General features: G+C 32.4%; 5 protein-coding genes across 7 annotated transcripts; 1 reads left to right on the top strand and 4 right to left on the bottom strand.

The window, feature by feature from the left end:
• Nucleotides 1-16,149: 16,149 nt before the first annotated feature.
• On the bottom strand, nt 16,150-24,401 carry LOC126659838 (zinc finger CCCH domain-containing protein 19-like). Its single transcript, XM_050353164.2, has 10 exons — nt 23,009-24,401; nt 22,716-22,795; nt 21,719-21,906; nt 20,518-21,460; nt 20,261-20,388; nt 18,327-18,386; nt 18,185-18,235; nt 17,933-18,003; nt 17,117-17,271; nt 16,150-17,026 (listed from the first exon to the last, which is right to left on the bottom strand). The coding sequence occupies exons 1-10, from the start codon at nt 24,280-24,282 to the stop codon at nt 16,464-16,466; spliced, it is 3,513 nt and encodes a 1,170-aa protein (XP_050209121.1). The 5' UTR covers nt 24,283-24,401; the 3' UTR covers nt 16,150-16,463.
• Nucleotides 24,402-31,142: 6,741 nt separating this feature from the next.
• On the bottom strand, nt 31,143-31,713 carry LOC130014980 (uncharacterized protein P19A11.02c-like). Its single transcript, XM_056104189.1, has 2 exons — nt 31,581-31,713; nt 31,143-31,465 (listed from the first exon to the last, which is right to left on the bottom strand). Exons 1-2 carry the CDS (start codon nt 31,711-31,713, stop codon nt 31,143-31,145), a joined length of 456 nt encoding a protein of 151 aa, XP_055960164.1.
• Nucleotides 31,714-33,306: 1,593 nt separating this feature from the next.
• Nucleotides 33,307-38,778, bottom strand: LOC126660629 (zinc finger CCCH domain-containing protein 19-like). The gene is made up of 6 exons (XM_050354204.2): nt 38,434-38,778; nt 36,734-37,969; nt 36,512-36,591; nt 35,684-35,871; nt 34,452-34,643; nt 33,307-33,945 (listed from the first exon to the last, which is right to left on the bottom strand). The coding sequence occupies exons 2-6, from the start codon at nt 37,756-37,758 to the stop codon at nt 33,541-33,543; spliced, it is 1,890 nt and encodes a 629-aa protein (XP_050210161.1). The 5' UTR covers nt 37,759-37,969; nt 38,434-38,778; the 3' UTR covers nt 33,307-33,540.
• A 2,410-nt stretch (nt 38,779-41,188) lies between these two features.
• LOC126660382 (zinc finger CCCH domain-containing protein 44-like) lies at nt 41,189-51,006 on the bottom strand. 2 transcript variants are annotated; one of them, XM_050353852.2, is made up of 10 exons: nt 49,732-51,006; nt 49,459-49,538; nt 48,569-48,756; nt 47,027-47,891; nt 46,774-46,901; nt 44,655-44,714; nt 44,500-44,550; nt 43,353-43,414; nt 42,283-42,437; nt 41,189-42,186 (listed from the first exon to the last, which is right to left on the bottom strand). In XM_050353852.2, the coding sequence occupies exons 1-10, from the start codon at nt 50,646-50,648 to the stop codon at nt 41,579-41,581; spliced, it is 3,114 nt and encodes a 1,037-aa protein (XP_050209809.1). In that variant the 5' UTR covers nt 50,649-51,006; the 3' UTR covers nt 41,189-41,578. The 2 variants fall into 2 exon arrangements, with proteins under 2 accessions (XP_050209809.1, XP_050209808.1); XM_050353851.2 differs by having other exon boundaries at nt 43,353-43,423; nt 49,732-51,005.
• An 18,872-nt stretch (nt 51,007-69,878) lies between these two features.
• LOC126659489 (uncharacterized) lies at nt 69,879-71,210 on the top strand. Of its 2 annotated transcripts, XM_050352778.2 has the most exons (3): nt 69,879-70,055; nt 70,197-70,260; nt 70,448-71,210. In XM_050352778.2, the coding sequence occupies exons 2-3, from the start codon at nt 70,200-70,202 to the stop codon at nt 71,026-71,028; spliced, it is 642 nt and encodes a 213-aa protein (XP_050208735.1). In that variant the 5' UTR covers nt 69,879-70,055; nt 70,197-70,199; the 3' UTR covers nt 71,029-71,210. The 2 variants fall into 2 exon arrangements, with proteins under 2 accessions (XP_050208735.1, XP_050208734.1); XM_050352777.2 differs by having other exon boundaries at nt 69,879-70,260.
• The last annotated feature ends 879 nt before the right edge of the window (nt 71,211-72,089 follow it).

Raw genomic sequence — 72,089 nt, 5'->3', positions numbered from 1 at the left:
CTCTTTCTCTATATAATTCGAAAATGAAAAATAAAAAACAAAGATTTAATTGATCTTTTTTATCAATTTTATTAATGAATCAAGACCCATCACCTACTCCACTAATAAAAAAAAATTAATATTTTTTTTTTCTGTCCCTATAGCTATATATCAAGCAAAGTTGCAAAAGGAGCAGCAGCTCCCTTAGACCATGCCATGTTCAAAGGCCAGAATTACTTACTATTAAAATTTCAGTTAAATCGAATTAACTGATTTAAATTGGCTAAATAATTTTAGTTAACTTGGTTAGATTGGTAGATTTTAGTTATATATTTTTGGCTTAATATCTTAAACATACTAATGTTTTACGGATGAGATCAATTCTAACCAATATTTTCAGAATCGTCTCTTTAGTCCCATGTCGTATATGTTGTATGTCAACTATGACTATTTGAGTTATATATTTTTGGCTTAATATCTTAAACATACTAATGTTTTACGGATGAGATCAATTCTAACCAATATTTTCAGAATCGTCTCTTTAGTCCCATGTCGTATATGTTGTATATCAACTATGACTATTTGAGTTATATATTTTTGGCTTAATATCTTAAACATACTAATGTTTTACGGATGAGATCAATTCTAACCAATATTTTCAGAATCGTCTCTTTAGTCCCATGTCGTATATGTTGTATGTCAACTATGACTATTTGAATATAATTTTTATTTCTGCCACATGTCAGCCATTATCAGAACTGCCGCTCATAGTCAGAACCGAATCAACATATTTTAAAAACAAATCCTCACATATCATCTAAAAATCAGTTAATCAAACTTAATCATTACTCATTTAAAAATTAATTGGTCAGTTTTATTTTTAGATTAAGAATCACAAATCGATTCGGATTTTAGATGACATGTTAGTGTTTATAATTAAAATATGTTAGGTAACATTGATATGGCCGACATGTAAACAAAAGTTTAACAAATTTTTAAAATGCAATACAATACAATACATACGAAATCGAGTTAACTGGGACGATTTAAAAAAATATATGTTAAAATTGACCCGATCCATAAAATATTGACATTTTTGAAGATTCAAATTTGAAACTTTTCACAATTTTCAAAAGGCTAATTAAAAAATTGCACCATCTTTGTATTCAGTTGGCTAGCTTTTCTGTGGCATCTTTGGTTCTTAATTGTGATTAATTAATAACCTAATTGCCTAGTCAAAATGCTCTCAATGCTACTAATTTGCAATAGCATATATTATATAGATCACATGAGTATCATCAACTACTTAAAAATATTCTGATTAATTAAGAAATTAGAAGACAGCATCTAGGATCATGGGAGTTGTAGTAACTTAAAATCCTTTCTCTAATTACAGATTAATTAGTTCTACTTCTTTAAGTTAAATTGCAAAATTTTGTCGTGTACTCAGCTGCGCCGCATCCTTTCTTCTTAATTAATGTTGCATTTACTTTTAGCATAATAATCTAATCTAAATTATCTAACTTTGAAACTTTTATCTAATTTTAACCAATATTTTTAATTATAGTCTAATTTAATCTAATAACAAAAATTTAATGAGGAGAGAACATGACCGATGTGGGACTTATTTGTACAAATATAAAGAGCAAATTAATAATATATCATTTTTTTTGTTTAATTTTTCATATCATTTTTTTTTTTGGTACAAAAGAGGAGACAAAAGCCTAGAAAAACTTAGCAAAGGATATTACGATCATACGTAATTCCTTGAACATCATGCATAAGCCAAGGAACCAGGCTGTCCGGGGGTTCGTTATGCCAATCAACACCAATCTCGACATTGGGCTTCAACGAAGCTAAATGATCCGCTGCAAAATTAGCCTCTCTGTAGACGTGAGTAACAATCACTTCCCAGTCTTGAGCTAAAAGCCCACGAATAGCAGCTACAAGGTTAGAATACATAACTAGTTTAATTTTTCATATCATTTAAGTATACATAACTAGTTTATTCTTATAAAATATACATTTCATTTAAAATTTCTATAATTGGACTATATATAATTATATGAAGTCCTTCAAAGCATACTAAAATTACAAAAAAAAAATGGTTACAATTAATAAAATGATTGAAAGTTGAATTTTAAAATAATCAGGCCTTCATTATTTTAGTGATATATAATATAATTTTATTAATCTTGATATTTAAGCTTAGTTTAATTGTTGTGATATTATAATGTGTAACATAAAGTGTAGCCTATATATGCTTATAGAGTTGCTAGATTCTCTTTTTGGCTTAATACATTATTTGACCCCTAAACTATACACTTTTATTGTATGAGACTCTTAAACTAATTTGATATTCTATTGGACCTCTTAACTTTATTTTTTGTTCTATTTAACCCGTCAACTGCAATTTTTTTGCCCATCTGACCTTTTTCCTCCAACGTGGCAAAAGCGCATGTTTTCAAACGCTTTAAAGCGCGTGAAAGATAATTAAAATGCATAAATTGTTCTATTGAACCCCCGAACTACACTATTTTACTCTATTTGACTCCTGAACTTATTTTATTTTCCTATTGCACCTTCAAACTTTTAAGTTTTACCCATTTAACCTTCTCAAAAATATACAATTATTTAATTTTTATCCATTTAATCTTTTTAAAAAATAATAAAATATTGAAATTTAGTCAAATAATTACATAATATTACGTCTTATATATGTAAATATTTGTTTACATTTCAATAATGATAAATGAAGTTTGTCTGTTTTTAACGATATTATAAAATATATAAATTTACTATACTGTGATAATATTAAAAAAGACTAAATTTTTTTAAAAAATATAATTTTTAGTGTATTTCACAAATTTGCAATTTTAAAATTTTTAATACACCATCTTTTATTTTTTTTATAATTTCAAACTTTTCAAATTAATTCTGAATTTTTAAAATATGTGTTAAAATTGAAAAACACGCTAAATTTCATGATTTTTAAAGCCTTAAATGATGTTTTTCAAATAATATGTAAAGTACATCACTTTTAATTTTAAATTAAAAAAACTATTTAGACTTAATATATTTTTGACCCCTAATTCTTACCATTTTATTCCCTATGACCTCTAAACTATTTTAGTGTTCCATTGGACCTCTTAACTATTTTTTTTATTCAATTTAACCCCATGTCAGCAAAGCCATGTCAGCAATTTTATCCACGTCATCGCGCGTGGTGTGCACAGTCCGAATGAGGGGTTAAATAGAACAAAAAAAAAGAGTTAAGAGGTCTAAAAGAATACGAAATTAGTTTAGAGGTCGCAGAGAATAAAATGGTATAGTTTAGGGGTCAAATGATATATTAAGCCTTCTCTTTTTAATTGTAATTTGTCATGGAAAGACACTACAAGGAAAAGAAAAAACCTAACTTCACACCATTTTTAATCTCTAGATAATTGAAAATCTATATACAATTAAGTCTCCAAACATAATTTTATTTAATCTAATCTTTATTAAGTATGTGGAATGGTATTCTCAATCAGAAAATTCTTATCTAAACTGGATAGATATATGTTATTCATGAACTTAATTAATAAAATCTTAAAAAATCTTAATTTTTTTTATAACACATGCTTGCATGTGAACTATATATGTGCAGAATTCTAAATTTTCAAATCAGAATCTATGTTCTACTGACCAGTCAAAATTATGGTTCAGCAAACAAAAAATATTTATTTTCTGTATTCTGTATTTATTAATTTATTTAAATTTCTTTGAAGAAATTATGTGGTGCATATATGACACATACAATAAGAAAAGTAAAAATACTATAGATATTGATGATTCAATATAATCGGGACTGCTTAATTAGATATTATGCATTTAGTTTTTTTTTTTTCCAATTTTACCACACCTAATATCTTTTTAATTAAAAGATACTAATTAAAATTAAGATATAACCAATGAAATTAAAAGAATTTATTAGAATTATAAAGAGCCACTTTTTCTATGAATAGGCGTTTGAATTAAAATGTACTTATCAAAAGTAGTCTAAAATTGGTTTTTGGGCGATTAAGCCATTGAACAAACACAAGTACAAATTTATGTTTAAAAACTCATTGCATAGACAAATCAAGTTTGAGTCTAGTGATATTAGACTGATTGTGCTTGTAAATTTGATGGTTTTATAATTTAATGAATTTATTAGTTGGTTCATTTAAAATTTACATTGTTAATGAGAAAAAAACAAGAAGATAATAGCTCTTCTTATATAAAAAGAACACTCTCTTCTATCATTTTAAACTTATTTTTAGATGTTTGAACTTCATTAGTGTTGTACTCAATATTAGTAATTAATTATAATTATTTTTAACTATACTAAGTTTTTGTTAGTAAACTATGAGTTTATGTACTTGAGAGATTAGCCTAATGGCTAATTCACTCTTTGTGCATGAGGGCGTGGGTTCGACCTCAACGCTCCACATGCTGTAATTTTTTCCGGTTTAAAAATGAATTAGAAACTAATAATAACGCTTATGATAATATTTAAATATAGTTAACAACTTATCTAAATTAGATCTATTTTCGATATAAAAAAACTATGAGTTTATTTCAAGATGGATTTAAGTTTAACTTTTCTAATATGTTTTATATTTTTTCTAATTCAATTCGAATATATTAAACCTTCTATATTATTGAGGAGGAAGAATGCTTGTAGGAAGAAAATAAACTCACGATCGTTGCAGAATGTTGTTCACCATTTGTACCATTTAAGCGAGCTCATTGGTAATCATTGAACTTCAATTTAGTAGCGAGTAAAGTACGAGTTAAGTTCAGTTTAGACTTGAAATTATATCAAATACGTTATAAAATAAAACAAGAAATTATATTAACATATTACTTAAATATTGCAAAACAAATAAAGGGGGACATACATAATTTTAAGTTTGACATTGTAATCAATATTTCGCTCATAATCAAGTTATTATTTGCATTTAGACAAGTAATTAATCTCAAGAAAACAATACATTTTTGTTGGCATTGAGAACTCAAAGGGTTCTTGTTTCTTGCTTAGTTAATTAGTAATTACAATTAAAGAATTAATTGAGAGAAGCAAATGTTATCTTGTGTTGCAAGTATCAAACAACATTCTAATTAACAACTTTCTGGCTCGATTCTATTAATCATTGAACTTCTTTATCTTGCGTTCAACTCCAATGTATCATCTTCTACCTTACAACAAATCATTCAAAGATTTTTTTTGTTTATCATTGTGAGTTTATTTACTCCTTAATCGACCATAATTGAAATTCGAGTCCTAAATAGACTCTATATAAATAAATGATTGAAAAATTGCTATATGTGTTACTTAATTTCTCAAGTTCTTGCAATTTGTGTTACTTAATTTATTTACTTATTATGTTATTGCAGGATATTCAACATTAAGCAGAATTGCAGCAGCTTGAACAAATAAGCTTTGATACCATGTAGAAAAGTATAAAAGAAATGTATTGAATACAGAATATTTCAGATTACATTTCTCAGTAGCTCAAGCTACTTATTTATACTACAGCAGTTGAAAATAACTGCCTTTTACAGCTCATCATAACTAACTAACAGCTCATCATATTGATTACTTCAATCACACGCTAAGTACCACGTGATCCAACACACACCATCTTCATGTTTGATCATACAGAGAATCACTCTAATGACCAGGTGATTAGATTCTTAAAGGGGCTGAATGATCAATATGCTACTGTGAGGCAGCAGATTTTGATGACAGAACCTCTTCCACCAATCAACAAGGCATTCTCAATGGTAATTCAAAATGAGAGACAAATTGCAGGAAGCATTAACATGAGAAATATGGTTGATGCAAATGTAATGTTTACAAAAGGAGAGAATGATGATTCTGGAGACTCTTTTGATCCAAACTATGAAGCAAATGTTTGCTATGCCAGAGGGAGAGGTTACTTCAGAGGAAACAACAATAACTTCAAGAAGTTTGTTCCTGTGCCAAGTTACAAACAGAAGCTATGCTCTCATTGTGGAATGACTGGGCACACTGTTGACATTTGTTACAAAAAACATGGGTATCCTCCAGGGTATCAGTCAAGTTTTCAATCAAGAATGAAGGCTGATGGTTCATATGCCAATCAAGTGGATTTTGAAGGTTTTGCACCTAATCCAGCAGATAATAATACTGACAGAACTGCTTCTTATACTTCTCCAGGTACTGTTTTTCCTTTCACAGCAGAACAGTGTCAAAAATTAATGGCTTTAATTCAACAAGAAGCTTCTAGTTCTACTCCTCAGAATTCATTTGCTCATGCAAATGCATTATCTGCAAATTTCCAGCCTAATTCAGAAACCACAGAAGGTATCTCTCACTGTCTTTTCTCTTCTACATCTTACAAAAATAAGTGGATACTGGATACAGGAGCAACAGATCACATAGTCTGTGACTCCATTCTTCTAAAAACATTTCATGCTGTCAAAAATGTTCATGTGAAATTACCAAATGGTCAACTGGTTCCTGTTGCAAATGTTGGTACTATTCACTTATCTGATAAATTGATTCTGGAAAATGTTCTTCATGTTCCAGATTTTAGTTTCAACTTGATATCAGCAAGCAAGTTAACTGATAATCCACAAATATCATTGATTCTTCATCATGACTCTTGTTTTATCCAGGAGTTGACTTCATGGACAATGATTGGCTTAGCTAAAAAGCAAGGTGGGCTTTACATTTTGCTGGAAAAACAAATTGAGCAGGCAAAATGTAATAGTGTAGCCAAAATAAAGGAACCAAAGTCAATTTCTGATTTGTGGCATTTTAGACTTGGTCACTTGTCTCATAGTAGATTACAAATGATCAGGCAATCTGATTCTAGTGTCAATGTATCTGAACTAAAAGCCTGCGAGATATGCCATTTTGCTAAGCAAAAAAGATTGTCTTTTCCTCTCAGTCTTTCTAAGACTAAATCTGTTTTTGATTTAATTCACATAGATATTTGGGGTCCTGTTTCTGTTTCTTCTATGCAAGGATACAGATATTTTGTTACTATTGTGGATGACTGTTCCAGATATACTTGGCTTTTCCTTATGAAGCACAAGTCAGAAACAAGGGGAATACTGCAGAATTTTGTAGTACACATCCAGACACAGTTTGACAAAACTATTAAGATCATAAGGACTGATAATGGGATGGAGTTTGCATATCCAGAATTCTACAGTAGATATGGGATAGTACATCAGACAAGTTGTGTTCATACACCTCAGCAAAATGGTGTAGTAGAGAGGAAGCATCAACACATTTTAAATGTAGCCAGGGCTCTAAGGTTCCAGTCCAACTTGCCAATGTCTTTTTGGTCTCATTGTGTACTTCATGCCATTTACCTGATCAACAGGATTCCATCACCTGTGATTGATAATAAAACTCCATATGAAAGACTAAATGGTCAACTGCCAACTTATGATCATTTGAGGGTATTTGGATGTCTGGCTTTTGCAGCAGTCACTGATTCTCACAGATTGAAGTTTGAAGCAAGAGCAATGAAATGCTTATTTCTTGGTTATCCTTCACATACAAAAGGATATATCATGTACAATCTATCCACCAAGAAATTATTTTACTCCAGAGATGTTGCTTTCTATGAGAGTATATTTCCACTTTCTAAATCACCTACTGAAAAACCAGTTACCACACCTCATTCTAATCTAGATTATACTCTTTTTCCTGATCCAAACTCTTTTCCAAATCTAGATAACTCAAATTTGCCTACCCAAACACCATCATTATCACCTATTCCTTCTTCCTCATGGAATGCAGTTGCATTTGCAGATCCTACACCTACTATTCCTGTTTTTCAGGATAGTGATTTTCCTGAGTTGAGAAGATCTCACAGGGTCACTCAATTACCCTCTCATCTCAAGGATTATCAAGTCACTTTACCCCACACTACCACACCTCATTCTCTTGCTTCTGTGCTTAGTTATGGCAGAATATCTCAAGCACATAAAAGGTTTTGTCTCTCAGTTTCTTCTATTACTGAACCAAAGACTTACAATCAGGCTTTACAGTTTCCTTGCTGGAAAGAAGCCATGAACAATGAGATCAATGCTTTACAGGCAAATGATACTTGGATCCTTACTGATTTACCATCTGGAAAAAAGGCTATTGGCTGCAAGTGGGTATACAAAGTGAAATATAAGTCTAATGGTGAGATTGAAAGATGCAAAGCAAGACTTGTTGCAAAGGGATATACTCAGCAGGAAGGATTGGATTATCTTGAAACTTTTTCTCCAGTAGCAAAGATGACAACTATCAGGTTATTGTTTTCTCTATCAGCAATTAACAAATGGCATTTGCATCAGTTAGATATAAACAATGCATTTCTGCATGGAGATCTAGAAGAAGAGGTCTACATGCAATTACCACCTGGTTTTCAAACTCAGTCATCTCCACACACAGTTTGTAAACTACAAAAATCTTTGTATGGTCTTAAACAAGCCAGCAGGCAATGGCATGCCAAATTAACCTGTGCTTTACACAGTCATGGATTCAAAACTGCAACTGCAGATCCTTCATTGTTTATCAAACAAACTGCTGATGTCTTTATTGCCCTCCTGATATATGTGGATGATGTGATTGTTGCTAGTTCCTCTCTATCAGCAATACAAGAGATTAAGAATACTTTACATGCTGAGTTTAGTATTAAAGACCTTGGATCTTTAAAATTTTTCTTGGGTTTGGAGGTTGCAAGGTCTGACACTGGGATTAATTTGTGCCAAAGAAAGTATGTTCTAGATCTCTTATCAGAAACCAATCTTCTTGACTGCAAACCAGCTCCCACACCAATGCTTGCATCCAAGAAACTGGTTAAGGATTCTGCAGACTTATTATCTGATAACACTATGTACAGGAAGCTTGTTGGAAAATTATTGTATCTGTGTCATACAAGACCAGATATCTCATTTGCAATCGAACAGCTTAGTCAATTCCTAGATTGTCCTACATCTGCTCATTTACATGCTGTTCATAGAGTCCTGAAGTATCTCAAAGGGTCCCCTGGTCAAGGATTGTTTTTCCCAGCCAAATCTTCTTTAGTCTTACAAGCTTTCTCTGATTCTGACTGGGCAACTTGTCCAGAAACTAGAAGATCCATTTCTGGTCACTGTGTTTTCTTAGGTGATTCCTTGATTTCTTGGAAATCAAAAAAGCAAACCACTGTTTCTCGTTCTAGTGCAGAAGCAGAATACAGGGCATTAGCTGGTCTCACCTGTGAACTTCAATGGATTTCTTATTTGCTGTGTGATTTAAAGCAAGAAGTTGCTTCTCCTATTTCTGTTTACTGTGACAACAGTTCAGCAATTCAACTGGCTCATAATCCGGTTTATCACGAGAGATCTAAACATATTGAAATTGATTGCCACATCATTCGAGACAAAATTACTTCAGGATTATTACATCTCCTACCTGTCAGCAGCATTAATCAAGTTGCTGATAGTTTCACCAAGCCTTTAGCTCCTATTACATTTCATTCCGCAATTTCCAAGCTGAATCTCCAGGATCTGTACAATCCAGCTTGTGGGGGGGTATTGCAGGATATTCAACATTAAGCAGAATTGCAGCAGCTTGAACAAATAAGCTTTGCTGAGAATTGCAGAATTGCAAGTTATCTGCTACTGCCATGTCATCAATCTCTGTATGATCAAACATGAAGATGGTGTGTGTTGGATCACGTGGTACTTAGCGTGTGATTGAAGTAATCAATATGATGAGCTGTTAGTTAGTTATGATGAGCTGTAAAAGGCAGTTATTTTCAACTGCTGTAGTATAAATAAGTAGCTTGAGCTACTGAGAAATGTAATCTGAAATATTCTGTATTCAATACATTTCTTTTATACTTTTCTACATATGTGGATATCGGAACAGTGACATAGCAATATATATACATGCATGCGTTTATATCGACATGTTTTTGACTGAAAAATTGCAATATCGTAGCTGGTCACGGCTATTTTGGCCGATTGATCTTCCATCTAAATAAGTTTTTAATATTTTAAAAAGTACTTAAAAATGAGAGAATGTGTCAAATATAAAGGATATTTGAATTATTTTTAAGTGGAAAAACTTCAAATTCAAAAAATTGATATAATTGAAACTAAAAATTGAAATAAAATTGACAATTTAAAAAAATTTAAATATAAAAAAGTAAAAAAAGTAGAATATTTTTGAGTAATTAAACCTTAAAATAATCTATATACTAAATTTATTTTTAGGCAATGCATGCATATTACTATCTTTTTTTGTTAGAGTGTATATTATCTTGACCACACACATTGATGATAAAGTAGAACTAAATTATAAGAAATTGAAGAGATGGAATCTAAGATCATGAGATAGTTAGTAAGTTAATTTCTTAATCAAAGTTAGTTTGATTAATTAATTTTATAATTGATTAAGGATTTTGTCCTTACTCAATCGGTTATGTCCTATTCTTTTGACTCAATTTATGATTTTGTCCACTAATAGTGCCTCTCTACGTCTAATTGTATTTATTATTATAATGAGTCATAAAATTCCATGTTGTCTAGCTAGTTAGGTCGTATATAGACAGTATCCTTTACGTATAAATTATTAATATAGCCAATTGGAATACAAAATGCATTATGTTCTAATCAACTCCATAAAGAATTGACATAGAGCAACATATTGTTTTCTGTTATATTGTAAAAAATGCCAAATCAAAAACTTACAAATCAAATTAATAAATATATTTAATGTCCAATAGTAAAATAAATTTAAAATTTTACGAATTATTTTGTTGCAATTTTAGCCAAAAAGTTTCATATCAATTTAACTGTTTCAATTTTTAGTTGAATTTATAAATTAAATTTGTAAGTAGCAAAATTTATTTCCAAAATATTAAAATTTAATTTTTAATAATTTTTTAAAATATATTTCTAAATTCTCTAATTTTTTAGTATTTGAATTTTAAAAAAAAACATTGTATCTAAAATGATTAAAAAAAATCAAATAAAACTAATAGGTATTATATTGAGGTGAAAGATTTAGAAGAACTAAATTGATTGAAAATAATGCTAAAATTACAACGAAATGTTAGAATTATAACATTAATAAAAACATTAAAAGATTTGAATAAAATTGCAACAATCCGTAAAAATTTAAATTTATTTTGCTATTAGATCTTTATTATTAGATTATATCTTTAGAAATATTTTATATTTTTTAATTAGTAATATTTAACTGTAAAATTATTATATTTATTTCAATTATTTGATAAACCTTTTTCAATTTAGTACTTGACGGTAAAATTAAGGCTTAAATGCATGAAAAATCATGAACTATCGCGTGTTTTTGGTATTTAACACGAACTTTTAATTTTGGCTTAAAAATACATGAACTTTCAACTTTTTCCAATTAAGGCCGAGTGTGAATTTTTTTAAAAAAACGGCGCCGTTTTAGGTCCAAAGCGGCACCGTTTTATGGCCAAAACGGCGTCGTTTTATGTCCGAAATGGTGTCCATGTTATTATTGCAAAAATTTAAAAGTTTGTGTATTTCTATGTCAAAATTAAAAGTTCGTGTTAAATACCAAAAACACGCGATAGTTCGTGATTTTTAGAGCATTTAAGCCTAAAATTAAAGTCTGAAGGTGTGGAGTTGAATGCAATCGACGAAATTGTAACACCAAGATAAAATTAAAAAGGAACTAAAAAGTTAGTGGTTTTTTTTTATCATAGGCCAACTAAATTATAGTAGCATTTTGAAAGAGAGTTTTCCAACTATCTTTTCTAAGTTGTAAGAGTATATAATCCATAATTCTACAACGTACCTAGAACAAAATTTTAAAACATCCCATGAAAATTAAAAATTTCGCAAATAAAATAAATAAAGTATTTTCACCTACTGAAATTACTTAATAAGAAAATATAGTTCACACTTTTGCAGTCAGCACTGGATAGGAAAATTACATATAACTACAAATTAGTTTCTTTTTGTACAAAAATTCAATTTGGCAAACGACATTGCAAGTGGCACAACAATACCACATGCCTCCATGTGAGCTACATGTTCTAAACTTTTAGATTAAATATTTACCCCCAAAAAATAAAATTAAAATTACTTAAATATAAATAAGATCCTTATACATAAAAATAAATTAAAGTGACGTTATGGGAACATATTGCATCATTCTCCATATCTTTGTCTACTAGTATGAGATTTACTATAATTTTTTTTCTGAGATATTGTTGTCTGAATTAATGTGTTAGAAACATAAAATGGAGGAAGCAATTAAGCATCTCTAATGATTAGTTTAACTAAAATCATCATATTAGAGATTCTTTAATATGTTTACAACTAACTTGCTGATTTATTTTCGATACGTTTGAAATTTAATAGATTGGAAATCTATATAATGGGTTAAACTTGAAGTGCTGCTATTTATTCTAGGGCTTTTTATATAAAATATTAATTTTGGCAGCCCATTTACTTTTATACAGGACAAGTTAAATTTTTACTTTATCTACCTCATTTTCTTACTTTGATAACTTGTACTTCAAATTCCTTTCTTTTATACGATTTTTCTTATTTCTCTCAATCATTCTTCTTCTCCACGATTTTTTTTGAGCTGTGAAAGAAAATTTTCACGATTTCTGCTCCTTCGCTTCCGCCGTTCCGCCTCATCCGTTCCGCCGTTCCGCCTCCTCCGTTCCGCCGTTCTGCCTGCGCCGTTCTACCTTCGCCGTTCCGCGTTCCGCGTTCGCCGTTCCGCCTCCGCCGTTTCGCCTCCATCGTTCCGTCTTTGTCTCGCCGCGTCATCTTTCTTTTATCTTTTTAATTTTAGATCTGAAATTTTTTGTTCTTTTTTTTATTTTCAGATCTGTAATTTGTTTATCTTTTACTGTTGATTCACCATTAAACATGCATAAAGAGTATCTTTAAAGAATATAATACTTATTTCATGTTATATAGAATAATTTTGTGATTTTATATAATAAAATTCTGTTATTTCTGCATTTTTTTGTGTTTTGCTGTATTTCTGCGTTTTTTTTATTCTGCTGAATGATTTGTTGATGATGATTGATTGCTGAATTATTGTAATGTTACAGTGTTGTTGATTTTATGTTGACTTTATGTTGATATTATGTTGATATCTACTGATTCTTTTTATTTTAACATTGACAAATAAGATAATATTGTTTGTGAAATAAACATTCGTTAGATGAAATGAAACTGTATCATAATCGTCTTTGTCGAAATTTAGTTAGGTATGAGAGGTGGAACGCAAAATAGTTATACAAGTGATTTTGAAGAAACTGTACAGCTGCAAAGAGAATTGAGGAAAAAAATATTTTGAAATAAATTTCTTTAATTTGTGAACTGTTGTGTTGGTGTATATTTAATATATTTTTATTTTTATATGTAAGAATAATTTTATTTTTTCATTTGAATTATTGTTGTTGTTTTTTCATATTGTTTTGATTACTTACTATGATAATATCTTTATCTGATTCATTTATTTTAAACATTTTTTACCTTTATTGTTCATTAGTAGAATTACTACTATCATATTAACAAATTATCAACATAATGTCAACATGATATCAACAATTAATGCAAATTTAATTGTAAAATGAGAACATCGATTGATTTAAGTAAAAAAACAATCAACATATTATCAAAAACATGTCAACAGGTTATCAATACAGCAATTTAACACTAACTTTATTTTTCTTTTAATGATTGAAAAAATCAACATGTTATCAACGGTATATCAACAACATGTCAACATAAAATTGAAAATCAAAAAAAATAGAAATACTTATCAACATAATGTCAACAATTAATCAACAACGAATCAACAATTAATGCTAATTTAGTCAAGATGTTTATAAAATGAGAATATTGATTGATTTAAGTCAAAAACAATCAACATATTATTAAAAACATATCAATAGTTCATCAATATATCAATTTAAGACCAACTTTATTTTTCTTTCAATGATTGAAAAATCAACATGTTATCAACAGTATATCAACAACATGTCAACATAAAATTGAAAATCAAAAAAAGTTGAAATACATATCAACATAATGTCAACAATAAATCAACAACGAATCAACATAAGGAATAAAATAAAACATAATTTTTTGAAAAATTGTGACAATCTATAAAATATCAACAAGAAATCAACAACATGTCAACATGATAATGCTAACATATCCTTATCTAATATCATTTAAATTTTGTTTTTTTAATTTATTTCACGCACAAAATTATCTAATTTGCTAATGTTTTTTTTAGAATAAATTTTTTCAATGTTAAAATTAAGGAAATACCAACTGATTATCAACACAAAATCAACATAAAATCAACAACACTATAATATTATAATATTTCAGCAATCAACTATCATCAATAAATCGAACTGCAGAATAAAAAAACACAGAAATACAACCAAACACAAAAAATGCAGAAATAACAAAAATTTGTTCCATATAACCATAAATTTATATTACATAACATGAAATTAGCATTATATTCTTAAAATATAATCTCTATACATGTTTAATGGTGAAATAACAGTAAAAAAATTGTAGATCTGAAAATAAAAAAGAAGAAGAAGAAGAACAATGAATAAATTATAGATCTGAAATCAAATAGATGACGACGATGAGCAGAGGAGATGATGGCGTTAACAAAGATTACAACAGAGGCGATGATGAGAACGATGATGGAGGAGCGGAGGAACAGAAGACGGCGAACGGTAAAAAAAAGAGGAAGATGAACTGAGAGGAAGAGAGAATTGAATGATGAGGAGAGAGAAAATAAAGGAAATTATGATTTGTATGCTGTTAGGGTTTAATATATAGAGTCCGTATAAAAGTAATAAAATAGGCCGCACATGGTAGTTTAGAAAAGACAAATTTGGACCCGTATAAAAGATAAGAAATTGGCAAAGTAGGTTGTTTGTGTAAAAAGCCCTTTATTCTACTGAAAGAAAACATAACTTAGAGAGAGAAAAACTTAAATTTCCTAGATTCCGATGCATAAGACGGTGATCTTCGGCTCCGGACAGAAATTACAGTCTCTTAGTGCTTTTATTTTTTATTTTTCAAATAAATTGCTCTATTTTTTAAAAGATTTACGAGTGGTTTTCATGTATTTTCAATTTTATAAACTCATTATTGTGTTTTAATTCTTTGTACCATCAAGATTTTTTTAGTATTTGTTCAAACTTCATATTCAATTTTCTGATGAATCAAAATAATGCTCAAATCATAGAAAATATATTTGCAACGCAACAAATTGAAAATGAAAATTCTAAAGATATAAATAGTATCAGGAAATTTTCTCCATTTAATTATTTCTGATTATAGTCGCCTTTAAAATTTTCATTGTTGTCAAATCAATTGTTAATTTTAATTGTATTTTTATTTTTTGTATCTATCCGATCTACAATATACTTCGACGTTTTAATACCTTAATAATATCTACATGTTTACAAAAACTATATAATAAAGAAACTCATTTTCTCACATATTTGGTAATTCATCGAGGTTGTTATCGTTCTTGCCTGATTTCACCATAGTACAATTAATTATAAATATTAAATACATGTCTTTTTAGTCCTTTGATCGATAAAATCTTCAAGAAATATAATATTCTTAATTCTAATTTAGGCAATGTGTTGGAAAGAAAAAATAAATCCATTGATTGAGCTCTATTACTTGTAAGAAACAACAAAATTAAATTATTTTGATCCCAGAACTTTAAGCAAATCAATATGGGACATTAGATTAGATATTAATAATTGGATTTGTTGACAGTTGAAACAAAGACAAAATCAGAAGGACCTCAATAAATAATTTAAAACCAACAAAGGTTCATTTCACCCCTCCAACTTAGCACAAAAAATTCAAAACGTCCAAATTGATGGTTTTGAACAAATAAAGCCACAGCCTTAGTAAAATTGAATCATCTTAAAATGATCTAACTTGATCAAACTATGGGTTTAATTGTTCAAAATCACAAACTTGAATATGTTTGATCTTTTGTACCAAGTTAGAGGGGTGAAATGAATATTTGTTGAATTTAAAACATGGATAACCAACTCAAAGTAAAAAAATTATTTGGACCAAAAAGAGCAGAAAGATACCTGTATTTATTGATCTGTGCAGCAGGCATACCTAAACTTACAAACAAACAAAGCCTGTATACAGTCTAAACACATTAAACCCTAAACATAATACCTAACCTAAAAACTTTTAACCAGAAGTAAGTTAATATAACAACAAAATGTGATGTGAAGAAAATATAAGATGCTAAACTAAGCTGTATTAGAAATATTTAGCAGCTATCAACAACTACTTGTATTTCACTATCACCATTTTTTACCTTTTCATCTGCATCATTTGAGGCATTCTACTGCTGCTGCTCCTTGGGCAGTGAAAAAAAGTTACAGCCTTCTCGGGAATCGGCCATCCAATATATCAGATAAAAGTATCGCTTCTTCTTGGTTCGCGTTTGTCTTCCACACTCGGAATTGAGCAGGAAAATGGCCTTTTGCATTCCATTTACGCAGTTGAATGATGGTAAACGGCCCTTGGTTATTTCCGGATGGATCTCGATAATGCCATATTTTTTCTGTCTCGAAATCAGAATTTAATACCTCTCTTGCTGACGAATGAGGCGACGGTATAGCAATTGGTGCCGCAACAGGATGGGATTCAGTTCTTACAGCTGGTCTGGTACTCCAATCACTAGTTGATACACCAGTAGGGCTTAACTGGCTCTTTGCTCCGTTATGATTATTCAGTCCAGAGGGTCCCCATCCTTGACTCCACTTAGACTCCCTATTTACCGAAGGTGGTGTGGTTATGTGTCGACTTTGCTCCGAGGCAGTAGCCATATTCTTTTGTGACCTGTTTCCTGGACTGTTTTGATCACCTTCTCGGAATGAAGAATTGCGATCTAAAGGCCTTCTGCCAAAACCAGTACCTCTCGGTCTTACATGATCAACTGCAAAAAGAAAAACGAAAAAATTAATACCGGCTATACTTTCATAACAGAAACTGGCAAAATTGCAAAGACAATTTTTTTGCAAATTACCTTGTTTCGTATCATCTGAATCTCCAGCATCTTCTTCAGACTCGTGACTTGGATCCATATTTGGATCCATGTGTACATCAGGAATCTCGTGTAGCCTGCGTTGGCGTTCCTTTGGAGACTTCAAAAGATCTAATTTCTCTACGCATTCTCTAAGCGTGCAACATGAATTAAGGAACAGCAGAAACAAAGTTTTTTGACACATTTTCAACTGTTAGTAGAATATTTTATCCTGTTCTAGGGTTCACAATCAAAATGCAGGAGAAGAGAACAAAATGAAAGGTATTGCACTGTGTGCATTAACAGTACTTACAATCTAGAACCTCAGCGTGTAACTATAATTGTAGCTTATTCTTGTTCAAAATATCATTTAGAGTTTTAGCATTTCCGTCTCCGTTCTACATAGGGGTTTAATATAACATGCATGGCAAATGCGATGAAACATTCAATGAATGGTATGGCATACCAACCAATCCACAAATAACACAGTGCACAAACAAGGTGGAGTCAGCATTACAAAGTCCAGATTTATAAGACGACATCATAAAATATGACAAAATACAGAGAGGAGCCAAGGTCTTCCAGAAAAATTGCCTTAGTTACGTCAACACCTGGTCATTCAAAATGTGACCAGCGATCTAGCTTACCCTTAACCAATTGCAATTTGCAAATGTTTACAGCATATGGCGCATAAATTGATTACTGTAATGTAGTTTGTGAGTACTATAATGGACCTAATTATGGATAGTTTTGAGCAAACATGCAACGGGAAAAAAGACATATTAACAGATCAAAATAACCTCGTACAAAAAAGGATATTCCTTCCTTCGTCCCGTTTCACTAGCTCGATCACGAAGATGATTGAGCCTTGCTATTTCTGCTTGCAGCCACTGGATCAGAAGAGTAAGACCATGTGCAACAGGAGCAGATTCAGAAATGATACAAAATTAATATGAAACAAAGTACCCCCACCTTAAAAGGGAATTTATTTTTTCAAGAAAAAAAAGGTGAAATTTAGTATTATAATTTCAAGTCATATTTAGTAATGAAATTGTTCAGATGAGAACTCACATCATTGACTTTGACGGATTGAAGTGCCATTGCTTTCTCCTGAACCTCACCCTATTTTAAAAATAAGAAGCAAATCTAAATTGGACAAGAGGCCACATGTAATAAACCTTAAGTGTTGAAATGGACATTTAGAAACACTTACAACTTTCATCCGTTTGATAAGTCCACATTTTATACTTTGGCGTAAACGTCTACATTCATCCTGGAAAAATAAGTTGCAGCTTAGTTTATCAGAATTGGATAAATACTACCTGATCAGGTAGTCCCATGGTTGCCAATATAAATTGAATAATTAACATAATAGAGCAGTTACTATGCATCACATAAAACTAGATCAAAAAGAAATACTGCTAGGCCTATTACGATCAGCTCCACATTTTAAAATAAGGGAAAAAAAGAAAACTATTCTTCTTGATAAATCTCATAGTGGTCTGCGGAAGCAAGATCTACATAAGAATTGATTCTCAAAAATATATAATAACCATCAAGATTTAATCTTACTCATTATCTAGATAATGGTGAACATCATAATAATATCTAGTCAAAATACTGTGGGCATCTATCAAATTGAGGAGAGAAAATGGAATAACAATTAGTCAAATACCTCCAAAGTACAACATGACCTTTCCTGAAAATTCTCAATTGCGTAAAGTATAAATTGTATCATTAAAGTTGGTGGTTTTCAAATAGCATTTAGCCATAAACAAACAGGAAAAAGAGGTTGCACTCAACAAGCCCACTCCATTGTAGAATTTCAAGGATGACAACTAAAACAGACAGAGAATAAAGAAGAATGTGTGCAGTTGCAAGTTCAAGATGAGTGTTAGGCAAAGAAGGATTCTAAAATAGACATATGGACCTATGAGAGTAGACAGACTCTATAAGGTGTGCATTAGAAAAAAGGTGAGAATGATTCCTGTTGAATTGAAGACAAGTTGAAAATGGAGATTTGAAATGGTTGAGTCATGCAAGCCATAGACCAAAATACCCAATCAGAGGTCAATTACATACAGTGGACAGCATATGTAAAGGAACATGTAAGCCTCTCACAAGGAAAAAGGTGACGCTAGAAGATCTAAAGGCTTTACATTTTCTCCAAACATGCAGCCCAAAATAGTTTGCAACTCAAAAACTACCTACTTCCTAGCTTGGAAGAAGGCTTAGACAAGTTAAATTAATTGAGTTGCTCAAGCTCAAGAGCCTCTTGTGTAATGTAGCAAGTAAATGAAGGAAAAAAAGGAAAAGACACGCTGTAATTATGCAAATCCATTTTAGATCACAGCTATGCCACATAGTTAAAATCATGTGAAAGCAAGAATACTGTGACATTTGATGACATAAAGTTATGGTTAAGAATGATAAGGCCACCGGTTACGAGGCATAAAGAGTGTTTCAGGTATATCAATATTTAACTATGAAACTAAAAGAATGCATGAGCTCCATGTTCTGGGCTATACTGTCTCAATAATTTTAGTAACCACCATTGCATAGAGGTTTCGCCTGCCGTTCCAAAAACTGTTAAGAGACAGATGAAAGAGATCACTGGTAAAAGGATCAGTGGCAGCTAAAAGAACCTGTTTAAGGCTGTTAACATTTATCCTACACTAGCTGTAGCCTACAACTGTAAATCATGTTATCTTAGAGGCTGTAATTTTTAAAAGGAATATCACAGCAGCAATGGCATGAACATAGTACTTTAGCTACAACACAGCAAAATAGCCAGTCACCAAGGTTTAGTTACTATTAACAGCAATAACATTTTAAAATAATGCACTACAGGCTGTGATATGCTCAACTGTTTGATGTGCATTCGTGTGCGTTTTAGCAAATGGATTTTGCAGAAGGGACCCTTAGAGAGAATAGGCAAAAGCAAAGAATCTAACTATGCACAGATTGCAAGGAACTTCTACAAGCTTAAACTGAAATCTAGAAACATTTCATGTTACATCAGAGAAATGCTCAAATTGGTGAACAAAGTAAGAACCTAAAATTATTTCTCTAAACTAGAGTTCGAAAATAAGGAGTCGTAGCTTTTGAAAACTTAAAAATAACAACATATATTCTAATATTTCTTACCTCTGAAAATTCCTGATTTGAAATCCCATCAATTGATACAGTCTCTTTCTTGTTCAGATTTAATATTTCAACCATGATATCAGTTTTTCTAGAGCCAACTTTATAAGATTCATCCACCTTGCTAGTACCTATATTAAGAATCATCAAAGTTTAACAGTAAACTTATGCTTCAAAAATATAATGTTCAACAATTTATTATAAGAAAATTCTTCTCTTTCATGAAAAATAAACAGGAGTAATGATCATATAAATAATACCTATAACCGGAACGAGCCTATACATGTTTTGCTTTTGATCACCACCCGAAATTCTAATTCGCACAAATGACCCAACAACCTTTTCATGAAACTTCTCAGTATCATCCAACAGGTTTTCTAATAGGCTACGCTTTAGGTATACCAGGCTAATGTTGTGAACATCTATTGCTGCATATTCTTCTGAATTGCGGTTCATGTGAGATTTTGACTTTTTACGTGATTTACGTCTTCTATCATTACGACTATCGCTACTTCCAGCAGCCTCTCCATCGCTATCAATGGCATCAGAAACTCCCTCTCGAGTACCGTCATCAGCAGGAGACTTTTCTTTGATAAGAAAGTGGTTTTCAAGAAGCTTCAGCATTTCAAAATGCCCCACGCGTGGCTGTCCAAACAGGTTTCTGAGTCTTGAATCACAAATAATTTGACTTTTCTGGCGAGGATCGCGAAGATTATTTCTTTTAATGTATTCTACTAAAAGGGCCTGGACATCAAATTGCGATACCACAGATGTATCCCCATTTTTCATGTGAGCAACAAATTCTAAAAGCTCCTTTGTTGCCCATGGACCTTCAGTCAAAGGAGTGACTTCATCCACATCAGAACCTTCCCTAACTAGAGACTTCTGCTTCTTAAGAACCTTAACCTGATCCCTAGTTTTTCTTCTCTTAGAACGATTTGCCTCCATATTTCCACCATTGTCTACAGAAGCATCTTTCTCATCATCAACCTGATAAAGCTCACCTGAAGATACCTCTTTGGGAGCAACAGAGCTGCCGATCCCTTTCGCAGAATTCTTAGATTTAGCAGGCTCATCTCCTTTCCTCGGATTTTTAGCTCTAGTTAGCTCATCCACTGTTATGGACAATTTAGCTTTTAAGTCAATCCAATAGTCTCTGAAGAGATACTCCCAGCTAGTTTTGTCGTCAAAATCAACTTGGGCCTGCAAATGCAAGAGAAAAAAATTCCAAAAATGACACAATCATAAAGAAAAGAAACAGCAATTTATCAATCCACTCCTAGAAATGAAAGAATTTTCGGAAGATTCAAACAGTAGATGAAGGAAAAAATTGAAACCATGCATAATCAAAATGAGAAGATTATGCAGTTTTCTGTCCCATAACTGGATTCGTATTGCAGACACAATGAAGAAAGAAGATCAACTAACCAGCCAAAGAGATAGGGAGAGAATACAACATACCTTCTCTGTATTTTCTGGTGTAATATTTTCAATCAACATTATGGTTTTCATGCAAGCTCCACAAATTCCTTTAGTTCCTCTTACGCACACAAAATCAGCATCTTTGGTGCATGCTTTGCATAAAGAGTATGCACAAGTATAACACATATAATGTGAAGCTTTCTGACAACTGCTACATATATGCCAATCTGAAAATATATGATAGTTAGATGGCGCCTAACTGAAAAGTTAACAAATGAAATCTCAAAATTTCATTGACATTCATCATGACAACCACAAATCTTTAGAAATATGAACACAACTGTGGCATAGAATATGTTATAAAGTGCCAAGATGGGTAATACAACTTATCGCTACAGGAAAAGCAATGCAACAATAATTAGATAGCAAGAAGCTAATGTACATCACAAAATTAAAAGCAAAAAAGAATGTTCTTAAAAAATGGTTGGGAAGGGGCAAGAATGGGGCCTTGGCTGGTCTAAAAATATGAAAAGGTCATTTCAAGTTCTAGAAACTAATTTGCTCTGGTCTATCAGAGATGCATTTATTTGCTCAGATATATTTCTTAAACTGGCTCCTTCAATATTACCTAAATTGCATTAGAATAATAACTGCTCTTTTAATATAAGTAAACAAGATTTAACAGATGATCAGACATCTTATAAAATTTTACATAAAATTGGCCCCGCCAATCTCACAATTTCGGATTATCCCTGAATGTTCTTGCATATATTAGCAGCACAAAGTTTTAAAATATCAAAAGAATGTCTGTGTACATAAAAAAATAAAAGTAAAGTTTTTTAAAAAAAAACAAAGTAATGATTTTGTACATGAGAAATAAAGGTTTTGAAATAATAGCCCATCCTTGCTACAAAACCAACCAGCATTGCAATGTAGTTGTGCAATATACTATTCAATGCAGGGAGTATGCAGCCGAAATATATCCAAAAACAATGAACAGAATTCATGAAGAATCAAATCCTTCACTGAGACATACCGCAATTCCATTTAGATTTTGACTGAAAGAATGACTCATCCCTTTTAATACAAGCTGGGTGATATGCCTTTGGGCAACCCCTGCAACACCAGACGAAATAATTAAGCAAGTGAACAGCAAAAGTGCAGGCAGAAACTACATACACTAGACCTAAACTTACACTTGGTATACAAGACAGCTAAAATCAACTCCTAAGTTTTACCTATGATCTTAACTTAAAAGGACAAACATGATTTTACGTAAACAAACATACACACTATGTAACTGTACACAAGTTGAAGTAGAAGACTCACCTACGATCGCAAAGCACAAGGCTGCCACCATCATAACAAACAAAACAAACATCTTCCTCTTCCTTTTTCTTCCTCTGAGGTGGAGTTGTTCTAGTATTCGCCTGTATTTTCCCACGTTTCCTTTTCCCCTTACTTTCATCCACAACATTAGCCTCCAGTTCAGCTTCCACATCCTCCAAATTAGCATCTCCTCCTGTATCTTCTTCGGAAACACCACCACCTGCATCAGCATCATTAGCAGCATGAGGAGAATGATGTCCAGCAAGCTGTGATGAATCATCATCATCTGCATCCTCCATATGGACATCTACTCCCCCTGCATCTTCTGAACCAACAAGACCAGTGTCTCCAGCTGGTTGTGAACCATTGTCCTGTTGTTGAATCTCCTCTTGCTGGTTAAAATCTTCCTCCTTTCCATTTTCCTCTTCAATTTCAGCTCCATCTTCCTCCTCCTCATCCTCCACCTCATCGTCATCCTCCCTTTCTAACTCTAACTCTTCACCACCCTCATGTAACTGCTCCTCCTCGGCCTCTGCCTCCACCTCCGCCTCCTGTAATTTCAAAACATCATCCTCATCCTCCTTCTCTAACTCTATATCATCACCACCCTCCTGTAACTGCTCTTCCTCGGCCTCCACCTGATTCTGTAAATTCTCATCACCCTCCTCCTCCTCCTTCTCTAACTCTATATCATCAGCACCCTCTTGTAACTGCTCCTCATCCGCCTCCACCGCCGCCTCCACCGCCGCCTCCTTCTGTAATTCCAAATCATCATCCTCCTCCTTCTCTAACTCTGAATTCTCACCACCCTCCTGTAACTTCTCCTCCTCCTCCCCCGTCGCTGCCGCCTCCTCCGCCCGTAATGGAAAATCATCTTCCTGCACTTGTTCCTCCTCCTTCGGTAACTGTAAACTATCATCCTTTTCTAATAACTGTAACTTCGAATTATCAACCTCCTCCGCCGCCGTCTCTTCCTCCTCTGCCACCTCCTCCGCCTTTGGTAACTCTAATTCACCCTTATCATCAACCGCCGCCACCTCTTCCACCTCCCCCACGCTACCAGACTGTTTCTCCGCCTCATTTCTCAACAACTGTACATCCTCCACCTCCTCCACCGCTTCCTCTTGTAACTGAAGCTTCTCTTGCTCCGGTAATCTCTCTATTTCCTCCGGTAACCGCTCCTCCTCTGTCTCCGCCTCCGCCTCCTGTTTCCGGCCATCCACCATCTCCTCGTCCTCCTTGTCCTTCTGTTCTTGTTCTTCCATTGAATTCATAGTCTGAATTTGATGATTTCAATGAAATATGAGTAGCATCAACAACTAATTTATCTATCTAACTTTACTCATTCATATCGACCCGACTGGTTTCAGCACAAAAAAATAATAAGAAATAAAATAACTGAAAAAACAAACCCTAGGTTTTGATAGGCAAAAGGGTAAAATTAACCCTTAAACTTTTTAGGATGGAACTAATACGTCTTTAAGAAAATAAAATGTACTAATATGAGAATATCACCTCTAACTCCAAGTTCAATTTTGGTAAACATTATGTTATACAATAATTTTTTTTTTTCAAAGCCTATTTCAATACTTAGTTATATTGGAAGTTTCAGCTCAAAAAAAACAACTTAACTACTCATGTCGCAGTGGCGGATCTAGAAAATTAGCATGGTGGAGTCCATAAAAATTTAAACTATAAATATATATAAATTTTAAAATAAAACAATTAATAAATTAATCTTTTATAATTGTCCTCAACGAATTTTCATATCCTGAAAATATTAAATAATTACATCGTTACTCATACCATTATAAACATCATTCTCGATGTATGCTACTAGACGATCATTCAACCATTAAGCACTCATTTTATTTCGTAAGTCGCTCTTTACCAATTTCATTGCAAAAAAAAAGGTTTGCTCCACGGTTGTTGTAACTACTGATAAAACTAAAATACATCAGTGAAGCTGTGAGTAAATATTATGTTTCTTGACCTTCACCGTCCTTCTTGAAAGCTCTCCTATTCTATTCAAATTACTGAATCTATAATTCCTACGTACATCCAAAACATAGTTTTCAAGTTGATTTTTCAGAGCAATCATATAAATACTAGAAAACTCACATGGATAGAATCCAACCATCTTTATTAACTTTTTCTCATTAAACGCACTAAATGAGTCTTTTAGACTCAGCAAGCAACACAAACAAGTAATTCAAATTGAGCTTTTAAAGTTGCATGTCAGATACTGCATAAAGGATATCAATATGATAATGGTGCAAATTACTAACATGTGAAGTTCTACGACACCTTCCTTTAACATATGCATCTTCCATCTTCGGTATTGTAATCTTGATCTTATTGTAAAATGAAAAAACCTTATGCATTAATTATTGAACAAAGGGTCAATGTGCCCTCTGAACTTGTGACACGGGGTCATCTAACCCAATTTATACTTTTTTGAGCAACTAACTCATAAACTCTTCATATTTGGGTCAAATAACCCCATAATTTATATTTTTATTTCAAAAAATAGATTTAGGATAATTATACCGCAATAATTAGGGAAGTATTTAATTATTGTTTTGCATCTCTCACCTTCAATTTGTATTTTACGCATTTTAAAAATACAATTATGGGGTTATTGACCCAAAAATAAAGAGTTTTGGGGTTAGTTGCTCAAAAAAGTATAAATTGGGTTAGATGAACCTGTGTCACAAGTTTAGGGGGCGCGTTGACCCTTTGTTCTTAAATTATTTCATCCATTATCTCTTATTTGTTGCAATATTTCCTTTGCAGTTCTAACAAGTGATATAGCATTTAGAATTTTTTGATCTTTTTTCTGCAAAGCTAAATTCAATTCATTAGTAATTTTTAAAATGGCCATCATTAAATACAGATAAAAAATAAAATCAAATGATTCTTATAGCTCCAAGAGATGACATGCTTCTGCTTTTTGATCTTGATAAGTGTCATCCCTTTTAACATCTTCAAGTACACAGATAATTGAAGAAAATATAGTCATTATATTTTAAAGTGAAACATAATGAGATCCATAGCGAGTATAACTAGGCCTTTTAATACTCGTTTTTTGGTTCAAACCTTTACTAGTTTGTAATTCACCAGTGATTACTACTTCAATAACTTTATTTGCTTGTTGCTCTATAAATCTTTCTCGACGCTTATAAGAAGCTCCAACCACATTTAACAAACGAGCAATTAAATCAAAGAAATCATTGATAAAAAGTGATTCTTTGCAACAAAAACAAGTGCTAGCTATAACTGATGAGCAAAATATTGAACATTATAGACAGATCCATTTCTCTCATAATTAAACTTTTCAAGCCATTGAACTCACCTCATATGTTACTAGCACCATCATAGCCCTGCCTTCGAATTATGGAGAAACTTAGTTTGTATTCTGAAAGCATAGAATTAATAGCATCTTTAAGTGATGCAGCTGAGGTATTGGAAACATGAGTGAAACTGGTTAGCCTTTCCACAACAACTCCTCTTTTATCTACATATCTTAAAACTAAATCCATTTGTTCTTTGCATGAAACATCACGACATTAAATCACTAAAATGCCAAAAGAATCATCTTCAAGATCATCAATTATGGTTTTGGTTGTTTCTTTTGAAGCTATGTGCATAATGTCTTTTTGGATTGAATGAGCTATCATTTTTTGATTTCCCAGAACATTATGTAACACAACTTTACCCACTTTATCATTAAGCTACGAATAAAAGTGTAGAAACTCAAGGAAATTACCTTTGTTGTTTGAATTTTATGCTCATCATGACCACGAAAAGCAATCCTTGTCTTAAAAGGAATTTCATACAATCAATAGAGGTATTCACATTGATTTTGTACTCATTGTTAGCCAATTCGGTTTGCCTATCAAATATAGAATGAATAGATAGAGCTTGATTCATCAAATCTTGACATTTATGAATTGCCATAGTATGTGGATTTCCGACGTCATGAACATCCAGCCGCAATTTCTTATTTCAAGCTTTAAATTCTTCACTTACAAAAGATTCATAACCGCTTTGATTTTTAATTTCACTGTTAAATAAATAACAATAGGCAAAATGCAGCTTCCTTTTTATATTGTATTATAACCGATATTTATATTCATCAAAACAAGTGGAATTGAATCGACGTAGTCTACCTCCAATATTTTTGTTGTTGAAAATCATGACTACGAGGTTGACAATGGCATTTTTGAAGATATGCCCTTCTAACTTCATCTTGAGCATTTGGATGGTAATTATCAATTTTAATGTTCTCCAAGATCAACAGAAATAACATTTAAATCAACTTCTTTTTATTGTATTGAATACACTTGTTCTCTCATACTATTTTTTAGATTGATCATCTTGAATATGAATTTGTTCATGTGCAGAATCAGACAATTGAGACACTAATAAATTATTAGATTCGAGTGCAAACGAATCTTTCTTTTTATAATATCTCAACATGGTTCACAGTTTACTGCAAATTATATACAAACAAATAAAATTATGCCAGTGTTGTAGCACAATGGTAATAGCAGAGACATCTTTGTAAGAGCGTGTTCGAATCTCATGCCCCCCTCCCTAATTATAAAAAAAAAATTACAAATTTCAAATTAAATTTAATACAATTTGAATGAATTTATATTTTTAAAATATAGTAGTCATAAAAAATACACCTTAATAAATTCAACAAGCTCTTTAGTTTTTAGTTTGTAATTTAAATGATGTCATTTTCGTCATTCTCAATTATTTTTTATCCGTTTTATGACTAAAATAAAAAATAAATCGCTATTTTGTTTTTTCTAATAAACCAACAGTTGCTACTATAGAAATTGATAAGAATTTGAGTTGTTATATTTTATCACTATATGAGTGTGTATATAGGAATTTGTGTAGTATAGACGAAATGGGGAATCTCATGTGGGGTATAGAAAATTTTGACTAATTGTCACGACCCAAATTATTGAGCCGCGACCGGCGCTAGGGAACGGGAGTGGCAGCTCCGGAACCCGTAGCAAGCCTAAAACCACTATAAATTTTTCGCGAATAAAACATATTATTATATATATTACGTTTTCAGAAATCTTTCTTAAGTGATATAATTCAAATATCAAAATATCGCATTACTTTCCTGAAAACGTTCGCAACACAATTCTTAAAAACCAGGGTCTTACCGAGCGATATCTCATATCCAGCACCGCCCTGTTTCTAGTCATAATCATAACCAATTCCTCTCAAGGCGATTGGTACAAAATTCAAACGGATAAAACGTCATCTTTATAAACAACCTATTTATAAAATTATATCAGAGTTTACTTTTCAAATACCGTTTGAAATTAAATCATAAATTTTATACTGACACCTACTAACTACTGCAGCTCTATAAAAATTCGCACTTTGTGTAAGCCAAAAGGCTGCCGACACAAAGGAGATGGTCTGTCTGATCCGACTCCGGTCACCTGAAAGGATACACTGTGAGGGGGTCAGTACTTTGGAAAATACTGAGTGAGCTTGCAAATTACTAACAGTATTAATATAAAAATATAACATCGCATCTCAAGAACACAATAATATAAAACATATAAACAGGTATTTGATCCGTGCGAAACTAATATCCTAGCATGCAACACATCTCTCGGATAATCATATATCATTCAACCCAATCGTAAATATCAATCGCGAGTCCAACTTGCTGGTGGCCCAGCCACTAGATACGGGGACTCTAGACTACACCGTAGCCGAGTACTCACTCGTATCAAAAACCCAATCGTAAATATTAATTGCGAGTTCAACTCGCTGGTGGCCCAGCCACGTAAATTTCATAATCATCATCAGCTCCCAGTTGTATCGTGTCATTTCTCAAATGCAAACATACTAGACTGACTCAATACTGGTGATCACACAGCCTATTGACACCCAATAGGTAGCTAGTTTCTTCGGATCGCATACTAGTTCTCGTATATAAATCTTGATAAAACATATAACATCTCAATCAATCATATATAATGCGATGCGTATAAACAATATACATATATATATATATGAAAATAACTTTTATACTAATAATACGCGAAAGTAAATTTGCCACTCACCGTGACCGCTATCCAAAACTGCACTATTATAATCCCGCAAGCGTAAGCTCCATGCGTTGTCCAATCACATAACCACTCCAGCTAACTGGCTTGGTAGCTTGTCGGTACGTCAGTTACTTAATCGAGTTACCTATACGTTTAATCCATAAACGTTGACTTAGTATCAAAACCCTAAGTTATAGACTTAGGTTAACATAATCGTATTTCAAATACGATTCTTAACTTTGATAATCTCTTAGTCACACTTTTCTTTTAAACGTCCTAGTTTATGTTTTGAATTTCAATCGAATCACGATTGATTACGCGACTTGAAATTGTTTGAAATCGAGTTTCCGCGTCGCGTCAGGGCCCAGAAAGCCCAAATCAAGAATCCTCACTCGGCGAAAGACTGCACGTTCGTGCAGCAGAGTACTGCACGAAACGTTCGTGCAGTACGCTGCACGATCGTGTACTGCACGTTCGTGCAGTACGCTGCACGATCGTGTACTGCACGTTCGTGCAGTACGCTGCACGATCGTGTGCTACACGTTCGTGCAGCAGACGGCTGACGACGTGCAGCCCCGGGGTTCACTCCCCGGGCCATTTCCGACGTGCTTAAACGTCCAAATCCAATCCGCAACGTTTAGCAATATCAAATATACGAGATTCAAGTTTAAAACGTAGAATTCGAATCGAAAATCGTTAAAACGATAAAACCGCTCGAAACCCAAAACCAAAACGTCAAGCTTACCTTAATTTAATGCTCGTAATCGATAGAGAATTGAATTCTGAAAAAATCGATATAAAGAACGCTCGATTTGGACGAGAAACGGCGAAACCGCGACGGATCGAAATCGTTCGTCACATTTCTCCTTCGTCTCTCTGATACCTTCTGCTCCTTCTTCTTCCTTTCTTAATTCATTTGGTTTCCTTAATATATCATGGCTAATTAGCCACTTTGATCCTTCATTTCTTTAACTCAAACCAATTCTCTTTTAAACTTTCTAATTTAACCTAACGGTTAAATTATTCTTTTATACGTATTATTTATATCCAATTAAATAATACTTGGCCCGAAATTATTATTTTCCTTCAATAATCTTTGAATTGCTATTCTCGAGACTTACTTGGCTAATTTACGTTTTGGCTCTTGAACGTTTCAAAAGTTGCAATTTAGCCCAAAACACATCCGCGTCCAAATTTTAAAAGGTCTCCGATTTACCCGAAACTTTTACCACATATTCTATAAAACATTTCGCAGACCTTGGCGAAATAATTTTCATTTCGAGATTTATATGGTTAAATTACCACTTTAGTCCCTATACTTTATTTTGCGACTTTCTTAACATTTTTCTTTTCTAATTCCAATTCCAACTTTAGAACTGAAATATAATGTTAAATTTCTCACAATAATCCTCTCGAATCCGTCCTGCTAGAATTTAATATTTATCTTAATTTTCCTGAAATCTCTCCGATATCGCCACTCTAGCGACTTAACACTGGACACATGGTCCAATTAAATACTTAAATATTTTGGGGTATTACACTAATATAGAAAATTTTAAGTGTTGTTATGACTGATATAGATAATTTAAAGTCTTTATAATTTAATTAATATAGATCACTTTTTCTTTCTTTAAGAAACATGGGAAGTCTAATTTTCGGATATGAATGAGATCTGAACTCTTTCTCTGTTTTATAATTGAAATAGTATTTAGGATTTTTTTAAGGGTGATGTCTAGGGACCCCGCCCTCTATAACATGCATCCGTATCTACATGTCGCCATCATCTCCAAGATAGCACTACGGCTGATGTAGATCGGAAAACTTTTCATCAAAAGGATCGACAAGATAGGTAGAGCAAGTGCATATAACAATGAACTTCCAACTCCCATCTTTAATAAGAATGCATAATGAGCCCTAGAGTTACGCATTGCAAATTCATTTGCCTCGGCCTGAGAAATCATGGAAGAAAGCATCTTACTCGAAGATGTGTTAATATCTGCAACATCCGGCGCGAGAGGAAGTCAGATCCGCATAAGAGGCTATCTCCTGGAAGTAGCATGAGGCGTAGGCGGAACTCCCGTCAAAACAGCATGAGGCGTAGGCGGAACCCCTGTGGAAGCAGTAACATGAGGCGAAGGCGGGACCCCTATAGAAGCTGCAACAAGAGGCGCATGCGGAACCCCCGTAGAAGAAGCAACATGACACGAAGGCGGAACTCCCGTAGAAACAACAACAGAAGGCGAAGGCGAAACTCCCGTAGAAGCAGCAATATGAGGCGATGGCGGAACCTCCGGAGTAGCTGCAATATGAGGCGAAGGCAGAACCCCAGAGCAGCGATAACAACAGAAGGCGAAGGCAGAACCTTAAGGCAGCGATAACAACAGAAGGCGAAGGCAGAACCTCAGAGCAGCGACATGAGGAGAGGGCGAAGGCAGAATCCTCGGAGTAGCGATAGGAGGAGAAGGCGAAGGCATAACCCTCGGAGCAGCAACTGGAGATGAAGGCAAAGGCAAAAAATGAAACCACCGAAGAAGCAGCAGGAGTCGAAGACGAAAACCCCGAAGTAGCAATGGCAGCGGCTACATGTCTTGAAGACAAAGTAATCGACATAGTTTCCACTTCGGTAATGAGATTCAAATTGATCGTTCAACTGAGCTAAGTTCCTTACCATTTTATAGGCAATGATAAATGGTGAAATCATGGCTGTCACAAATTCGAAAAATGTTATACAATACTTGTTTTATACAAATTAAAGAAAATATATGATTTCTATTTACATACTACTATTTAAAATAATTATACATTTATAATATAATATTATTTTATATTATTACTCTTTATTGAAAAATTATCTTGAAACTATTAAAGTAATATTAATGGATAATGAGGCTGGTACACTACAAAAGTTCGAGTGAATTATAAAAATATTATGAAAATGTCGAGAAAAGAGTTAACGCGCCCTTTATATATGACCAATCGTATAATAAGAAATTTATTTTTATTTATGTGTTTTTTCTGACGTATGTTTTATAGGGTTAATGAAAAGAGAAATTATTAAAATAATACTAGTAATCAACATAAAGTTCTTATGTGTGATATTTTTTGTCTCGTCAAATTTTGGAGCTAATTGAACAAACTTGGCAAGTTATGGACGAAATGAGCAATAAAATTAATTTCTAAATAGGTATTTGCGTATGTTGGCAAAATATGAACAAGGGAAAAGTTCTATCATCTGTTTGGTATTATCCGTTGAAAAGAGCGGATCATATTTACCATCTTCAACTTTACTCTATTAATCAACCAAGGTTCATTTTCAACTCCAAATTTTATACAAAAGATCAAATAAAATCAAATTCATGATTTTAAAAATAAAAATAATTTAATTTGGTATACTTTTTTTTACTTGAAAAAGAAGAGCGTTTATGGAATAGATAGTTTATTGGTATTTTAGATCGTTTAACCCTTCAATTTTAGATCATTTAATAAATTTCTACCACCTCATTCTCATTTCCAATTTTTTTTGTCACCTCATCCGAAAAGTTAAACCAAACTAAAAAAATAATGCATTTTTTTTTTCATAACTACAAACTTAGTTATAAATTTATAATTAATCTTTAGTGTCAAATTTAAAAGGGAAAATGAACCTTTATTGCTCTATTAACAATACAAAGTTTTTTGTTAATTTTAAGTTTTTAAAAAATTATTCAATTTAGTTTAAAACTTTTAAAAATTTTTGTTGAATAGATTTAAAATTCAAAATCAAAATTCACTATTTTATTTTATTTATTTACCTAGTTCGGTGAACTTCTTAGGGTTAATTATAAAATAAATTGTAAATTTTAATACATTTCGCAATTTAATACGATATTCTAACTTTAACAATTTCAAATACGAACTATCAATTTTTTTACAAATTAAAAAATAATGACGTGAATATCAGAATTATATACATCGCAAAATACTATATTTCTCTCTGAAAAAATTGATTGGTACTAAGTTATAACAATATTGACTTTTTTTTTGTCTTTAATATTTTTTAAAATTTTGCTATTCTCGCATCCCGAATAAATTGTAAATCAAACTGATTCAAATCAAATATTTTCAGTTTGTTCCTTTTTCCATCAAAAACCCGACGGTTTTCATATTTCTATTATCTACCCGCCAATGCACACTCCTAGCTAGGTCTACAAATACCACAAATGGTGAAAAGAAATGATATCGGTTTTGCTTATATCCCATTCATCTTTATATTCATACAAAATAGTTACCCTTAACTTAAGGGATGGGGGAAATGATTCACAAACATCCTATATATATGCTCTATAACCAATACAAATGTCTTGTTCGAAACCTCGACTTTTCGGATTCGAACCTCCCCTTCCCCTTCTAAAAAAATAGTTGTATTTTTTCCATTTAGAATTTGTTTTTACCCTTGAGTTAATGTTCATGCCCGACGAGCTTCTCACTCTCCCTATGCGGTCGGACATCAGACTCGGATACAGCAGATGTATCCCCGTTTTTCATAAGAGCAACAATCTCTAAAAGCTCCTTTGCTACCCCCGTAGTCGCTTCATCAAAAGGAGCGACTACCTTTGCTGCCTCCGTTGTCGCTTCAGCCAAAGGAGCAACTTCCTTTGCTACCTTTGTTGTCGCTTCAACCAAAGGAGTGACTTCGGCAATAACAGAACCTTCCTTTACTATAGAACTCTGCTTCTCGACGATCTCTGCTTGATCGTCGTTTTCTTTAATCTTACTATGATTTGCCTCCACATTTGCAACATGGTTTAGAAAGGAGGCTTTCTCAACATCAACATGATAAAGCTCGCCCAAAGATGCCGACGCCTGAAAAAATTAGTAAAGAGAAACTGAGATCAAAGAGAAATGCAATTGAGAGAGGGAATCCGGAATTTTAGTAACAATCAATCGACAGAGTGAGATTTTGTCCTCCCACAGACACGTATAGCATCTATCTCTACAACTACCCATTCCCGCCAAAATCACAAATCACGGAACACAAAAGTAACATAGACAACATCATTAATGTCGAGGAAATTATAATCTTTACTTTGTTTTGTTGCAAAAATATGCTTTTTTTTTATTTTGTTTACAGAAAACATCTTTTTTAAATTCTTATTTACAAAAATATGCTTTTTTGAAAATCTACCAATGATCAATCAAGAGCGTATTCTTGTAAAAAAGAAAAGAAAAAGGAGCATAGTTTTGTTAAAAAAAAAAAAAACTTATTTGTGTAAACTGTCCTACAAAAGAGGTATTTTTTTAAAAAAATTACTCAGCCAATTAACGATCCAAATCAACATAAGCTTATAATTTATTTATGTCATGTATACCTTATTGGAAGCAAAGGTGCTGCTGCGAACCCATCTCGTGGAACTCTTAGGTTTAGATAGCTCGTCTCCTTTCCACGGACTTTTAGCTTTAGTTAGCTCATCTACTGTTAACGAAAACTTAACTTTTAAGTCAATCCAGTAATACTTAAAGAGATACTCCCAGCTAGTTTTGTCATCGAAATCTACTTCCACCTGCAAAAGTTTCAATGCAAAATTTCAATATCTATATATAAAAAAATAAAAAAATTGACACAAACATAAGTAAAACAAATTAGTAAGCATGAACCACACTCTTCAGTTTCGAAAGACTCTGATGAATAAACAAAGTCTAACGTAACATAATAGACTAAAGGAAGAAACATTACATGAAGGAAACAATGACGGCCTGCAGTGCTGTATAGAGCCAAAAAGGACACTGATGGTGTATTTGGTCTAAATGAATTCCAAAATAATTATTGTGTTTCGTTTACTTGAATAATCATTTAATAACTCTATATTTTAAGTTTTGTAGAGCTAATCATGTTTATAAAATGAATTGCAAGATAAATTCATTTGCAAATGAAATTAATTCTGAAGTGGAAATTAACCAATTAACCAAACAAAGGGTAATGGTGTATCTGATTTCGATGAATTCCGCACAATTTTTTGAAACTCACTTATAAATGAATATAGTTATTTTAATAAGTTAATTTCTCTCTTGACTTGTAAGTCTTGTGGAATTCGTCATGCTTATGTCAAATGAACTACTAAATAAATTCATTTGCAACTGAATTGAGTTCTAAAGCAGAACTGAACCGAACAAAGCACATGTAGTTCTCACTCTGTATAAATTACTCACTACGTCCCATAATATAGAGAATTTTCCATTTTCAATTATACTTTCTTATTTAAGTTTTTGACAAAAATATCCTTATTTACTTTTATAGATGTTATTAATTATGGACTATTATCGGTAGTTCCAACAAATTCCTTAATTCTAGTCAATTAGAATATAATAACTGGATTAAATCAAAAAAAAAAAAGAATATACTAACTGGAATAAATTTAAGGGTTATTTTAGGAATATTATAGAAAAAGTATATAGCATTAGTGATATTTCTTATTCCATGTGCAAGTAAGAAAGTGGCAAAAAAATTCTATAATTATAAGACGGAGGGAGTAATTTATATGCCTTTCATATGATAAAAACAAAGGATCAACTAGCAGTACAAGAGAAAGAGGGTGTAACATACCATATCTGTATTTCCCGGTGCAATATTTTCAATCAGCATTATTGTTTTCATGCATACTCCACAAAATCCTTTATTCCCTCTTACACACACATAATCAGATTCTTTAGTGCATCGTTTGCATAACGAGTATGGACAAGTATAGCACATATAATGTGAAGCCTTCTGACATTTGGTACATATATGCCAGCCTGAAACGAAATGAAAATTACAACTGAGAACTCAAAGTTAAAAAATAAAGCTTAGGACTGAAAATTTAGTTAATGCTGATTGTGACTAACACCAATTTTGGAAAATAAGAAAGCGACTTTGAAATGACGCAACTTATGAAGTGCTTTGATGGATATTACAAACTATAGCTTACACGGCAATGCAATAAATTCACTTATTCGTCGGCAACAACATGCTATTCTAAAGGTTTGTCAAAATTCAAATTTGAACAAAAGCCCAGATTTGCAGTTTGACGCACCCAGATTGCAACGTAATGACCTTTGATACTATGATTAGTACAACTTAATGAAGTTAATGTGCAACTGAAATAAATCAAAAACAATCAACAAAGGTTCATTTTGCCCCTCCAACTTGACATAGAAGATCAAAAGTGTCCAGCTTCATGGTTTTAGACCAAAAAACCCAACTCACCAATTTTGGATATTGATGGTTAAAGGTGTAAACTGACCCAATATTGACAAGTTGTTGATGTTTTTGTCCAAAAACACGAACTTGGAATCTTTCGATATTTTGTGACAAGTTGGAGAGGCGAAATGAGCTTTTATTGCAAAAACAATGGCAAAAGCTAATAAATAATCAAGTGCCCACACTGAGACATACCACAATCCCATTTAGACCTTGATCGGAAGAATGCTTCATCCCTCTTGATACAAGCTGGATGATATGCCTTAGGGCAACACCTACCATAAATAACCCAAAAAATTAAGCAAGTGAATTAAATTCCATTTTAAAATTTCAAAACAACAAAATTTACTGCATTATAAGGCGAGCAAAAAAAAATACACTTAAGTAGATATACACAATTTATAGTAAGAGAATCACCTTCGATCACAAAGCACAAGACTACCACCATCAAAACATATGAAACAAACATCTTCCTCTTCCTTTTTGTTCCTCTGAGGAAGAGGTGTTGCATTTGTTTTTGCCGGTCTGCCACGTTTCCGCTTGCCTGTACTGACATTAGCCTCAGTTTCAACCTCCATATTAGCATCTCCACCTGTAAAATTCTCCGCGCTGGAAATAACTGTTTCAGCAGCAGGGGAATTAGGTGTATCCACTCGCAAACCATTATCCAATTCCTCAATCTTCTTCTCAAGTTGATTAGTGGACGCTACAACAGACTCAATGCTGTGAGTAGCATTATCAATATCCATATCTTTTACCCCTTCGCAAATACCAGCTCTATCCTCCTCCACCTTCCCCTCCTTTGCTAACTCTATATCATCATTATCCTCCTGTAACCGCTCTTCCTTTCCAATAAGAAGAGCAGAGTAACTTCCGCAATTGAGCATTATATCGTCTGAATCTTCTGGACTAACGGTTGGTTCAGTATAAACGGCAGACTGCATGTCACTCATTTTGAGCTCTAAATTTAAATCATCAATGATTGGATTCTTCTTTCCTTTTGACTCATCTGGAGTATACTCAACCTCGTGCTTTTCCTCAGCCTCGTGCTTTTCCTCAGCCTCCTCCCCCTCCCCAATAAGCTCATACAACGACTTCTCGGCAGCTTCTAAAGCTGGTGAAGATTCTTGAAACATACATGTCTTCTCTCCAACATCTTCTTCCATAAGCATCTCACTAACATACTTGAGAACCACATGACTAAAACCAAAGTCCTCACGCAAATCTCCCTCTTGGCTCGCACTTGAAGACAAGACTGAATTAGTAGGGGTTGTATCATGCAGCAAAGGGGGAATATTTAAATGGTTTTGATTAACAAAAGTCTTTTCCTTTTTTAATCCGCTATCAAGATTCTGCCCGGATAAAACTGACAATATCTTGTCGTTGAGTTTAAAGCCACTAACCGAACCATACATTCCTCTTAAATGTTGATCCATGACCATCTAAAGCTACTATATTCCACGATAACTGACACCCAAACCAATATCGCGGAAACGCCAAAACCAGTAAGTTCTTTACCTGCCAACAACAAAATCAAAACTTCCCAAATTGGCCAAATGTATTTCACAATTTCAGAGTTCCCACTGTTGCATTAAGCTTCCCAACAGGCACCACGCCACGCGGCAATATATATCTAACAACAGAACTTGGTTCCTAAAAATAGAAAATCAAAATATCTTAAACCCATAATAACATACACATAAAACCCATATATCAAACAATAGAACTAGGAACCTAAATATAGAAATTTAAAATAAAATACAATCTTTTTTTGTTGAAACTAAATAAAATACAATCTTTTTTTTTTGAAACTAAATAAAATAACAATCTTAGAACCAAGAACATGCACATAAAACAGTATGCATAAATAATGATTAAATTAAATAAAAACCCAACAAAATTCAAAATTCAACCAACAAAAGGATCAAAACATAGGTAATCCTGCAACAACACATGAGCAAAATATAATCAGACAAAAACAAACAAAAAAATCATTTTGATCAGCAAAAACAAAAAATTATACTCAATAAGCTACACCACACCACTAATTAAGTAATTAAAACATTAAAAATTAATTTTTTCAAAAAAATAATAAAACTAACAGTTTTCAGCTTTACCTTAACTAATAACATCAGATTCAACGAAATCAATGGCAAAAAAACAAAAAAATCCGACGATCAGCGATCTCCGGCGCCGTATATCTTCTTCCGATGACAATCAGAGCCGTTGGATCATCAAAATGAAAGCCAGATAAGTCAATGTAATTGGGAGAAAAAACCCTAATTGTAAACAGTGATTAAGCAAATTGAAAGTCCATGAAAGTAATTTAGTTTGGAGAAGATAAGTACTGAAAAAGGAAGAACGAAGCGAGTGTACGGAAGGTGAAATGACGGTTATGCCCTTGGTGTACACTGGTCTTGCTTTGCTGCTTTTGGTCGGTATGAAGGTATGAACACCCCCCCACTAAATTGACCTTCTAACACGTGTTTTCCTTTGAAAAAAATTAGACTTTTTATTCATAGTTGAAAATTTAAAAAAAATAAGTTTTTTTAAAAATTTTAAAGTGCTTTTCATATTTTATGTAATGGATATGTTAGTAGATTGAATCTATTTATACAAGAGTGTAATGTAGAATATAATATTTATAGTTAATTTGATGAAAGATTAAAAGATATTGATGGATTGCTGAGCATCGGAATTGGTGTTTGGAGTGATGATCGAGTACATACGAAAAAAAAAAAAAATCTGAAATTTATCCATTTTATATGAGTTCATATGATGTTATGGCAAACAGATTCTTTTTATCAAAATTTATGTTGATGTTAAGATGTATTTTTCAGTTATGGTAGAAAAATGTGTATACGTAAGTATCGTGATCGGTGTTTAAAGTGATAATCGACCCTCCAGAAAAGGAACAGACCAGTTAAGTTAGCGTTGGTAGAGAAAAAGAAGGAAAAAAGAAAAAGAAAATTTGTATATGTATTTAAATGTGAGTTCATACAATATTTATGACTGATAAGATTTTTTTGGTCGTTGTTCATGTTGTTAAGATGTATTTTTCAGTTATAGTAGAAAAATATGTAAATATGTTTATTCGGGACTGGCTCTTAAAATGATGATCAGTCCTATTAAAAACTAATTGTTGAGTTAGTAGAGATAGCAAAATAAAAGAGAAAGAGATATATTAAATTTTTCATTATTTCATTATGATCGATCAGATTTTTTTTTGTCGATATTTATGTTGCTATTAAGATGTATTTTTCAGTTATGGTAGGAAGTGTGTATGCACGTTCATGTGAATATCGGGATTGGTGTTTAGAGTGATGATCAGCTTCTAGAAAAGGAACAAACATGTTAAGTTCGTGTTGGTAGGAAAAAAATAAAGATGATATCTAACATTTATCCATAAATATTTTTACATGTGAATTCATATAATATTATGACTACTCAGATTCTTTCTGTTGGTACATATATTTAGATGCATTTTTCAGTTATGATAGGAAAATACGTATACACATTCATGTGAATATCGGGATTGATGTTTAGAGTGAAGATCGGCCGTTTAAAAAGGAAGAAATTTGTTAAGTTAATGTTGGTAGAAAAAAAAAAGTAAAGAAAATATCTAAAATTTATCCATAAATGTTTTTATATGCCAGTTCATACGATACCATGACCGATCAAATTTTTTTGTCGATATATGTGATGATGTTGGGATGTATATATGGTAAGAAAATGTACATGCCGGTTCATGTAACGATACAATTTTTTAGTTATTGTTCGGATTTAAGTGCTTATTTTTCGATTCGAGAACTATATTGCTCGATTTATTACTCACATTATTTGAGTTTGGTGTTATAGGTACTCATCCTAAAGTTATGCTAGACTTTATATATCTAAAGGTTTTAACTTTTATTTATGTTTTGCTATACTTATACTATTTTTTATCCTTAAATAACTTTCAAAATGAAATGTTAAAAGAACAAAATATTCATGTTCTAAAATCGGATAGGTATCAATAAGCTATAACTATAATGGTACGTGTGTTAGGCAGAATTTTGCTAAAATTGTAGGATCAATTCTCTCAAAAACTATAGAAAATCATCTATATTCAATAATAATAAAAATATGATGAGTAAAAATTGCATGAAAATTATTTTCTTGTATAATTATGGGATAATTTAATCATTTCCTTCAATTTATTTTTTTGATAATTTATGGAGGGGGGAGTGCTTATGGAAAGATTCGAACCCACGACCTAACAGTTTGCTGTTTAGCGCTTATACCGTTATTGGTATTTCCTTCAATTTCAAATTATTAGAAGATGGTATTATATATATAATGTATCAAAAAAACCTTGTAATAATTATCCCAGAATCGAATATTATCAATGTTGAGTTGAATCTAAGAGATGTTGGGTACAAAAGAAACTGGATTGCTTTGAGCATTATTAGATTCGCAAATATGCATGTGATACATATTATCTAGTATCTAACGACAGAAAATAGAACACATTATATTGATGATTGACATTGCCATAAATTATATTTAGAGAGGGCAAAATTTTATTCAGCCACACGATGAATCGTTCTATTAACTTTTAATTTCTTAGATTTTTTTTGAAAAATCAAATGGTCCGCTAAAATTAAAAAAATATTAATTTGTCAATTCATTTTTATGCAATTTTTCAATTATTACTATTGATTTGTGAATTTCAATGATCGCATTCTTTATATGTGAATTCTGATGTGTATATAATTAAAAAAAATGTTCTTAGAAACAAAAAGTATAAATCCAAACCTAACAAGAAAATAACAAATAAATGATAAAATTATTTCATTTGCTAGCCAAATATGTTTAATCTGTAGGAAATAGTTGTCCAAAATTAATTATCTGAATTTTACAAAAAATAATGTTACAGTATGAGTAGTTGCTAAACAAAATGATACTCTTGACTTGAGCCTCACACTATTTTCAACTCACGGTACATGAATTACAATACATGACTAATTGACACGTGGCAAACATATTTCCACTGATTGGGGAAAAAATAAATATTACAATGGCTTTTTGACATAGCTCACCGGAAAAACTCAAAAAATATTTTCCGACAATGATTTTCTGCCAATATATGGAGCCTAAATCGGGAATTTTTGCAATGTATGATAATCCCATCACCTCGGTCCATGATTATGTTCGAACATTTTTAGCGTCTGGATTTTCTGGAATCGCATGTCAGCTGTAGTTTTTTTCTTCGGAAAATTGTTACAGCCTTCCTGGAAACCGGCCTTCCAATACATCAGTCAAAAGAACGGAGCCGTCTTGCTTCTCGTTTATCCTCCACACTCTAAAATGTGGCGGGAAAAACCCGTTTGAATTCCATTTACTCAAATGAATAATAGAAAATGGCCCCTGAACTTTTCCAGATGGATCTTCATAAAGCCATATTTTTTCTGCCTCAAGATCACAAAGCGGAACCTCTCTCCCCAAGGAAAGTGGCAAAGGTACAGCAGCGGATACAATCACGGGATGTTCTGATTGGAATGTTGCTTTACCATTCCGATCATTATCATAAAGCAGGACCTCTCTCCCCGAGGAAAGTGGCAATGGTATAGCAGTGGATACAATCACGGGATGCTGTTCAGACCGGAATGTTGCTTTACCATTCCGATTGCTAGTTACTAAACCCGTAAGGCTCTTTATTGCATTCTGATTACTTATCCCAACGGCTCCCTGTTCGGAACTCTTCTTAGACTCCGTATCCACGCAAAGTTCCTTGTTTGCTACATTATTTTGATCGGCTTCTCTTGATGAAATTTTGCGCTCTACAAGCTTTCTGCCAAAACCAGTAATTCTTGGTCCGACATGGTTACCTGCAAATAAAATTCAAATTATTGCCGGCTATTATTAACAAAAAACTGTCAAAACCACAGTATTACAATTCTTCTGCTCCCACACATAATTGGTACCTTGCTTTATCACATCTGATTTTCCAGCATCTTCTTCAGATTCCAAATTCAAATCCATTTTTACGTCAATATGTACATCAGGAATCTCGCCTAGTCTGCGCTGAATTTCTTTTGGCGACTTCAGAAAATCTAATTTCTCAACATATTCTCTGAGCGTGCAATATAGTCAAGGAACAGCAGATATATGTTCTTCGCAAAATTAACACGATAGTTTATTATGGGAAAAATGATACAATGTTACCGATGTGCCACGTAATTTTAAACATCTCTCACATTTATTAACATCATTTATTAATATGTAGGTCCTCTTTTAGACGTGTTGATTGTTTACATAAAAAAAAAAAATTGTCAGAAGATTTATATTAAAAAATAACGTGGCACATCTGTTGCATCGAATAATTATTCTGGATAAGATTAAGTATGCAGAATAGAGAACGGAAGAACGAAAATGAAGGCATGCACTGGATGCATTGATTGTCAAATGCAATGCTCAACAGATAACAAAACTGAAAAACAAGTGAAGCCAAGATGACAATATAAACTAAATACAAAAAACCAGAGTTCTTCAGGAATATGTCTAGTTATGGTTAGTGGAGTGCAAAAACTGAACCAGACTGAACCGAAAAATTTGGGTTGGTTAAAATCAGTTTTTCGGTTCAGTTCAATTTTGGACGAAAAAGAAATTTAGTTGAATTTCAGTGCATCCCGAACTGAACCAAAAAAATCAACCAAACCCTCTAGTTTGGTTCAGTCGGGTTTGAATTTTTTTAATTCCTGGACATTTTGGGTTGGTTCAATAAAGAAAAACAAATTTTTTGTTCAATTCAGTTCAGTTAGATTTGAACTGAATGCACACCCCTAGTTAAGGTATCTCATCTCATCACTCTCAAGTAAATTTTGTGAATTATATTCTGAATAATATATTTCTACCCATGTATTTTGGTGAGCTGCCCTTAGTTAAACGGACCTAAATATAGCATAAAAGCCGGTGCAAGCGTTCCAAAATCACACAAGGAAAAGTAAACAGGATGACAAGATAAATCAAAACATTCACATATGGAAAAGGATATTCCTTCATACGTCCATTTTCACTAGCTCGATCGCGAAGATGATTAAGCCTTGCTATCTCCGTCTGCAGCCACTGAATCAGAAGAGAAGAGCGTGAGCATCATCATAAGGAACAGGTTTGTTATTTATAAGAAACTCCGCAGAAGTTTAAACAAAAATCTAAAATTTAAAATTAAAGTTTCAGGTCACTTTAAGGTAGGGGTGTGCAATATTCGGGTATAACCGAATTAACTGAAAGAACCAAACCAAAATTTTAATTAGGTTCAGTTTTTGGTTAAATCAGCTTGGTTATGTTTTTACAGTTTGGAAAATTTTGATTAATTCGGTTAGACTTGATTTTCGGTATAAAATTTCCAAATTCACCGAACTGACCCAATTAACTGATTATAAATATATTGATGCTAATTTTATAACTTCTAAAAAATTTAAGGTATTTTTGTAATTTTTAGAGGACATATTAGATATCAATTTACCCTCCACATTTGTATATATAAATAAAAATTAACACTAAAATTAATTTTTTTATATTCTTTTTAATGATTAATATTAAGGCCTAATTACTTAAAAACCACCCATCTTGTAACTTTTTTTCATTTATACCATGACCTAGGAAAATTTTCAATTGTACCCTATTTTTGATTTTTATGTTTCATCTCTACCCTAATGAGTTGAATTGACCTATTTTCTTTTGAAAAAAAGTTTAAATTTGTCCTTCATTTTTAACCTATACTCTAGTAAAACGTTAATATTAATCATTTATGTATCTTGTTTTTAATATTTTCATCTTTAAATTAATTAAATTATCAAAAAATTTACTTTTGGGGTACAAACGAAACATAAAAATCGAAAATATGGTACAATCGAAAATTTTCCTAGGTCATGGTATAAATGAAAAAAAATTACAAGGTGAGTGGTTTTTAAGTAATTAGGCCTAATATTAATGATATTTGGTTATTCGGTTAACTGAATCAACCGACCGAACCAAATAATTATTTTGGTTTTGCTAATATTTAGTTATATAAAATTCGATTACGGCTATAAAAAAATCAACAAATTCAGTTACAATTAATTCGGTTTGGTGACCGAACAGACCGATGCATACCCCTACTTAAGGTAATGAAAGTATACAGTATCTAATTGGGAACTCACATCATTGACTTTGACAGGTTGAAGCGCCATTGCTTTCTCCTGAATCTCACCCTATAAAGAAGCTCTATTATAAAAAGGGACACGTAAACTAGAGCTGGAACACAGAAATGAGCATCTAAATACTTACCACTTTGTTTTCAAAAACAATTACTTACCACTTTAAAACGTTTGAAAAGTCCACAATTTATACTCTGCCGTAGACGTCTGCATTCATCCTGAAAACGTTAATCATCAACTTAGAACAGCAAAGATGAAGTACAAAATTTATATAGAGTTCAACAAACTTCAAGTTACTGCCTGATCAGGTAGTACCTTTGATTGCAAATAAAAGGTGCATTTGGTAGTAGAGTAGTTATTATGCATTTCAAAATATGATACAAATCCATAAGAGTAATACAGCTGAAAGGCCACTAGAATCAGCTCAACAATTTCGAAGACAAAAGGTAAAGAATAGAAAAGAATTTCTGATACATATAATTGTGATTCAAAGAAGCAGATAGGAGAATGATCTGCATAAAAAGAATAATTATTTTATAGTCACTGCAACCATCAAGAATCCTATCGAAATGAACAATAATCAGTTGAACATATGATTCTTGCAAATTTTGTAGGAGCTTGAATCTTCATTTCTCTGTGCATATAAATATCCAGATATTTTAATATATTTCAATATATTTGCCACAGTGCCCCGCCTTCCTATTAATTCTGAGTTATAACACCATAAGTAGCAATCAAGTTTGATGAGACAAAAAGGAAAACGAGAAGCATCAGTCAAATTTTGAAAAAAATATGAAATAAACCTTTTTAGAAGATCTTCAATCATATAACTTAGGAGTTGTATCATCAATATAGGTGATTTTCTTTTAGAAATTAGAAAATGACAAACAGCCAAAGGAGTTGGTGCCAAAAAAGCATGCTCCATTGGCAAACTAGAAAGACAAGAATAAATGAGGCTTTTGAAAAAAGAAAAACATTAAAACAGATGTTTGTTCAACATGAGTGGACATGTTGAGGATAAAACTGTGATGAGGACATTAAAAGAAAGGCGAGGGTGGGTTTCTATGGGGGACAAGTTGAGAGAATGAAGATGAGATGGTTTCTGAACATGAAAGCCGTGAGACCATCAAATGCCAATTCAGAGATGTGGATCACTAAAGGAGTGCTGCATGAGGATACAGAAAATTAAACCTAAACTAACCTGGAGAAAGATGGTTAGTGGGTGTTTAATTCTGCAAAGATGTAATCATGTAAACCAAAATTGTGTGGAACAGATATAGGATTGACATGGCCACCCCTTACTAGCTTGGAACTAAGGCTTACTCTAATTGAGTGGAGTTGAGTTGCTTACAGTCAACAACCGCTTATGTAGCATTATACTGGAAAGCAACAAGGATAAGTAAGGGCACACTAGCATACAAGTCAAATGCATCTAATATCTGTTTTATAGTTCATAAAGGAATTTAGAAAAAATATTTAGATATGCCATGTGCAAGCAAAAATACAACCATATGGAAGCAAAAACACAATAATATACAAGCAAAACTACAGCAGTATGCAAGCAAAATTACAATGACACGATGATAAAAACTAAAGTTGAGGAAAAGTACAGCCAAAATTACAACTTAACAAAGTAAATCACAACCACAACATTTTTCATCATGAAAGCAAAAGAGAGTATGAGACCTAATGATATGGTCTATGCTGACTCGAGATTTTAACAGCGGCCCTTGCGGAAAGGTATCCGGTCAACTGTTACATATCAAGCAGTTATATGTCAGACATGCATAAATTACAACTCCAGTGATCAGTTGCAGTCGTAAAGCTTTCAACTTTATCTTTATGCTGAATGTAGCCTAAATATGAATTTTGCCTTATCTTAGAAGTCAGTTACAGGAAATCATAATAGTTATATACTTTGGCCACAACACCTTGAAAGCAGCCAGCCTGAGCAAGATTAAATCCTTAAATCCCTATGCCTGTTTCTTTATTCTAATTTCCACCAAAGCATGTGATGTGAGCAATGGTGCACACTGCTCTCTCTCCTAGGATCTGGAATTTGCAGAAGAAACTCATAGGAAGAAGAGGTAAAAGCAAATAATTTACAATTGACCAGGAGCCTCTATCTGCTTAACCTAAAATCTACAATGTTACATGCCATATTTCAAAAATGCTTGTAATGCACAAATAAAACTATAAGGTTTAAAAGAAAGCAGTTATAAGTTATATAATATTTGGAAGTAGGAAAGAGAATTGTTTATTTATGGTATTCCTTACTTCTGAAATATCCTGATTTGAAACTCCCTCGATTGATACAGTCTCCGTCTTGTTCAAATTTAATATTTCAAGCATGACATCAGTTGTTCTAGTGCCAACTCCATATGATTGACCCGCCCTGCTAGTACCTAAAAGTAATCATAAAAAACTGACAGTTATTATGCATCGAATACAATGTGCAGAGAATTTACTAAAGGAGAATCTCTAAATCTTTAATGAGAGATGACATAAATCAAGAACATTTAAATAATACCTACAACTGGCACAAGCCTATACATGTTTTGCTTTTGATCACCGCCCAAAATCCTAATTCGCACAAATGACCCAACAACCGTTTCATGAAACTTCTCACTATCATCCATTAAATTCTCTATCAAACTACGCTTTAAATACAGCAAGTTAATGTTATGAACATCAATTGCTGCATACACTTCTGAATTAAGACTTATGTGCGACCTTGTCCCCTCCATCATCTTAAATGCTTTACATCTTCTATCATTACGACTATCACTAGTTCCAGCGTCGTCTTCTTTACAACCGACAGCATCAAAAACTTTTGCTCCACTACTGTCATCAGCTAGAGGCTTTTCTCTAAGAAGAAAGTGGTTTTCAAGAAGCCTCAGCATTTCAAAGTGCCCTAGACGTGGTCTTCCAAACAGGTTTTTGAGTCTTGAATCACAAATAATTTGACTTTTCTGGCGAGGATCCCGAAGGTTATTTAATTTTATGTATTCTACTAAAAGAATCTGGACATCAAACTGAGATACCAAAGAAGTGTCCCCATTTTTCATGTGAGCGACAAACTCTAAGAGCTCCTTTGTTGCCCACATTGTGGCTTCAGTCAAAGATATCTCTTTCTCCACATTTCGACCTTTTTCTAAAGAAGGGTCTTTTTCTTCATCAACATGATTAAGCTCACCGAAGGATACCTCCTTAGGAAAAACTGTGCTTCCAATCTCTTTACCAGAACTCTTAGCTTTAGGTAGTTCATTTCCTTTCCATAGATTTTTAGCTTTAGTTAATTCATCTATTGTTAAAGACATCTTAGCTTTTAAGTCGATCCAGTAGTATTTAAAGAGATATTCCCAGCTAGTTTTGTCATCAAAATCCACCTGGACCTGCAAAATTTAATATGCAAGATAGAAGAAGGTTTAAAAATGACACAATCGGGAGAAATATAAATTGTTACATGACACCACTCCCAGCTCCAACCTCCAATGACATGAATAAAAAGGGTTCAACAGAATATATGAACTTTTTGAAAAATAGTAGATGAAGAAAACAGTAACAGTCTCTAGTACATTAGAGAACCAAAAATAATATTCCCTCCATCCCACAAAAAAAAAATTTGGTTTTTGCAAAGATTTAAAAAATACTAGTTAATTTGGTTATTTTTTAACATCTCATTATACTCTTAACTTAATTATCTAGATATTCTAAATATCGCTAATCAAATATTTTGAAAACCAATTGCTTTTGAGGTTAAAAATAATTTTGAAAAATTATGTTTGTTATTAATTTTTGGATAAAGTGAACACAAATGATGATTGCGAGATTATAATAAAGTGGTTGACTTGAAATTAATGAAAGATAATATTGGTATTTCAAACTAACTATTCAAACTAAAATAGCAAATTGCCTATATTTGAGATGTCCAAATAGGAAGTTTGTCTATCTTCATGAGGGAGGAGGGAGTACTTTATAGTGCTTTATTTTAATCTGATTGATATGCCCATCTCGAACATAATCTAATCAGAGGACTAACTAACAAGCCAAAGATAGAAAATATACATACACTTTCTGTATTTCCCGGTGTAATATTTTCAATCAGCATTATGGTTTTCATGCATGTTATACAAAATCCTTTATTTCCTCTTACACACACAAAATCAGCATCTTTGGTGCATCCCTTGCATAAGGAGTATGTACAAGTAAGGCACATGTAATGTGACACCTTCTGACAGTTTCTACAGATATGCCAACCTGAAATTATATGCAATTAGATGGCCTTTGTTAGAATGTAATAATATCAGGAAGTAATGTCAATAGTCAATAATCAATTAGTATAAATTAGTACCCTGTTTTTAGTAATTTAGTTACTTAGGAGACCTCCTAATCTATTGTATTTAGAGGTGTATAAATACCGTCTGTATATTGTTGAATCAAATACACTAATACATTCTCTTCTTTTCTATCTTTACATGGTACCAGAGCATAAAACTAAAATAATAAGAATATCTTCAGAAAAATAGATTTTATAGTAATATTGAAATGTATAATGGAATGAAAAATCAACTATCCTAGAACTGGAAGCAGCACTTCCAGAAGCATCTCAGAACCAACCATCCTATTAAAGAGAGGTTAAGGTTCCTGCTCTAGAGGAACCAGGAACCAAAGGTTCCAGAAGCATATGCTTCCAGAACAATGGGCGGGCTCTAGGTAAGGGCAAAGCAGCATGCCCATCCATCAAATAGCAGACATGTTTTCGGAAGTGTAAAAATGAAAAAGCACTTGTACATGAAAAATTAGATTTACATTTGAACTAGCCCATCCTCATAATAAACCCACCCAAATAGGAATGACACCAACTTGAATGTCATTAATGCAGTGAGTATGCAGCTGAAAAATGTTCAAAACAACAAACAGACATTTATAAAGAAATCAAGTGCGAACATTGAAACATACCACAGTTCCATTTTAACTTTGATTGAAAGAATGATTCATCCCTCTTCACACAAGCTGGATGATATGCCTTAGGGCAACCCCTACATAGATCAGCCAAAAACAATTAAGCAATGGAATAGAAAAAGTGCATGCAAACCCTACAAAAGAAAATAGAGCATAATTAGAGCCTGAATTTCCATTTTGTATATCAAAATAAAAAAATAAAAACAGCAGAACTCAATGCATAAAAAGGCAAGTAAATAAAGGCCCGTGCACTAGTAGTAGAAAACTGACCGTCGATCACAAAGCACAAGGCTTCCACCATCGAAACAAATAAAACAAACATCTTCCTCTTCATTGCTGTTATATTGCTGCACAGGAATTGGCCTTGTTTTTCCTGGTCTTCCACGTTTCCGCTTGCCTTTACTGTTATCCAGGACATTAGCATTAGTTTCAACCATGCCATTAGCATCTCCTCCTCCTTTATCATCCTCCCCATCAACAACACCTATCGCAGCAGGTGTGGCATCACTGGCACGAGGTGACTTAGGTTCATCATCATGCATATACGCTACATTAACATCTATCCCTCCTCTTTTTTCTTCTTCCGAACCAGCAACACGTATCTCAGCATCAGAGGCAACAGAATGAGAAGGTTTAGCCGATCGCGAATCATTATCCAATTCCTGAATCATTTTCTCAAGGTGATGAGTGAGCATTATTAACTCAGGCTGAATGACAGTTTCCGTCGAATTACCAACTCTACAGTCCTGCAAATTATCCACCGCCTTCTCCTTCCGTAAATCATTCCGCTCTTCTCGCTCCTTCCGCAGCTTCAAACTATTTATCTCCTCCTCCTTACGTAATCGCAAATCACCGTCCTCCTTCGGCAACAACGACCGATTCGCCATCCCATTATCATAAACTATCTTATTCGTGTTATTTTTTTTTCCATTATTTAAGTCAGTCTGAATACCGTGGAGTATAGATATACATTCCTGATCCTCTTCAACAACATTACAAAGACGAGTAGCCGACGAAGATTGATTTATAGTAGGTGTTGGTGTACAAACAGTACTAGTACTAGCAGATGAAGAATTAAGGAAAAACAATAGAGTTTCAAAATCCTCCGAACTAACAACATTAGCATCCAAAAATCCATCAACACTACCACTACTAGTCTTACAATTCTGCCCTAATTTTCCCTCCATTTTTTATAACCTAAATCCCAACTCCATTACAATTTCCTAAAAATTTCAACCTAATTGAAATTCCGAACACTAATTCAGATTCTGATTACTGATTGAAAGCAGCAACTTCGAGAAATTATTGAAAATGATTATGATTACTTACATACAATACAGCGTACAGAACTCCGAGCTCAGCTGCTCTTTGACTTCGCCGGAGATTTAGTGAACATCTATCTCTCTGTTTACCGGTTTTTTGTTGCTGCCGGTGTATCGGCGAATTTGTTTGTTGTTCTGATTTGGTATCGCCGGTATCATGAGATGTAATAGATGTTGATAGATAATTGGTCTCGGCGTTTGGGATTTTTTTATTAATTTATTTTTATTTGTATTTTTTTTTATGAATTGAATTATTATTAAGATTAGTGTGTTTTCATTTTTTTTAATGAATCTATGATTAATCATTAATTTGTTTTAATATACTTAGTGAAATGTTATGGTTATTTTATTTTTACTTTTTAGTACTTTTGTTCACATTGAAAACAAATTGATGAAAATTCATTTATAGGTGATAAACAATGGCGGAAATAGATTTTTTTTAGTTCAAATTAATTTTTATAGTTTATTTTTATAGCAGTTCGACTGCATTTCTATTTAATTTTAATTTCACTATAAATTCTATCTTTTTCTTTGAAAATGTGCAATACTTTTCAAAATTTTAAAAAACCATTCTATAGTCGTGGAAAACGAACTACATGTCTAAGTGATAAGTGAACAAAATAAACTTTTTCTATATGTAAAAAAAAACGAACGAAGAATCACTTTACCCCCGAACTTGGCACAAAATATCAAAAACGTCCATATTGAAAAAACCGGGTCACTTTTACCCTGAACTTGACAAAACCGGCTCAAAAACCCCCCTTGTGCTGACGTGGCACTTAATTGGAGAGTGGGATTTATAAAAATTATAATTAAATTTTCAGGTATCTTTTTAAACCTTTTTCAAATATTCTCAATTTTTTTCTTTCTCTTCAACAGCTCCACCTTCCTCCACCCTCTTCCTCCACTATCCACCACCCTCTTCCTCCACTGTTCACCACCCAAAACGACCAACCACCGCCAAAATCCGACCAAGCACCGCCAAAAAATGTTGGATCGTCTCTGTTGAGAGACGAACCCAGATGGGTTTGTCTCTCAACGGAGACAAACCGTCATCGGTTTTTTTAAAAAAATTAATATTTTTTGTAAAAAATACATAAAGATCCCTTATATTTTTAGTTGATAAAAAATTGATATATAAAGTTTTAAAATTAATTTGATTTTTCAATTATTATGAATTAATTTGAAAAAATAAATAAAATTTAGGATCATTTTAACCTTTTTTTCATTAAAAAACCACCTAATACCGGAGAGTGTATCTCACTCTTTTGGATGAGAGTGGGGAGGGTGGTTTTTGTACTGATTTTGACAAGTTTAGGGTAAAAGTGATCCCCTTTTGTTAATTTTGACGTTTTTGATAGTTTGTGCCAAGTTTAGGGGTAAAATGATCCTTTGTTCAAAAAAAAAACCAGATAACCATCAAAAGTCTCATATTTTAGGCTTGTGGCATTATCTTACAATATTTTATTTTATTAGTAGTTTCTACTTTATACTAGTAGAAGTGTATTATTTTAATATGTATTTTATATTTTATTGTAGTATGAAATAAAAATCCTAATCGGCCCCACGTCTATGACTCATGCCAAATGTTTTGATGATTTATACTAATTTGTCGCCTCGTGGTCCCACATAAGCATGCTTCATCACTAAATAAAATACTACAATTTCTTTATTCAAAAAAAATAAGAGCTTAAATGTACCAAAACTCACCAACTTTCGCGTGTTTTTAGTATTTAACATAATATTTTAATTTTGACATATTTAACATGAACTTTAATTTTTTTTTCAATTAAGATCATAAGACCGTTTTGAATGTAAAACATCATCGTTTGGATGTAAAACGACACAATTTTTCAAAGTAAACACAATTGTGGACTTAATTGCAAAAAAATTAAAAGTTCATGTTAAATATGCAAAAAAATAAAAGAATAAGTTAAATAACAAAAACACGCGAAAGTTGGTTATTTTTTGTGCATTTAAGTAAAAAATTAATTACAGTTTGAATTTCAACTTTAGTACTAAAAAAAACTAGGGCTAATAATTCAAAAAAAATCAAACGTTTCGCGAGAATTATCATTATATCCAAACATTTAAATTGTTCTCTATAATATCCAAAAACATATTATAACGTTTTAACCCCAAATAAAGCATACTTGTTCTGATGTGTCGTGCATATCACGTCGATGAAAAATAAACCCTTAAAAGGCCAAATATTTAGCAAAAGTTCTCGTAATGTCCAAATATTTAAACTGTCTTAATAATGTTCAAAAATATATCATGACGTGATACGCACTGACACGCCACCTAAGCACCAAATCAACAATTTTAAGGGTTAGAAATCAGTTGTTATTATACCTAAAAATACAAGTGCTAAAAAAATTAGTTGATTTTAGACCTACTACATGCTACAGCATGCTCTATAAAACCATCATTAAGATCTTATTGTGAGCGGAGCGGGTTCCCGGGTCGCTGGCCCAGACTTATGACTGACTTCTTGATCTAGAAATGGTTTGAAAGTGGAGTCACCACCTAGTTCAACTAGGAAATGCTCTTTATGCCGACTAGATAACTTTACTCACTTCTGGGTAAGGTTATTATGCATCGGACCAAAAGACCGAGTGTGGACCTCCCCGATACTCGTGTGCTTGGCTTATCTGTTACTAGCTTTAGTTACCGGACATATTCATTTTATTCGCATCTCAACATTCAATAGCAGTCCACAGGATATAGTGCTGGAAATAAACAAGTCTGGAAAAGCAATAAACACGTTTGATGTGCATATGACTTGATCTGAATTGGATATGCAAAACAAGTACCAGGTACTCCTAAGCATACATCTAAACTTGGCGGTTTCTAACAAATAATAGAAGTCCAGATGGTCTGGATTTATTACATGCACAAAGCCTAAACCGGGGGTATAAGTTTGATTGATTTTATTAGGTGATCTTAAATGTCCTATACAACTATTTACTAACGTTTTCGTGGTAGTCCTAAGATGTTTAAGTGTCTGGCTAAATTTGATTTGATTTACTAAATTCATGTGGTTAGTCCTTTATCCTGTTAATACTAGATATGGCATAATGTTTTTGGAAAGCGATAAACATTGCAAACGGTCTCATGCGCAGTTGGATAAACATATAAGGTGAGAGATACTTTTAAACCTCGTTAACTTTTGAGTGCCCTGCACTCGCGCAGGTTTAACCGTCAGTGTGGTAAGAACACGGAATTTGTCTGTCTTGTCAATACGGTTTCATCAGCTCAAATCGTAGTCAATTCCGAGTTCTGGTGAACCCGGAATTTGCTCTATAAGTTGCTAGGTTTGCAGGCCTCGGGGCTCATGGGCCTGGTTTATACTTTATGTAACATATTTGGGCTCATAGGCCCGAGCTATAATGGGTCTGACCCATTGCAGTGCATAAAATTAAAGCACATTGATTTATCTACGTCTGGGTTCAAACCGGACTTGATTCCGAATCCGAACGATCCCGAAAATGCGTCTGGAAGTTTAAAAGATATGGAAAGCAAATTTGGGAAGCAGGACAGCAGGAACACGGCGCCGGTGTGACTGTCGGCGCCGGCATTATGGGGTGGCGGCACCACTGGTTACAGTGGCGGCGCTACTGGTTACAATGGCGGCGACGGACAACACGATCAACATCTCGTTTTTTCAACATCGTTCTCACTCGTTTTAGCTCCGTTTTTCATGCAAAAACAGCCAAACATGCATAAAAAGAACAAGGAAAACATCTATAACAATTTGGAAGTATTTAAACGAATTAAACACTGAAAATATCGATTTACAACAACTTTAAGTGTTTATTTTTCATGGCAGTTTAGCTCAAAACGACCTAAACATGCATTCTATGTGCTCTAAACTACCGGGTTTCTGGATTTAAGCTTAAAAACAATATTAATTCAGCCATTGACATTCCTTTTTATCAAATTCAATGCAATTTATTTAAAACAGTGAATTTAACTAATATGGCGATTTCATGGCAGAATCAACAAATAGCTAAACATACAATCTTAAGCAATAAAAATCAACACGCATGAATATGACATTATAAAAAGCAATGAAAGGAGGGTCTTCGGAATTAGCGGTCTGAGTCTTTGGCTCGTTTGCTGACGAAGTGGATGCGGAATCCGGCTTTGAGTCTGTGCAGGGCTGTGTTCTTGGAGAATCAAGGCGTATTTAGGTGTTTTAGGGACTGGAATTGACTAATTTTGTGTGTGTGGTGTGTGCTAGAGTTCGGCCAACTTAGGGTTTTTCTAGGGGGTCGATCTTTGTTGTATGCTTTTAACCTTTCTGGTACGACCTCTGACTCAGCTGTCTTAAGGCTGTTTATATAGAGGTCAATTAGGTCTAGGTTTAGCTTAAGTCTAATTACTGTTTCGTCTAGTTAAAGTTTAGGTTCTAGTTAAAGAAGTGTTAAGTGATAAGCTATATCTATTATTTTTATTATTAAAATTAATGTCTTAAGATTAAAATTCGTACTACAACTTGACGGCTAAGCAAAGTGCTGCTAAAAGTGAGTTTTAGTGCCCAAAATTATTAAAAACGACTCTTGAGATCCTATGGATTTAGGTATGGTCAATTTTAGTTCGTAAACCTTGCAACTTAGCCCATAAACTTCTAATATATTGCAATTACTCCAATTTCTAGACTTAGACTACAATCTTTTTGGATTTTTATAAGCTATCTGCAGCTAATTACGTTTTCATCCTCCAAGTTTGCGGCTATGCACAAATTACGAATGCTTAAATTCTAGCAAGCAAATTGATAGCTCGTCACCCAAAAAACTTTCTCTGAAAATTATCATTGGACGCTTCAATCCCTTATCATTTTTTACCTGTCCCGAAAATAGGTGTCTACAGTTTGCCCCTCTTTCAAGTCAATAATCCCCAATTATGGGTTTAGCTACTCATGTTCATGAAATCGGCAATAATAATTATTAAGGTATTCATAGTAAAAAAAAGTACAAACAATATCGATCCTTCGAGTAATGATAATGTCTTTGTTCCTCGCTCTCAATATCATTTTTTTGCTGAATTTCTGAACTTAACTAATTGAAAACTGAAAAATAAAATTATGATTTGTAGTCAAAACTAAGAATGATAGAGCCCTCAATTCGTTATAGAAGACTCATATATATACCATGTGTCAACCTCGGCTTCGTGTTAGGTAAAATCCCAAAGTTGAACCCTCATAATTTTGCACCGAAATGAAACATAACGGGGCTGAAAACGTCTTTTGACTCGTCTAACAGTTCAGGCGTGTTGGGAGACCTTCTTGTCGCTCATTTTGGCCATAAAATTCCCCTCGTGCGCGATGGGAGGCGCAACGGCTCCTTCCATCGCGCCTCTCCATGCAAAAACAGCTCAAAATCCGTTTAAAACTTCAATGCACTCTTCGGTCTTTGTCCAAACTTCACCGGTTCTTTATCATTCGACCTGAGACTTCGTGAAATCTACGTGATAATGGCTGAAACACTCAAACAAAAATGAGACCCGGTACATGTTGGCAAATAATCGCAAGTGTACGATATCGCGCAAGTAATATAACTTGGAAGACCAAGTATCGATCCCACAGAGAACAATGGATTAAATAATTAATTTCTAATAATCTTTAATTGGCTAGTAGAGAAATAAATGGTTTTTATATAAATTACTACTAAATTTGTCTACTTTGAATCTGAAAATAACTAATTATAAACTAATTTGGTAATCGAACTAAAACTGAAATTAAGTAATTAAATAAAGGTTATAATAATAATGATAAAAAGCTCAAGGATTGATAATTCCAAATAAACTAGTAAAGGAATGGATTTAAGATTTACTTAGTGATTTTATTATGAATCGAGCTATTCTAATGCACCAAATCCCGCTCTCTCAAGCCTCAAAGATTCAAATAAAATCACAACCTAATTAGCTAATCAATTATTAACTTGCTCTCACAATATTAAAACTGAATTAAATAACTAAATTGTAATTATGAAGCAAACTCAACGACTACCTAAATTCCAACCCGCTCTCACGGCGTTTTTCTCTAAGTTTTTAATTACCTATGTCTATTTAATTAACAATCTCTCAATTAGTTAATTAAACACAAAATCATGAACTAAGTGATCAAATTAATTCAAGCATTAATCTTAGTAATTAAAACACAATTTTACTCACTTAATAAATCCTAATCCAATTCGAAAACTAATCTAAGTGTTCATATCCATCCCCGAACAAAGAATTTAGTTACACATGCTTAAGCTTAAATTAAACAAAGAAGAAGATGAAGAATTAAACATAATTAGAACAATAAATACCGGAGTTGTCAATTTCGGAAAGAATCGTCTTGATTAAACTTGAAATCTTCAACAATCGTCTTGCAGAAACTAATTATAAACTACTTATAAACTGCTGAGAAACAGAAAACTAAAACGCTAATCTAAGAGAAAATAATTAAAACTAATGTATTCTAAATTATTCTACATACTAAATTGAGTCTAGTACAAGGTCTTTATATAGTAGGAGAAGTTCCGGAGTCTTCTAATTCGTATTACAAATCAATTTATAATAGGAGTTGTAATTGTGATTTGAGGAAGAATTTCAGTCCAATTCAAAGTCTGCTGCACGCGTAATTTTCTTCTTTCCCGTTCGGGAAGCCATAGTCCCGTTCGAGACATGCCCAGTTTTAACATGGTTCCCGAACGGGAGCCTCGTTCACGTTCGAAAAAACGTGAACCGAGAGCTTTGCTCTCGTTTGGTCCTTTGTGTCACGTTCGTGAGATGTTGATTTCCTCTTGAGTCCCGAACGAGACAAGGCCTTCTCGTTCGAGACTCATGCTCATTCTGCATGGTTCCCGTTCGAGAAACCTTTGTTTCGAACGGGAACAACCTATTTTTGCTCAATCTCGTTCGTGAAACTTCAATTTCTTCGTCCGCAAGCTACGCTTTACTCGTACACGCAATCCACCATAAATTTGCCCCAAATAGTCGTTTTTCACCTAATTTCCACTGAAACACTAACAAACACTATTAAACATAAAAACGCCAAATAATGTATAAAAATAATACTACGCATGATGAAAAACCGAGTAAAATAGACCTTAAATATAGGAGTAAAATACTCCTATCAGTACACACAAGAATAAAAACCAAACACAGATAAATAGCTCGGAGAACAACGATAAGATAGGAGTAATTATATCTTATCATTAATTGTGTATGATTATAATTCCACATTGTTATTTTACTTTATAATTATCTATAAATATGGACCTTTGCCCCAGAAATGACCACAATAATAAATTTAAATAAAAAATAAATTTAATTTAAAAAAAAATTCTAAAGAATTAATAATTTATCATATTAATAAAGGTTAATATCACCATATAACACAACCTTTCACATTTTTTTTCGATTTATGCACAAACTACAAAACGTCTCACTTAATGACACAACCTTTTATCATGTGACATGTGTAGTATAAATGTCTAAAACAACATCGTTTTGGTCATCCGTACGGCGAAAAATGACGTCATATTTACAAAAAATAAAGCATAAAATTAATGCATACCGGCCAATGGAATGAAACGTTTAGAAAGGTTGTGCTAAACGATGAAATAAATTGTAGTCCAGCTTAAAATTAAAAAAACAACACGAAAGGTTGTGCTATATAGTGACATTAACCCTATTAATAACATGTATATTTTTTCAATTTTTTTATTTTTTTAAGTTAGTTAAAATTTTGAATAACTATCAAAACATGGCTAATAATCACCCATGGCCATGGCATCTCACTTTAAGGCTTCCTATTACAAAACCTCATAAGAAAAAAAAACAGTCATTAAACTCTCTAATTTTTGTTAATTGGGCAAGTAAACCTCTTTTGCCCCAGAAATGACCAAAATACCTCTAAAATCTAAAATAATTCAAGCCAATCCAATCTAACTAAACCTAAAATCACTCACCCAACCAAGTTAAACATAAACCACCCACCCACCCAATCAAATCAAACCTAAACCACCCAACTAAATCAAATCACTTAATCGGAAACCGTCACCCACCACCACCCATCCATCACCGCCACATTCTTGGAAAAAAAATTTCAACCTCTGTTGAGTGGTTTGATTTACTTGGGTGGATTGATAATTTAGGTTTGATTTGTTTGGATGGATGATTTATATTTGATTTGGTTGGATGAGTGATTTTAAATTTTGGTTGATTTGATTTTTTTTATAGATTTTAAAGATATTTTGGTCATTTTGGGGTAAAGGGGTTTACTGGCCCAATTTGCAAAACTTAGGCGGTTTAATGATCTTTTTCAAGGGATTTTGTGATAGGAGGCCCTAAAATGAGGCGTCATGAGTGATTATTAGCCTCAAAACGTACAATAAAAAGAATAAAGAATAAAAATAAAATAAAATGAAGAGTCAAATTATGCACTAGTATACTATTTTCTCCAAAGCTACAATTTTATTTTTATTATAAAAATAATATTTATAATTTATAATTTCTTACTCTTTTCCTATATAAAGTTGCGGTTATGCAATCAATGATAATATTTTAAAATCAACAGAGTCATCTTTGAATCTGATATTATAATATTTAATCTTCCATTTTTATATCGAATTCAATTCTTAATTCATATAAAAATTATAATAATTTAATAATAAAATGTTGATTTTATTTTTTATAATGACGTTGGGGAGAAAACGGCCTTAGAACGAATAAGAATAATCTAATCTCGACAAAAAAAAAGGGATAATTGTATTTTTAGGTATGTTGATGTGGTAATTCTATGAAATACATGTTTCGATAACTTATTTACACTTTTACCTGTCAAGTTTTGACTTTTCCTTTTTGATTTTTTTATTTACGAAAATACCGTTTTTTTTTATTTCACAAATACCTTTTTCGGTTTCCAATTTTGGTTTTCAGTTTTTTTGGTTCGGTCGACCGAACCGATTGCACAGCCCTATTTTTCAGTTTTTAATAATTTATTCCTTTTATAGATTTTCCCTGATTTGTTTATAGTGTATATATAGTGTTTTTATAGTGTAAGATTAGTGTATATATAGTGTATTTAAGACATTTTGTAGTGTTTTTATGGTTTATACCATGAAAACATGCAAATACACCATAAACACTATAAATGCACCATAGATATAATAAAAACGGTAGAAATACACCAAAAAAACATAGATATCCCGAAAAACACCAGAAACACACTATAAATACACTAAAACGTAAATATATTATAAAATTACTATGCACCATAAATCAATTTGTTCTTTCCACAACCAGTAGCAATAAACAAATCTATGCATAAGAGAAATACAAAATAAATAATTATATGAATAATATAACAATTTTATAAACAACAAATTATAGATCTACAATAATTTATTTAAAAAATATTTAAATCATTACAAAAAATCTAAAAAATTACACAAATCTAAAAACGAGTCGAGAAATCCATAGCGCGAATGAAAGAGACGAACGGACTAGCGCAAACGGAAAGACGAACGAAAAATAGACCGAAAACGACGAAAAATTCATCGGAAGTAGACGAACAGAAGCACGAACGGAAAAGACGAACAAATTAGTAATCGTAGGAGACAAACTGAAAATCAAACGAAAAAAAAAGAAAATAAGAAGAAAAGAGAATTTTGAGAGAAAACAGATAGAAGAGAGAAAAAAGAGTGGCTATGTAAAAATTTAACCTAAAATGAGATAATATTTTTATATATAGTGGGTACTTTTGTATATAAGTTAGAAAAATAGGTAGCGTAGAAAATAGAAGAAAAATGCGTTAAAATGCTGTAAATATTTTGCCAAAAATATTTGGAAAATAAGCCTATTTTGACGATGGGTCCTTTTATGGTTATTTTATTTTATCAAAAATAGCAATGATTTTGTTTATTCATCACCATCATACAATAATCATCATTTAAAACAGAAAATTATAATTTTCTTTTAAGATATATATATATCAATATATTTAAAAACATAGTATTTTTGAAATTAAATTTAAGTGACGAGTATTATTATAAAGTCAAACTTATCAATTGTATTTTTTGTAATTATTTTATGTACTTTGGATATTCAAACAAGAACGAAAGCAAAATAACTATTGGGCCAAACCAATGAGTTATAACTTAAATGGTATAAACGCTGGTAGCAAACTGCTAGATCGTGGGTTTGTTTTCTCCCACAAACGCTCCTCCTTTTCCAATTATCAAAATAAAAAATAAAAAATTGGGCCAATGTTCATTCAAAGTGGGAAATCAAATTTGTGTTGCCCTTCTACTAGGCCCATTGATGCTTCGTCACAACTGTATGTATGTGGAGGCCCATGAGGATTCTCTATCAAGTTAAAATGATAAATAATTCTTACAAATAAAGAAAAAAAAATAGTTTTATATTTATCATCAAATTGCCATTTTTGGAATGCCTCAAAATCGAATTTGGATTTTTGTTACTTTTTAGTTTTTTCTTTCATGGTGAAATATAATCCATAAGCCAATTAATGACTAAGCAGAATTCTAAAGCAGCCAGTAATTTTTGTTGTTGTTAATTATATGAGGTATTCTAAACGGTTTCAACTATAAAACGTTCAAATTAATTCCCACTTGAGCCAGGTATGTATTTTGTGGGAAAGAAAGCTCTGATTTTAAATTTTAAACGGATGCATATATGACTATAGTTTGAATCCGTGACCTCACTTAAGTCAGGAGAGCGTCTTACCAACTCATATGCGCTTTAGGGTTAAAAGCAACAAATATTATTAATAGATGCGTATAAATTATCAATTTTTTCATTCTTCATTGTAATTTAAGCTCCACGTCATTATATAAGAGTAATAAAAATTATTTGTCATGAATGATAAACAACACCTAATTTTTTTTGACGAAAAAATTAAAATCTTTATTGATAATTGAACTATAAAAGTATCAAATCTAAACACACTAATAATACACAAATTTTCTAAGGGCTTTTGAGCAAATAATAGCCACCCAATAATAAAAATAAAATTACAAAATGAATGGTTATAAAATAGTCATAGATCTAATAATCTAAAAATTAAAATTAATTACAAATATTTAAATATGTAAATATAATTTTTCAAATTGCCGGAAAATACCGGATACGCTAAGGAGGACTCCGAATGTGCCGGAGAGAAGCAAGAGCCGCCGAAAAAGTGTCGAGCCGTCGGACAGATATAGATTCGCCGAAACGGATATGTCGACAAAGTCGCCTGAGATGTTGCAAAAACACCATAAATGCCGGAGATGTCTAATATAGACACCGGATTTAATGAAGCCGGAAAACTTACAAAACTCACCACTTGAAGAAAATAAATCCGTACAGAAAAGATAAAATCCGTTTAAAGGGTAGATGAACTAATAAAATAAAATAAAAACCAATAATATATGAAAATCTATTTATTTAGTGTAATTTTGGCCAAAGTCCCCTCCCTAAAAATGAGGCGGCCCTAGAAGTGGTAGAAGATAAGGATTTTCAGGAGACAGAGAGAAGAGAGAGCCGACCGTGGTTTTTTGTTGGAGAAACAGCAAAATATTACTAAGAGTAAAATATGACTAAGATAGTTGAATTATTTTTTCTTAAACTGTATGTAAGAACATCTCCATTGCATGTTGTATTTTTTATGCTATTTTTAGTACAAAATAAGATAAAATGCTATATATAACACATATTATTGAAATTCACTCCATTGCAAAATGCTAAACTAAATGCTAAATTTATATTTTATAAGTAATTATTATTATTGATGACAAATCTGTAAATAATTTATATATAATAAAATTTGGCATATGCTAAACTTTCTAACAAATTTGACACAAAGTTTAGCATATGCTAAATTTAGCACATGAAATAGAAGTGCAATGGAGATGTATTTTTTATACTAAATGCTAAATTATAGTATTGTGAGGTATTTTTGGCATTAGAGTGGAGATGCTCTAAATTAACTATTTAATTTTTCCAATGCAATAGAGAGAATATATTCATGATAAATCAAGAGTTTTACTATTCGACGCCTCTATTTACTAGGCACCGTCTCTTAAAATTATCATTTTGCCCTTTCACTAAAAAAAGAAATTCTCTCAACTTGATTCGAATACATCGATTATAATGACAGATAACGCTTACGATTAGTCGGGAAACAAGTGTCGACAATTTAAAATGAGCGTTTCTGGATTTTCTTAAGTAAACTACTCATTTTTTTCGATTTTTTTAATTTTTTTGTGGGGCAAATTTCTCAGATGGCGTCGGTCTAGACGAAGAAACATCCCATGGGGACGTTTCTCCAGAATGGACACGTCCCCATGGGAAGTTTCTCCAGAAAGGAAACATCCCCATGGGAAGTTTTTCCATCTGGGCCGACGCGATTCCAGGGCGTCGACACATAAAAAAATTTAAAAAACGCAAAAACAGTAAAAATTGAATTAATGGTCACTTATTGGAGGTTTTCGTTCTCTATCTCGGCTAGATTTCGACATTTATACTGCAAATTGTAATATCCGTTCGTTGGATTTGAATGAGTTGAGAGGATTTGAATATGAGTTTTTAAATTTTGAATAAGGTTAAAAGATATTTGAGTAAAAATAGGGCGATATCTAATAATTTAGGGGCGGTATTTAATAGTCCAATAAATTAAAGTAGATATCGACTGTTGGAATTATATTTGGAACTGGAACTTTTTATATAATAGCTACTTGAAGCTCAAAAAAGTTAACAACTACTGATTGTATGACTTCACTAAACATTAGTGTAAAAAATCCATATTTGATCTTTAAAATGTGAAGTGCAGCGTTGGGCCTGGTCATTTTTATAATAAATTAATAAACATTTGTAATAAAAAATATTTTAATTATTATTTATTTTTTTATTATTTAATCTTTCACATAACTAACGCACTATTTATTTATTGCATGAATGATATGTCGCAACAATTGTCTTCTATAATATTCGATGAACTAAATACTCACAAGAGATAATTAATCATGTTTATGTAAAAGAAGAACAAACAAAGAAGAAGTGAAAAATTCTTATCTTGGATTTAATTCATTTAAGTAAAATTATGAACCATAAAATGTATTTATTAATATTTTTCCATTATTGAGCATGAATATTCTATCATTTTATTTATTAATAAAGTAATAATTTTAAAAATTTAATTTAATTAAATTCAACTCAAATTAAATTGAATGTTTAATTCGATAGCATCAAATGTTATACATATACTACATCGGATACTTTATAATCATACATGTCGAACTGAATTTACATGAAAATGTCTCCAACAAAAGTAAATACATTTCACAGTAAATTTGGAAAAATTAAGAGTGTTATAGGAGAAGTTTGCAGCTTTCTCAAGAATATTCAAAGTTGATCAGAACATACTCAATGACTTTGACATTACAAAACTGCCTTAAATCACACATTATATCAACACAACATGATAAGGACGAAACACTCAACTAGCCTCAATGCAAATCTTTCTGAATCAGCTTCATTCAAAATTATAAATATTCTTGAGTACTTAATATTTGTTTTAAAATCATCTTGTCAATCAAAATTTTGGAGTCAGCCCCCAAATCATCAAATATTTACCAGATTTTGGGACTTAACATTATCCATTGTGAAAAACATGGAATTGATTAATAAATATAATCCAATGAATGACTGTAATTTATGACTGATTTCTCTCGAAGTACACTATTGATTTCTTTTTTCTACTTTAATAATTATCCTCTCAAGGATGATAAATTCAATGTGTTAATGAAAAGAAGTTAAGCTTTTCAAACTATGTATTAGTTTGACAGAATATAGCAAAACCAAAAAAATTAGTACTAATAAGAATATTACTATATTATAAATAAAGAATTTCAGAATTTTAGAAGTTTTTACGGAAATAAAATAAAGTGTTGAAATTTTGCCATGTTTCGGCAATACTATATTGTTCGGTATCCAAAATATTTAAAATTGAGATCGATAAGTTTTCGTACAATATAAACATTTCAAACGCGTAAAAATATAAATGGCTGGCCTATTAAACACATACAAATTGATTTTGCAAAATATATACAGAAGAAAAATGACAAACAAACAAAGTAAAGAGAATCATGCACAAATCTAAAAATATTCATTTAGAACATTTTCAAATCCCTATAGTTATATTCTTTCTTGAATTTCTTGACCATTTTCTACAGTAACTGGCACAGTTTCTTGGTTGAGCTAGACTTCATGAAATGAAAAGCAGAGACTATCTGTAAAATAAAAATCAAACATAGGATATATTGTCTTTCAAATTTGGGTACTAAATGATTATATTCAAAGCATGTGACTGTAATAAACTTATTAAAACTACCAAATCTCCAAACCCTAAACATTCAAGGATGTAGTCATTAAATTTGGTTAATTTAAAGAGAAAAAAAATCACCTCAAAATGTTTAAACTTTCAAGAAAACCATATAATCCTAGTAGTAAAAATCAGAAACTCCAAAATCAAAAGCTGTAAATTTTTATTTAAGAGTACAAGGTACAAGAAACTAAGAAAACTCCATGATTATTGATGTGCATCATAAAAATATGATTATATGCAAGACTTGATCATTTCTTCCACCAAGAACAAGAACAAAAGGTGACGGATCTAAAACCTTACTTAAACAACAAAGTATTCAGAGATTATAAACGTTTTCAAGATCTAAACATAAAACCAGAAACAAAAAAAGAAGCAAAAGAAATCCAAGAAACCAAAATAAAAAATAAAAATGAAGCACTCTCTGATTTGTAATATGAAGTACTCTGAGACCAGGTGGTGCCAAAAAAAACCTGAAATAATAAAGCCAGTCAGAGAGCAAAAGAAGAATTAAATTAAGCACTTAACTCTTAAAAATATATACTATAAAACTTGAAAAAAAAGAATCCCAGTTGAGAGATTTAAAGTTTAAAACCATTAAACTAACTGGAGAATGGGCATTATCTAGTTAGTATAATATAATATAAATCTAAAGTGCTAAGCCGAGGATCAAGCAGCACAAAACCCTAGCAGTCATAGTGCATTTAAAAGCATTAAAAACAAAACAAATAAAATCAGTCAGTTAATATATATATCTATAAGAAACAGCAGCAGAATCAAGATTCAACATATTTAAAAAGGGTTTTTTTTAAATATATTTAAGGATTTTTTTTTTTACTTTCTTCATCTTTGAGAAATGATCTCAATTAAAGATGGATCTTCTTGTTCTTGACCATATTTGCAACAAAAAAAAAGCCATTTATTGCCGCTGCAGCATCATCAAGATTCCCAAATCAAAGGAACTATTGGATTTGAATAATAAAAATCCATTAGCCCTAGAAAAAGATTGTGAATCTTGATGATGCTCCATCCGCAAACAACGACTGGTGTATGTATTCCTCTTCTTCTTGGTGTTCTTCATGCAGAAAAAATACATAAATAAGCAACAGAAACCCTAACCCTAACCCTAAATCTTATTTCAAGATTTGAAAGAAAGAAAAAAGTAAAGGGAAAGGATTTGAGAAGGAGCCATTTAAAAGAAAAAAGTATGAAGAATAATAATATTATACGATTCTATTTGATAAAGTGACAAAGACATAAAAGCGTTGGAGAGAAAGAATATAGAGAGAAAAAAGACGTATGAGAATACCTAAGAAAACTAAGACAACAACAGCAAAAAGAAGAGAAAAAGACTGAAAAAAAAGATGATGATGTGAGATTTTGAGAGGTTTTGGAGGGTTTAAATAGTTAAAAATTAGTCCCTCAAAAAAAAAAATAGTTAAAAATTAGAAAGATATGATAATTATGATCGGTTGGTAGTGAGCTATAAAAAGAAAAACTCTTAGGTGATGTGAAGGTAATTTTTTTTTTACTGTAATCAATATAGAGTGTTTTTACATAATGTAATCAAATTTTAGTTTCTTTTTTATTTTTATTAATTAACTAAATAAACTAAATAAAAACTAAATATTTTTTTATGTATTTTTTTGATGAATTTTTCGATGTATTTTTATCGACGCAATCAACAAAAATATAATATTTGTCATAATATTTTTAGGTAAAATGCTTTTTATCTACATCTTGATAATTTTGTCAAATATATCTCTGAAACATAATTAAAACACTATGGTCAATCAATTTTAAGAACTGGTCAAATACATCCAACTCTCAATTTTTTCTTGTCAGAGATGGTAAATTGGTAATCGACTCTTTAGAGTTTTTGATAGTTGTTAGTTACGGAGGCGTGATTCAACTTACAACCTCTCAATGCATTTAGAGGTGCCGTAATAATTCAAGTTAGGTCCATATTGGCATCCAACTCTCAATTTTAAAGCTCTATTTTCAGGTACATAGTCCTTATTTTAATTTAAAAAATCTTTCGAAATTAAAATTAAAAATTAATTGTGTAAAATAATCATTCATGAAATTACAAATTTATAAAAATATACACAATTTGAGGTTTAGGTATATTTATGATAATTAGTAAAATTAGCGGATCAAAACATCCAAATTGTATCTTAGAAATATGTTTAATAAAATAATTAGAACTATGGATATAAAAAAAAAAATCATTTTACCTAACTTTTAAAAGCTATCAAATTATACATTTTACTTCAAAATGAATTTTTTTTATAATCAGGAAAGGAGAGCATTTATGGGAGGATTCCAATCCTTTAACCTAGCAGTTTGCTCCACATCGCTTATACTATTTGAGCTATAACTCATTGGTACTTCAAAATGCATACTTAAGGTTTAAAAAATTATCAAACTGTACATTTTATGTCAAAACTAATATTCATTTTTAAATGATATGCCAAAATTAAAAATATGCACATTTTATTGTTCTCACAAGCAAAAAATAGGGAAAAAAGAAAAACAAAGTTTTATTTGTTATATTTGTAGCGATTTAAATATAATTTTTAAAATTTAGTATAAATGGTGCCAAATCTTTTATTTTTTGACAATTAGTTGACCAATGAAACGACATCAAATAATAAATTTGGACTGTAATATATGAGAAAGTGAAAGGTTAAGTATCATACTATCCGGTAAACTCGATTCACCTAAAAAAAATCCGTCCATATAGAATTATATTTGGAAGAACACAGTTATACATCGTAATCGAAAGTACCAAATTTACCAAAATCTTGAAATCCTGAGTACTCACCAAATTAAGACTCTTTATTTTAGAGATATAAAAGGAATAAATGCCAATTTTAGAATGAAGAAAATGAAACTTAAAAACCTAGCTAGCTCTCAGTATTATGGAACAGTAGCTGTGTGCGTGGTTGCGTCCTCTACAAGTATTTTTTTTATCAAGTGGGTGAGATTGACAGCCCTGACCAGACCAGACTCTCTTCTCCACATAATTTATCAAGTGGCTCACCTTTCTTCAACAAAAGGTAATCTCTCGGTTCGTCGCTAATTACCCGGTTTAGCGTTTGTGGAAAAAATTAAATCCACAACATGAAATGTCAAAACAAAAAAGAGGGGGAAATGAACCCACGACCTTGACAGTTTGTTATTCAGCGTTTATACCATTTGAACTACAGCTCGGTGATTGCCGTTATTTATTTAAGCAAGAAAATATATTATTATCTTTAATTGTTAAATTGATAATTTTTTTGAATGGATCAAAGGATAGATACTTTTGATTAAGTATATAGAATTATAGATACTTTGATACTATACAGATATTTTAGGGATTTTTTTGCTCTCCGATTTCAGTAGAAACAAATTAAAGCAACAGGGTATCTTTGTTTATATGAAATATATTATAATTTGATAATGAAAGGATAGATATTTGATAAATAGACAGATATTTTATATTTTAGGGATTTATATGCTCTCTAATTTGCATATAAAAAATAAAAGTAATAAAGTATTGTTATCCATAAAAAATACAGTCTACATTACGAGAGATTCATAAGTAGACTCAGTTTACCACGTCATTCATGGACTAACCTATCACATTATCACACGTCATTAAAATAATGGCACTATCGTAATTTTGTTTATTACTTATTTACACTTTTAAATAGGAATATTACGATAGTACCATTATTTTAATGACGTATCATAATATGATAGGTTTAGTCCACGGATGACGTGGTAGACTGAGTCTACCTAAGAATTTCTCATTACATTACAAGTTGAATAATTTTTTTTGGAAGGTTTAGTGTCTCAAAAGATCTCGACTTTTTAACTCTTTTTTAATTTTTCCTCGACGTTGTAAAATCGCAAAATACTAAATCATCTTCTTTTTTTTGAACGACTAAATCATCTCTTTTTAATTGAAAAAAGTTTATTAGAGTACATTACTACCACCTGCTGATCCAGCTCAGCATCACACACAATGTGTGTGTGTCCACATCAGCATTCACACACGCATTGTGTGTTAATCCATCTCAGCAAACTTCAGCAACAAATTGTTAAAGTTGTTACGAAAGCAGTTATTGATTAATCTCTATAAATAGAGCTTTGTTCTTAGTTTAATAGTTAGTTTTTTGTAATTGAAAACTCATTCAATATAATTTCAGTTTCCAGTTTGTTTTCTGATATGGTATCAGAGCGGGTCCGAGCCCGGGATCAGGCATTGCCGCCGGAGTTGCCGCCGCGTTATTAGTTTCTTTTCCATTGTATCGCAGCGAACCTGATTCATGATTTCATTTTGAGTTTCTTCTCCGTTGTACCGTATTGGTCCGGATTGATTTGATTGATTGTTGTTCTCCGTTGTACCGTAATGGTCCGGATTGATTTGATTGATTGTTGTTCTCCGTTGTACGGCTAATAATCACCCATGGCACCTCAACTTTGGGGGTGCGGGCGCTAAACCCCCCGAAGTAAAAAAACGGGCAGTAAACTCCCTGAACTTTGAGGCGGCGCTCACAAAACCCCCTAAGACCAAATATCGCCGATTTTTTCGTTTTCTGTCGACGTGGCATCCAATTTCTCGTCCGGACACCAAATGGCGGCGCCTGTCCCCCCTGCATGCATGTCAGACACCTGCTGCTTGTGTAAGAATGCGTCAGTTGACTTTTTATTAAAAAAAAAAAAAAAAAAAACTGAAAAGTAACCGCGGTAATTTATTTTTTTCTCTCTCCTACTTTTCCTTTTCCCCACTCGCTCCCCTCACTTCCGTTTCACTATTTTCGTTTCAAATATTTTCGCCACGCTTCGTCTTCTTCCCCCTCACTGCCGCTTTTTCGTTTCTTCGCTGACACTGACCTAGGGTTAGTTCCTTTCCCATTTTTCTCTCAATCTTTCTCATTTTTCTCGCATTCTTCCCCACTCTTCCTCCATTGTTCAACATTGTCTTTCATTTACCGAAGTGTTTTTAAATTTTTGTCTTGTCTGTCTCTGTTAATTTTCAGAAAATGGGATCCAAAAAAACGACGAAATTGGGAAAAGAAGAAAGAGAAGGGAAGAAACGAAAAGGTATGATTTTTCTGGTCTCTGTTATTTTTTTTTATTATTTTGAATTTTGGGGTTGATTTTTTATGGGATGTTGTTTTTTGCGGGTATTTTGTTTCTAGTTTGTCATTTGATGTTGTTTCAGTTTGGGTTTTACTTGTTCAGTAATTGAAAATTGTTTGTTTGTTTTTAAATTTGTTGGTTTGCGCAGCTACTAGTGAAGAACGTTTTTTTGAGGTCTTTGAAATTATTCTTAACTACAATGGAGACTTTGAATGGTTTGGTTATTTTAATGAGGATGTGGCTGTCAGAAAATTTCATATTGAGGATATAGGATTAAATAGTCTAGATAAGTGGTTACTTGAATTGAAGGTTCAGGGATTGCTAATGTATTATTGGAGGCGGGCTGGCATGTATACTGAAGAATTAATTCCTATGGAAAACGATGACCATGTCATGGACATGGCACTGGCTGGGGCACAAGATGGTAGTGTTGATGTGTATGTTAGGAAGTTAAGCTGTGATGACGTGTGCAACCTAAGGCCTGTATTTGGACAAACATTATTTGAGTTGAAAGAACTTGAAGATGGGGATGATGCATTGGAGCTGCAGGCTGTTGCTGAGGCTGAACCAGTGCAGGTGCTGCAGATTGAAGGTCCCGGTGAACCAGTGGAGGTGCTGCAGATTGAAAGTCCTGGTGAACCAGTGGAGGTGCTGCAAAGTGAAGTTGTTGATGAACCTGAAGTTGTTGATGAACCCCTGGAGAAGCAGCAGTCTGGTGGTTCAGACTGAAGATTGACACACTTGAGTTACCTTGTTTGTGCAAAGTTATGCTTCAACAGTTGTAACCTTTTAGGTTAATATTTATTTTGCAATTAGTATTAATACTGAGAATTTATATTTTTGCACTGGTTGATTAAATGTTGGAGAAGTATTGTTTGTTTGCTTATGATATTCCCGTTTATTATTGTGAATTGGTCGTTATTGTTTGTTTGCTTATGATATTCCCGTTTATTATTTGTGTTTGTACGTGTTGGTTGGTTTGGTTTTTAGGAAGCTAAACTTAACGATCATACGTGGACCCTGGACTTTAGGACCGTGTTCAGTTGTGGACCTTAAACTTTATTTATTTGTTCAACCAAGGACCTTGATCGTGTATTATGTAATCAAGTAAAGACCCTAAAAATAATATGTTAAGAAACATACAATAATTAGTATATTACGATGTTAAAACACATACTGATCAAAAGTCTTACATCTTAAACAAAGAGAAAAGGTTACTACAAAAAAACTAACTTATATATTCTCAGTTTTCTAAACAAAGTTACGACACAAAAACTTAATACATCATCAAGACCTAGAATTTGACTTCGGGCAGCATCCTTGTCATTAAATGTCATCCTCCAAACCAAGCTCCCATGATCGACATACACAAAGCTCCATCTTTACCAACCCGTCAGGAAAAAAATCACGATCACTGCTAGGGGTGAGCATTTGGTCGGTTCGGTTAAAACCGAACCGATTATTGACAAACCGATCAAACCGACACTTGTTTATTTTATAACCGAACCGACCAAACATACAACATTAACCGCTTCATTTCCGACCGAAATTTTTTTGGTCGGTTTGGTCGGTTCGGTTAAATGGGCTTTTTATGGACTTTTATGACTTTTTTAATTAAAGCCTACATAAATAGCAATTACTCCATACAAAAAATACATAACTGAACAATTCAGCAGCTATGTCTTAAAAAAAAATACTCAACTGCTAATGACAATATATCATGATAAAGCATTATAATGAAAACATAATGTATAAAAATAAAATTAGTAACAAGATATAAGTATACAACC

Source organism: Mercurialis annua, linkage group LG8 (genome assembly GCF_937616625.2).
Source record: "Mercurialis annua linkage group LG8, ddMerAnnu1.2, whole genome shotgun sequence".
In the NCBI taxonomy this organism is placed as follows: Eukaryota; Viridiplantae; Streptophyta; class Magnoliopsida; order Malpighiales; family Euphorbiaceae; genus Mercurialis; species Mercurialis annua.
Note: the sequence above shows the minus strand (reverse complement) of the source record. Positions and strands in the feature narration are given on the sequence as shown.

Bases quoted from the DNA above. Each gene is read 5' to 3' on its own strand.
- LOC126659838 (XM_050353164.2), bottom strand. From the start codon at position 24,282: ATGAATTCAATGGAAGAACAAGAACAGAAGGACAAGGAGGACGAGGAG. The intron at 22,796-23,008 runs GTGAGTCTTCTA...CTGGTGTTGCAG, and splicing joins CTTGTGCTTTGCGATCGTAG to GGGTTGCCCAAAGGCATATC. The intron at 21,907-22,715 runs GTATGTCTCAGT...ATATATTTTCAG, and splicing joins AAAATCTAAATGGAATTGCG to ATTGGCATATATGTAGCAGT.
- LOC130014980 (XM_056104189.1), bottom strand. From the start codon at position 31,713: ATGTCGATTACTTTGTCTTCAAGACATGTAGCCGCTGCCATTGCTACT. The intron at 31,466-31,580 runs GTTATGCCTTCG...CGCTGCCTTAAG, and splicing joins CTCCAGTTGCTGCTCCGAGG to GTTCTGCCTTCGCCTTCTGT.
- LOC126660629 (XM_050354204.2), bottom strand. From the start codon at position 37,758: ATGGTCATGGATCAACATTTAAGAGGAATGTATGGTTCGGTTAGTGGC. The intron at 35,872-36,511 runs GTATGTCTCAGT...ATTTCGTTTCAG, and splicing joins AAGGTCTAAATGGGATTGTG to GCTGGCATATATGTACCAAA. The intron at 34,644-35,683 runs GTATGTTACACC...AAACTTTTGCAG, and splicing joins CACCGGGAAATACAGATATG to GTGGAAGTAGATTTCGATGA.
- LOC126660382 (XM_050353851.2), bottom strand. From the start codon at position 50,648: ATGGAGGGAAAATTAGGGCAGAATTGTAAGACTAGTAGTGGTAGTGTT. The intron at 49,539-49,731 runs GTCAGTTTTCTA...TGATCTATGTAG, and splicing joins CTTGTGCTTTGTGATCGACG to GGGTTGCCCTAAGGCATATC. The intron at 47,892-48,568 runs GTATGTATATTT...TAAATTTTGCAG, and splicing joins CACCGGGAAATACAGAAAGT to GTCCAGGTGGATTTTGATGA.
- LOC126659489 (XM_050352778.2), top strand. From the start codon at position 70,200: ATGGGATCCAAAAAAACGACGAAATTGGGAAAAGAAGAAAGAGAAGGG. The intron at 70,261-70,447 runs GTATGATTTTTC...TGGTTTGCGCAG, and splicing joins AGAAGGGAAGAAACGAAAAG to CTACTAGTGAAGAACGTTTT.